A 70,647-nucleotide genomic window follows, 5' to 3' on the forward strand; every position below is an offset into this window, starting at 1 on the left:
TACCAAATATTCCTAAAAAAATTAAGAATATTTGGTGGCCCAGTGGTATTTCTAGCACAATCACTCCTGATATCTTCAGATGAGGCACTACTTGGAAGCAGCCTTGAATGTGAGAAATAACCAAGAATGGGCAATGTCTTGAAAAACAGTTTTTCCCCTATTTTTGACCATTTAATAGCATCAAGTGTGTTTTTAGTGAGCTTAGGTGGCACAAGTTGGTAAAAACAAGCAAAAAGGGTGAAGGTTGGCAGATAAAAATGAGACCTTCAAGAGTGAGAGGGTCACTTTCAATTCACTTTATGGCCAATGAAGAGTCGGCATCACCCGCCGAGGGTGAACCTGTCCTCGCTGGCGGTTCAGAGCGAGATGTATCGTCCTCTGGAGGTGCCTCTCCCTTCCCCCTCAGCTATATTTCTTCATTTTAACTTAGATATATGCATATAATGAATGCATATATCATAAACTTCAGCATGCACAAGCCCTCCGTGAAGACGTGGCATAAAAAACTTGCAGCCCGCTGAGGAAGGAGCATGACTAACACGTCGTCATTGCAAATCCCAAATCATCCCCTCTTAGAAAAAAATACCCTTTAGAAAAGGCAGTCTTCCCTTAATACAGAAAACCACCTTCCTGTAACCAGAAAAACATCCTCAAGTATCTCTAATAATTTTGAAACTTTGGGTAGAGACGAGGAAATGCCTGAAAAGCTGATTTTCTGATTTCTCACATTGAATCCTCTATTATTAATTGCATGTTTTGCTGCGGGGGAGAAGCTGCTGAATGAACTAGAAAAAAAGATCCCCGTTTTCCCATTGATTTGGAAACAAGAGTTGCACCTTGCAAAGCTAATATTAACATTATCCACTGAAAACGCTAACGTGGAGTCCAACAATGTGATTTTTTTTTTTTTTGCATTCAGCTCTACTTCTAATACAGTTTTACGGCTGTTTTATTAGTCAAGGAGGTCATATTCACCTGGGGGGTGGTGGACAACTGTCTGCAATACTTTGATTTTTTAAATGTTTTAAGGTATCAGTGACCATGCTGAAAAAAAAATCAACTTCTCAACTTAGTCTTTAATTATTTTTATTTGAAAGAGGAGGTAATATATTGCTAGCAAAAAAGCAGCTTATAAATCTGAGACTCTTCTAGGTAGACGCAAGCTCTTCGGGAAATACATTTCCACCTTAATGGCAATATTTCAGTGATAGCTGAAATAATTTTATTTCATAAGGAAATTTAGGATACTTTGATCTCAGGTTGCTGCCAAAACCTGAAGTACTGCTGCTTCCGAAATGAAAAAGCCCTTACGGATTTTATTGCTCACCATTTCTTTCCTCCATGCAAACGCCCCGGGAATTGGCTGCAATTCCTGCCCTCCTCGACCCCCAGCCCCCCCAAATTCACTCTTTGCCCAAGATTTGATCATTGCCTTGAGCTGATCTGCAAGGGGTTGGCAGGGGCTTGGCGATCCTCTGCTCCTTTCGTCATCTGGATGCCTATGGTCAAGAGCTCATGCGGCTAAATTGATTTAAGAGGTGGGAAAAAAAGAGTAAGAGAGGATTAATGCATAAAATAAAAAATATAAAAAATAAGAAAGGATTAACGCATAAAATAGCAGCTTTCGACCCTTCCCTGCATTTGGCTGCCGATAAATCCGCGGGGCTGACAGCTTTGCACCGTTATCCCAAGATTCATGGCCTGGGGCTCCCGCGTGAAACACCCGTCCAGCTTTTCCCGTGGGCGCCAGGCGCTTCCCCGGATATTTACGGTGCCCGAGTGCCTTTGTTTCCCCCAAGATAAATATACTGCTATTGGCAACAGCTGTCTCTCATTTTTATCCCTTTTTTTTTTACATTTGCCTATAAGTCCTATTCTCCAAACAAATCAACGCTCATAAAGCCTTAACGAACGGCTTGATTTTAGCAGGTTAGATGATATTCAGCAATTAAATTGGGCTCCGGACTGCCACCTTCTGGGAATATATTCAGCTGAAAAGCTCGCACCCCACAATAAATTGTCGCACGCTAGAGGTAGGTTCGCTCCTGGCATGAACAATAGATGCCAAGCAGGGCTTTTTTCTCTAAATAGCAATCTCTTATTTTTTTAGCTTCCTACCGAGATGTCTAGACCGTCACGGTGCTGAATTCTGCTTTTCTCCAGCTGCAGCTATTTCTGGTGGGGAGATTTCCCCTTGGTGTTACCCCTTGAGGACGTGCCTGCAGCCATGAGCTGAGTTTTGACATTGGACACTGAAGATTTTAAGCTGCGAGTTCACTCAGGAGCAGATAATTTTGCCTCCCACTATTTTGCTGTTGGGGAAAAAAAGATGAAAAGCATTTCATTTTTAATCCCATAAATGCAATATCCTTCTGTCTGCGAGAGGTCTCCGTCATGCAAGGATCCTGGTCAGCCTTCCTAATGCAAAGGATTTTGGGTGCGGTCTGTTAATATTCAACTCACGGGCCATCTATACTAATACTAATGTAAGAAAAGTAATTATGCATTGCTTTTTTTTAATTTATTCATGCAAAGTAATGAGTGGTTGATGCTCATCCCATGCAGACAACGCTCGACTTTCCATGTGGGCGTGGTGCATTTGTGCACTTGGGGTTTCCTGTAAAGCCCGAATCCTCATGGAGAAGACCAGAATATTGCGAATCTTCCCCCAAAGAACAGTGGACCTCACGGAGAAGACCAGAATATTGCGAATCTTCCCCCAAACAACTGTGGACCTCACGGAGAAGACCAGAATATTGCTAATCTTGCCCCATACAACTGTGGACCTCATGGAGAAGACCAGAATATTGCCAATCTTCCCCAAAAACCTGTGGAGACTGATCTGAAGACCCCAAATCTGCCTCGGTTTTTACTGAGCCCATCCCCATTCCTCTGCCTTGTGTGAGAGTGTTTCTTCCTGCATGTCACTATTTCATGGCAAAAATGATGCTGATGTTATTTTTTGGTAGATTCCCTCACAATATCAGATGACTTTACGTAACTTCTTGCATTTCTTCATGGCGTGGCACCGCAGCTCTTCTTCAGATGAGAAGTCAACAGGGAGCCCCACGCAGTGATGAGCGTTGCAATGGGGCGAACACTTTGAGAGATGTCTTCTCTTACACAAATGAGTAATTGCAGGGAGAAATAAATTTTCGGAGGCTCTGGGGAGATTTTACCAGGTGGCTTTGTGAGTTGGCTCGATACAGAGCTCAGAGCCTCAGAGAGGACTCAGGACAGGGGTTTTTTTGAGGATTGAAGCAAGATTATTGGCTTTTCTTCTGAAGCAACCACACAGCTGCAGTGAAATAATAGGAGAAGAGGCATTTGGGGGCCAAGAGTTGCTTTGTGGTTACATCTGCCTCCAGGTCTATCCTTGGGGACAGCATCCAGCCAAGACCTCCTCTACAAATTTGTCCCTTCCTTGTGCCCCTCTTTTTTTGCCATCTCCTTGGGACCTGAAGATACCAAAAAAAGAGTCCATTTCCCCCTCAAATAAATACACATTTACAGAAAGCAGAGCAACTTCAAGAGATGTTGAGGGCGACATGTCTCAGACTGCCTCCTGGGTTCAAGGACATCCATATGGGATGTGCAAAATCAGGGCTTGCTCCCAGTTCAAATCAAGCAAGTGTTTGAACACTCTTTCTTCATTTCTGTGCGTTCAATCACCATGAGGTTGGTCAGCTCAACATAGGAGTCAACTGGGTTGGTCAACGCAATATAGGAGTCAACTATTTCGGTCAACTCAACATCAGATACTCGATGTCCCTTCTGGATTGAGCATGCAGTGCTTGAGGATGTGACTTCATGGTGGCTAAAGGCAAAGAGACGTATAGGTTGGGGTTTTTTTAGTGTATAATTTCAGAAAATGGAAAGTTTTGTATTTAAGACTTGTCTTACTGTTTCCAAAAAGGAGGAATAACTGGAAAGGGGATGGAAATCCCCATTTAGACACTGCAGTTATAGGCATAAGGGGTGGAAAGAAAATGCCCTGGGTGCACCACGGTTCACAAGAGGGAAAATATAATGAGGTTCACCGATGGCAGCCATCATCTCCAAGAGCTCTGCCCTGGCCTGGCTGCTCTCCAGGGAAGATCTCCTTGCCAGCAACCCTCTTCGCTTTGCCCCCGATGCATTCCTTATCCAAAATCACAAATCTTAAATAATCATCAAATTATGATAAGGGTCATCAAATCATCTTGGGTTTCTTCCAGGGACTGGGTGGTGGAGCACTGTGCCAGGGTGCTTGTGCGAGGAATGTCACCTCTCCTTTCTGTCCCTTTTTTTTTTCCTTTCTGTGGGTTTTTTTCTGGGGGGAGATCCCCCTTAATTCAGTGGCATTTCTCCTGCCTGCAGGTTCTCGATGTGACTCCCACCCAGGATGCACCATGTCTCCCCGGCACCGGCTCTGACGATGATGGCCACCCAGACGGTGCCCCCTCCTCCTTACCAAGACACCCCACAGGTGAGTGTCCTCCAGCATCCATGGACTCCTCCAGACCCTTGGTGACCCCCAACTCCTGCATTAATTACTCTGCCTTCCTAAATAATGACCATTACAAAGTTTTTCACCCCAAAAAGTTCATTTCAGAGACTGGCAAAAATTAAAAACCCTCTTGACACCATCTCCAGGGTTGAAGGGTTTTGGGTCAAACTATAGGGCTTTTTTTCCCCTTTCTGGCTTATTTTGGGGTCTCAGGGTCTTCTTGGAAAGCCAACACGGTGGCATGTTTGCAGCCAGCAGGTTAATAAGCTGGAAAGATGAAACATCTGGCTAAACCGGGATGGGTTTAGCCATAGGAATGGCCTTTTGATTTATTTTTACGGTGTTTTTTGGCAACCCATTGTGCAGGGAAAAAAGTCTTCATCTACAATGTTGCTCTAAGGGGTTGAATAACTTTTCTGAGCATCGTTAGGGAGTTAAGTTGTTACAAGAAGAGGAGTTTGTCCAAGAGAAACTGTACTGGAGCACCCCAATGGGCTGTACATAGTGGCTGAGGTTGGATTTCAGAGATAGTCACGCACCTTGCAGCCCATCCCGAGACTTTTCTGGGGGAAAATCCACATCACATTTCCACTTTCCTGGCTACAATGACCAAATGGGGATGATCCGGACTGAGCGCTGAACTGGCTCTGCGTTCAAAGCACCTTTTTTGGGGGGTTCATATGGGAAATTTTGAATTTCTCCCCCATTTGCTGCATATCTTGGATGCAAAAGGAGAAAAATTTCCCCTCCCAGGAAAAAAAATAAATAATCAAGCCTGTTCTCTGCAAGCTAAAATAAATAAATAGACTTTTACCCCCCCCTGAAGCTGCCCTGGTCTCCTTTCCGCTCGTCTCCTTTGGTGGGAAAAGGTCACTTCTCTCAAACGACACCTCGGTGGGGTTTTTATGGCTCTTCCGACTTCTGTGTCATCATTTGTTCGCTTCGCCGCTCCGCTCCGAGAGGGTTTTTTTCTCAATTTTTTTTTTCCCCGCGTTGAAACACGTGGCCTTTCTCGCTTACGCAGCGGGGAGCCGCGATGCTGTTTTAGTCCTAATGGGCAATTTAAGGGACTTTTAAAATAGCTGAGATTTTCTGCAGCATCCTATGGAGATGTCCCCCCTACCTTCCCCATCCCTGTCCCTTATCTGCTCCCTGTTTTAATACGTTGAATTTTGGGGACCCTCAGGAGCATCGTTGCCCAAATACCTCTTTTTTTCCCCTATTGAGGGCATTGCTCAAACATTTTTCCTTCAGTTTAGAGGGTTTGGAGGAAAAGCTGCAGCCAAGAGTTGCTTTTTTTGACTCAACACTGTGAATCCCATGAGCTTTTCACCTGAAGATTTGGGATTTCTAGGGTTTGGAAAAGCAAATTGCACAAATTTCCTCTCCCCAAAGACAGGGTAGAGATAGGAGGGTCGGCGATAAATAAAAACAAAATCAATTTTGAGCGATACAACCAGCTCCTCATCATCAAGAGGACCGTTTTGGGGAGGAAAATGCCAAAAAAGGGGTTTGGGGGAGCTTTGCATTAATACTATGCTGCAGAAGCTGTGCAAGTGATCACGCTCACTGTCAGAAATGTGCAAAAATTAAGCGGAAATGATGGGAAAAGCTGCCTTTTGGAGGAAAAAAATAATGCTTACGTAATCACCTGGTTCTGCTGAAGGGGTGTAATACGGAGCGCCATTTACACCGAGCGTGATCGCGCTCGCCGAGCAACTCTACCTGTTGAAATTAAAGCGTCTGCGTAAAAATCCGTACATTTTCCATAATAAATTAAAAGAAAAAGTCACGGGAAAGTCATCAGCCATTTAATTGTCAAAGTTAGCAAAATGAGTTTCTTTTAAAAATACTCATTTTCAGCACTGGAATCGATGAAAGCAGCTTTGCCCCCCCCCCAAAAAAAAGTGGTTTTTAGGTGGTTACATCAGGGACAAAAATAGAAAATTAAAAAAATATAGTTTTTTAAAAAGTATAAAAATATTTTTTTAAAAAGTGACAGATTAAAAATTGGGTGGAGATGTTGATTTTTCAGTAGGATCGATGAAACCCCCAACTCCTTGTGTCCTCGGTGCATTTTTGGGCTCAGAACCACTGTTTTCAGCACGTGTGATGGCAGTGAGAAATTTCACTGTGAAATGCGAAGGAATAGGGTAAATATTGCTGATTTAAGATATTTTCTTGCCCTGAAGACCTTCAAGGTGGTTGCTCTCTGGAGTTGATGTATTTGGCCGTAGCCTTCAAAAAACCCCTAAACCAAGAGGGATTACAGCATTTAAACTGGTGGGAAGCCCCCCTGATGCAGCCGCTAACTCCGGCAAAGGATTTTCTTCCTAAAGAAGCAAAAACCCCCCGAAATATATAAAAAGGAATATAACTGGGAGGTGATGCGCATCATCGAGCAAGCGGCGCCTCAAAAATCTCTGCTTTAATTGGGAGTTTTGCAAAAAACACAGGGATTTTTAAACTTTTAAAATTTTTTTTACATTTTAAAAACTTTTTACAATTTTTTTTATTTTTTACAATTCTAAAAATATTAACATAGTTTTTTACATATTTACATTTTTGCATATTTTAACAAATGTTAACATTTTTACATAATAATTTGTCAGTTTTTAACCTTTTAAAAGTTTTAAAAATATATTTTTCATGTATTTTTTGTACACTTTTTTACCTCTTTTTTTACTATTTTTTAACCTTTTTTAACCTTTTTTTTTTTAGTATTTTTTTCCCCTTTTTTTTAAACTTTTTTTTTTTTTACTCTCCTCCCCCCCCGCCTTTTTTTTCCCCTCCTGCAACTATTTTTGGCCACTTACTGGAAAAAAATTTAAAAAAATCCCCGCCTGCATTCTTTTTCAACACCTGCAACTTTCATACCGAAATCCAGCCCCTTTTCCCCCATATTTCCCATTTTCCCACTGCCGAGACGCTCCCGCTCCTGTGCCAGAAACCTGCTGCCTTCTTCCTCCTTTCCCATCCCCAGCTCCTCCCTGTAAAGCCATTTTTGGCTGCATTTTTGCCTTCTTCCCTGCCCAGCATCCCCCTCAGGCTGCAAATACTTGCATCTGAGCATCCTCTCACCTCTTCTTCCGCTGACTTGGGATTATTTTTTTTTTATTATTATTATTTTCTTTAGTCCAAGGTGAGGTAATGGCTTCGAAACAGCCGCAGAGGAGGCTTTTTTTTTTTGGATAATAGCCCAATTAGTTGCAGACTCAGCTGGAAAGAGCCAACTTGGCAGGACTTTGGGGCAGGATGCGAAAAGGGCTTTGGTGTCCCAGTAAATGAGTGTGACGAGGGGAAAAAATAAAAAAGGCAAAAAGCGAGGGAGGGAAAAGTAATTTTTCCCCCCAAAAAGTAATTTTCAAGGGAGATAATAGGGAGAAAAAAGGGGAAGAAGAGAAAGAGGATGGGGAGATATTCAGTGGCATGGCTGGAGCATCCTAAAATCTGTTTGCATTTTGGTTGTAGATAGAAAAAAGGGGGAAAAAAGAGAAATCCAAACTGCTGGGATAGGAACCCCAATATTTCACTGATTTATTTAGCACCGGGGAAGGGAAGAGGGATGGAAATCAAACCCACTTCTGGGTTGGGAGAATTAGAAATTAAACAGCGCCGGGTGAATTTACAGGTGCCAGAGCCAAACTTTGGAGTTATGAACAATAAAGGAGATTAAAGAAAAAAAGCGCCGTATCGGCAGCGAAAGGTCAGGCAGGAAATATTAAAGTCAAACATTTTAAAAGCAAAAGGGGCCGTGGTTTTGGCCCGGCTCAGGTTTACGCAGCTTTTAAGGGAGGTGAGAAATCTGCTTGTTTTCATGCCAAGAACCTGAGTATAAGGGTGGGTTTGGCTGGAGAAGACTGTGGGCGTACACGTGTATGCACATATGTATTTATAGGGGGGTGTGTGTGTATACATATAAACATTTTATTTATATATAAATAATAACAGAAATAAATACAGAAGTCTATTAGACAAATAAATACATTGCTATTTGTCTATTAGACAAATAAATAATACATACAATATGTATTATATATATAATATATTTTATAATATATACTTTCTATATAAATAAACACAGAAATATATAAGTATATTAGACAAATAAATAATATATATAGATATTTTATATTTATATAACTAAACACAGAAATGAGTATATAAGTATATTAGACAAAAATCAATTATATATATAGAATTTAGCAAGAGGCAGAGGTTTCCTTTTGCTACCCAGCTGAAGGGAAGATTGAAGATTTACCGATGAAAACAGGCAAATGCTCATTTTTTACACTATTTCCACACCAGAGCAGGTGAAACATCCACTTTGCATTAATTTTCCACTGAGATTTTGAGCTAAAACCAGAGGATTTGGGGGATTTGGGGGCGTTGCTGATGCATTTGAACCCAAATTGATTGAATTTCTCCTTGAATTTTTTTTTTTTAACCGAATCTTGTGAAGCTAAAGGGATGCATTATGGCGTACATCGGACCCGTCTGCAGCCCGGCAGCAAATAATTCTGCTTTCTTTAATGCAATTGTTAATTTGAAGTGGAAATTGACCCTAAATACGTGCAATCCTGTACACATGGGGCTGGCAGTTTTGGGGGTGATGCTGGAAGGATGGGCAGTGATTTGCACATGCGCTGGCATGCACGCGTCTCACATCTTAAATACATGTATTTAACTAAAATAAATGCAGTTTTGAAAAAAGCAAAATGTTAGTTAGCAGAACGATTTATCGCATAGCAGACGTAATCGCCTGTAGATTTCCAGCCCCAGCGCGTTGCGATTCCCATTGCATCAGTGATCTGGGGCAGCGTGGGGGGTAAAGACGGGTGATTTGGGCACAGGCAAAAAAAAAAAAGATTGATTTTTTTTTCTTCTTTTTGGCTGGCTTCTCGTGGTGCAAAAATGACTCATCCCTGGGCTTGGCGAGTTGGAAGAGGCTCACGTCATTTTGGAAGAAAGTTTAAAATGCCTGTGTGTCTAGACAATAATACCTGCTTTGAAAAAAAATCGTGGCGAGCAGGAGGAGAGCGCTGCAACTAACTTAATCTAGGACTTCTGCAAAGCATCGCTTAATGAATTACCGCCCCGCCTTTGCCTTGCTGGAGGTGCAATAAGGATGTTGGGACTTGTTTTTCCTGTTTTTTCCCCAAGTAAAAGGTGGAAAAAAGTGGGAAAAACCTAATCCTGCTGGTTCCAGGATTAGGTGAAATGCAGATATGTTTTCATACCCCCCCAAACCATCCCGCTCAGAGCCCCATCATGGGGCTGCCTCCTCCTAAATTTTAAAAATTCAGTGCAGAAGGCTGCAAAACTCTGTGGAAAAGTGCAATAAACCCCACTTTTGTTTTCCTTTCTTCCTTTTTTTCCCTGTCCTATATTTTTCCCCCTCCTCACAGATGACGGCCACAGCCCAGCAGCCCACCAAGGCGCAGCCCGTGCATCTTGCCACGCCGGCGGCGGCCGCCAATGCGCCAGTACCCGCCGCGGCCGGCGACCCTCAGGTGCAGCTGGAGGCCGACAAGCGAGCCGTCTACAGGTGATGCAAGCTAATATCAGTGTGCATTAATTAATTAATGCATTAATCAATGCATTATTCCATTAATGCATTAGTTATTGTAATGCATTATTAATGCATCGATTTAGCGATGCATTAATTAATGCATTGGTTGATGCATCGATTCGTTGATGCATTCATTATTAAAATGCATTATTAATCTGCTATTAGTCAAATACATTAATTAACACACAGGAACGGGGGGATTAGCAATTAGCTCCTTTTTAACAATACTATCAATAATAGTGCATGGTGATGGAACTCCTTCATGGACCTGGTTTTGCAGCGCACACCCCCCTCCCCAAAATCTTCACCCACCCCCACCGAAAATGCAAAATTTTCTTTTGCAAAAACATGCGATTTTGGGCCAAAAAAGCACCCAGAAGGAGTAAAGTCACGTGTTAACCTGAAATGTGCAGTTCATGCATCCATACGGGGTGCGGGCAGCAACGGGTGTCAGATGGATGTGCCTCTTCGGTCCGCTTCTTTTGTCATTTTGGAGATAATAATATATAATATTTTAATATATGCAGTAATGTTATCGTATAATTGTAATAAGCAACATTATAATTATGTAAATAGCATAATTATATAAGTAATATATAAGTGATATGTAATTATTTACAGTGCTATAATGTATACAGTAATGATGTAACAGTAATGTAGAATATTATAATTAGGATTAAGGTTTAAGGTTAAGGATTATCCCCTCGTTAATGGGCAGGCCATGGCGGCTTGTGAACCAAAAAATTGCATCTTGGAAGTGAAGGAATTAAAATATTTCAACTCCAAATATTCAAATATTACAAGTCCAAAAGGCCTGGAAAGGCGAATGAAGGTGTGGAATAAACCCACCGGCTTCCCAGGAAAATGCAAAGGATTATTCGCAGCGGGTCTCAAGATTTTTTCCAACGATGGAAATAATTTTCTCAAGGCAAAAGAGGTCATTCGAGAAAAAAAACAACTTGTCTTTGCACTTCTGTGAGGATTTTTGCTGCGTTCGTGGGATAACAAAAACAAAAAAAAACCCTTTGGAGTTCTAACAGTCTTAATTTGAAGGTCAAAAAAATGCCAGAAATATCTTTTTGGAGGTAATTCCCACCCAGAAAAGTGGGGAAAAAATTGTTGGCCAGTCCCACGCGTGGAGTCGGTTGCCCAAACCTGGATGCTTGTTTTTGGGTGCCAGCCAAAACTACCCCCCAAGTATATCTTTATCTCTAAACCCACACCCAACGAGCCTTTTTTTGCTGCATGCAAAATCCGAATATTCACCTATACAGTGGTTAATATGGATTGTGTATATGTCATTGGATATCAAATGCACACAGGGGTTTTTTTAAGCCCTCCCAGGGCTGTACCCTCCACCCAAAACAATGTTTTTTCGTTAATTTTCAATAATTGCACCAAGGCAAGAGACATCAGCTGTAAGTGTTGGTCGATCAACCTGGGGGGAAATCGCCGGGAAAATGTGATGGGAAATATAAAAAGCGCTGGACAAGTCACCCCGCTGGGTTTTATGCTCTAGCAGGAGGTTTATCACCCATTAAAAAAATAGAAAAAAAGGGAAAAAAATTAATCCTCCCCCTCCCTGCTTGGGGTGGGAGCATCTTCGCAGGGACTGGTCCAGCAGCATCACTTCTCTGCTGCAATTTTTTTCCCAGCTAAAGTATTTTATTCACTTTATGCAACAGTGAGACCGGGACTTCCCAACAGATTTTGGACCAGTAAAGATGATGCTCCCGTGGGAACCGATGCTTAAATCACCCCAGCACTGCAAACGGGATTTTTCCAAGTGGGAAACAGCTGGATTTCTTTGCATTAAGTTTATTGTCTGTTTTTTTCTTGGAGGGAGGAAGGGGTACATTGGAGCTGGGTGAAAAAAAAATGCATGTTGTGATGTGCCCACGGTGCCGCCGGCTTGCGGGCAGAGCCCTGCTGAAGGTGCAAAATTAGGCCATTAGAGGAATTCATTTCTCTTTATTAGCCCATGTCGAATCCTTTTTATTAGTGGCTGCGAATGACCTCTCTCCTGCAGGAAAATGTCAGGGCCGGTTCAGCCCTTTTATTTGGAGGATTCCCTGGAAAAAAAAGGTTTTTAGCAAAACTGTATTCAGCAAAATCAGATTTTTCCACCCCAAAACTCTTCCTTGTGCTATGGGAATTATTTTCCACCTCCATAACACTCATAATGGGGAAAATCCTCCTGTTTCCCCATGCTTCCTGGATATCCATCTATTTCCCCCCCAGATTTCATAGCAAGGATGGGCTCCAGCTCTCAATTTTCATGCCACAGCCTCTGCCTGCAAACCCGTGTCCTTCCACTGCCTGTTGTGGCCACAGGAAGGCTGGAAATGGAAAAAACAGCTTTTTTTTTTTTTTTGCATGCAAAAAGGAAAAAAATGCACCAACAATTCAGCATATAGCTCGTGGCAGAAACTCAAATTCCACTGCTCCTCAACACCGCGCTCAGCTAGGGGCCTTGGTGCTCTCGCTTGACCCATACCTGGAGATTTTGCCCCTCCACCTTGTTTTATTTATGGTTTTATTTTATGTAATTTTATTTTTTTTTGTTTTATTTTCTATTTATTTTGGTTTATTTTATTTTTATTTATTGACTGGATTGGATTAAATTTATTTTATTTTATTTTATTTTATTTTATTTTATTTTATTTTATTTTATTTTATTTTATTTTATTCTATTCTATTCTATTCTATTCTATTCTATTCTATTTTTATTTCATTTTATTTCCAACTGAAAAGCAAACCATCACCCCCTCAGCCACATGCCTCCCCCTCCTCCTCCCTGCCAGCGCTCCAAGACATTCATGGGGGTCAATAGCAGCACTGCCCCAGTTATTAATACTGAAGAGTGCGAGGTGATGCTGGCAACGGTCTTAATCCCCCCTTGGTCGATGCAACCCCTCAAAGCAAAGGGACCACAAATTGCTCAGGGGCTGCAATCCCCCCCCTCCCCCCCAAAAAACCCCCCCATCCTTGGGGTAATTCCATGCCTTTGCTCCTAATTGATGGAGCGGCTCTGGAAATGGCAGCGGGCACCTGCCGCTGAGCCGACGGTTTTTAAGTCCCAATAATTCAGCCCGCTGCCTGGAATTTGCCTTTCATATCCCTCGGCTAAGCCCCAGCGGGGCTGCCGAAATTATGAAATTATTTCCCCCACTCCCCGTTCTCCGCTCCAGCCTCAGTGAATCTTGCATTAAACCGGGATCAGGACAGATTAAACTATAATATGCTGTGGTATTAGCAGCTGCAAATGAAGACTTAGCCGAGGGGTTTAACCCCTTCGCCTGACTCCAGCTTGGAAAAGACTGGTGGGAAGGGATTGATAATCACCTTTTGGATCATCTTTTGGAGATAAAATGGTGGAGCAAATCCCATTGCGCTGGGATAACTGGGGTGCTGGGGGAGACCATCCCTGGCGCAGCATTTTGCATTTCTCCCCCGAAAGACTCCATAAATACTTTTTTTTTTTAATTTGCACAGCTGCAGAGGCTCATTGAGGGTTGTGCTACCTCATGGTCTTCATCCCCTTCTCCACGTGCTTTGGTGTTGTATGTATATTTGCATTTTATATTGCATCAATTTAGCATCATCATCAGAGCAAACTGTGGATTTGCAAGAAGAATTGCAAATCTGTTTTCTGAGAGTCATCTTGTGTGTGGACATGGATGTGCTTGACGGAGGTGCAAAGAGACCTCTCGGTGGAGGAGCAACTGTAGCAAGGTCGGCCCAAAGGATGCTGTGGGCATGTGGAAATACCACCCCATCCCCATCCAACATCTCTAACCAAAGAGAGACATTTTCGGATAAAATATTACCATCAATGAGCGGGTGCTGATGTCGATCCCCAAAATGCAAAGCCACCATGACAGCAGATGGCTCTAAGACATCCACCCCGAAGCCAAACTTTTTTGCCTGTCAAAACATCTTGAAAGTGCTGGCTGTGGTGCAATGATGGAAAGCACCAAGACATTGGGACGAGTCATTGCCTGGTGAAGAAGATGGTGAATTTTTCAATTTTTAAGCTTTTTGTTGTTGTTGGAAAAGGTCTAGAGGGAGCACTTTCAGCCTTGGCTTGGGAGTGAGGTCTACACCACCAGGTTCTTGCAAGCTGGGAGGGAATGGGTGGATGGTGTGGGCTGAAAATGGACATGGGACCTAAAACAGTGGACGTTATGGGGGGTCTTCTCCTTTGCCCTCTGCAGGCACCCGCTGTTCCCGCTGCTGACTCTGCTCTTCGAGAAGTGCGAGCAAGCGACGCAGGGCTCCGAGTGCATCACTTCAGCCAGCTTCGACGTTGACATTGAGAACTTCGTCCACCAGCAGGAGCAGGAGCACAAGCCCTTCTTCAGCGATGACCCCGAGCTGGACAACCTGGTAGAGGCAGCTGGGGCTTGGCACATGGTTTTTGGGGTGTGGGGAGAGGGTAGGGGGTGAGGAACAAGTTATGGAGGTCTACCATCTTGGGCAACATCTTGGGGCTCTGTTTGTAGAGTTGGCCATCTTGGCAGTGCTCTCTGCAGACCTTGTGAGACCTTCTTCAGGACCTTTTCTGAGACCTTTTCCATAACATCCCTGTGAGAACAAACCCCAGCCCTATTTTTGGTTAGTCTTCCCACAGAAATGCCATGGGGTCAACATGTTTCCTGGAAACAGCCAAGATCGATAGCTGGTTTGTGCCCCAAAACTTGCAATCTCCGCAGGAAATACTGCTCTTCAGTGCAATATGCAATAGTGTCTGCCTTCTTCTCTGGCACCGTCTTGTTTCAAGTGTGATGGCCAGCTCTTGTCCTAGAAACAAGGCAAAATAAGAGTTTTTTCCGAAAAGGGTGATGCATACCAATGGTTTGTGACACTTTGGACTGTTTTTGGTGGCTTCCCTGTCATAGCAACCCAAATTTCCTACCATGCCCATTGCTGCTGGAAGGCGCCTCAGAAGACTCTGCTTGGGATGGAGCTTTTCTCTTGTGGGGCCTCAGGAAACATCCCCAAATTCCATTATTTTGTCCAGGAAGCCACCACATGTGGTTTCCATGGCAAGCATGTGGGTGGACAGGCCCATGGCACCATCCTGGTGCACCCTCCCAGCGCTCCGCAAGCAGATTTTTAAGGTCAAAAGAGGCAATTTCACCCACTTCTGATGATGCAAAGAGCAAAACACCTTCCCTGAGGGATGGTGTGCCCCCTGGGATGTCTTGCAGAGGCATTTCCATCCCAGAAAAGAAGCAAAATCAGGCAATTCACAGGAAGCTTTTTCCAAATATTGGAGATATCAGGGAGGTGAGTTTGTCCAACAACCTGTCATGAAGGGAAGAAGAATGAGCGATGTTCATCCAAATGCAAAAACTACTGCTTTCCTAAAAACGCAAGGAACAGTTTCAAGATGGATTAAAATCCCACGTTTTATACCCAGTTTCAGCTCATGGAGGAGAGTTTTGTTGACAACCCTAAATCAAGAGTGTTTTAGCAGTCTGTGGAAAGGCCTCCAAAAAAATTACAGGCCATGCAAAGCAAGCCCCTTTTGCAGATTACTAAACCCATTTTGCAATGCCTGATAGCCAAGAACAGAAATCGCTCTGGGACGAGCAACCAGAAAAAGCAAGTTTTGGATTATTTCAGTTTTGGGACTGAACATGCATCATGTTGAGGTGCACCAAACAAACCCCATTATATTAAATTACATAAAAATGGATGCAATGATATAGCAAGAGGAAAGAGAGGAAGCCAGCTGAAGCTAAAAGAAAATCTAAAATTTTGGGGAGGAAAACCTATTCCTACACATATCAAGGTGAAACATCTCCAGCAAATGGTCAGTGCAGGAGATATGTCCATAGAGGCTATTTTCACTGGGTTTTTTGTGGTTTCTTAAAAAAAAACCCCACACCAATCATGGTTTTTGGGCATGTTTTGGAGCAACTCTTGCTGCCGAGGTGAAATTTGGCCATGGGCAGTTGCATTGATGCCATGTATGACCTTGCAGCACTGGATATATTCATATTCATATATATATATATATATATATGTATTTTTGCCCTATTTCTAGGAAACATCTCTATGCATATATTCTATCCAATGCCCAGAACTTCTCCAAAAGCGATCCAAATCACTCGGTGTGGTTGGCCTCCATCAGGACAGAGGAGATGGTTAATGTCATGCTGAAGAAGGACTGTTCCTGTTGGTGGGGAGCGCCAACTGGAGGGAATTTTGGATGAAAAAGTCTTGCAGTGCTCAAAACTCAACATTTCCACCTGTTCCTGAGCTGACACTTTTTCCCTATTTTCATTGTCCTTTTTTTTTGGTTATTCTTTGTTTGGTTGGTTTTTTTTACCACCACCGATTCCCTGGAAATCAGCGATGGCAAAGCAGGGATGAAAAGGCCAGCGGCATTAGCCATCATTAGAATAAGAGTCATGTATTCCTCACCGCCGAGATGCACATAATTAGAAATTAGAAAAAGGTCAGATCTCACCATTATCAACTCAATCAGCTGCCGAGTGCCACACAGTCAATTAATTCAGCATCTGTATTTTTTACAACCCCGCGCACGTACGCCATCGGACTGTAACTCTTTATCCGGACAGATATACGGCGCAGCGGAGCAGGGACATAAAATGAGACCCTAAGCAAATGAGCTGAGATAATTGAGAGATTTATTTTTTATACATATATGTGTCAGGTCTTCTTGCCTTTGCCCTTGAATATTGACTTTCATGGCCGTTGAGCCCTGGGAGGACACAGAGAGCCGGGGCGCGAGGCCTCCACCTTGCACTTTGCCTGCGCCAATTGCGGAGGAGGAAAAAAGGGTGGGAAAAAAAGCAAAAAAAGCAAAAAAAGGCAAAAAAAAGAGGATTTTTCCAGCCACAAGTGATCATCCCTGTTGTTCGCCAACCAAAAATTCGCTTTCTCCATCGTGGAGCTGCCACCCGAGTTTGGCCCTGGATTTTTCGGGATGTTTCCCAACCGGGGCAACTCGCAGTTTGTAAAGATGACCACTAAAATTTGCAAGTTAAAAATACCCTTTGAAATGCAAAGACGCTTTGTTACATAAAACCAGATTTATTGCCCCGGAGTGAATAGCTGAAATTTTATATATTATGCAAGATTTCAAACAGTGGCTGTAAAACTTAAGGTTTCAGCTCAGCAAGAGGAATGTTTTATGTGTAAATTTTTTAACGTTTATGGGGTACGTTTTAATGAGGCCCAGGCTTTGCACCGGCAACAGCTTACGGTGGAGTTGCAGCCCCATAATCTTGTTAGAAGAAGTGGCCTCCGGAGAATAACCAAACACTTTTTGACATCCAGGGCTTTGGCTTGGACTTTTTTTGGGCACAGGGAGCAACTCCCTTGAAGGCAATGGTAAATTTTGTGAATTTTCACCTCTTGGGATTTCAGAGGCATGGTTGATGGGGAGGGAAAATAAATGCGGAGGTGCAGAGGGATGGGCTCTGGGATGGGTTTTGGGTAAGAATATTGATTTTTTTGGCTTTTTTTGGTGTGTTGAGAAAGGAAATGCATTTAATCCTACTGTAGGGATTGGCTCCGGGTTAGATTTTGGGTGAGAATATTGATTTTTTGGTTTTTTTTCCCCGATGTGTTGAGGCAAAGAATTATTTTAATTTTGCCATTGTGTGCCCTTGCATAGATGGTGAAGGCGATCCAGGTGCTGCGCATCCATCTCCTGGAGCTGGAGAAGGTCAACGAGTTGTGCAAGGACTTCTGCAACCGCTACATCACCTGCCTCAAAACCAAGATGCACAGCGACAACCTACTCAGGAATGACTTGGGGGGGCCCTACTCCCCCAACCCCTCCTCCATCAGCCTCCACCCCCAGGTAACGCCTTAAAATTGCCTGTAATCACCATCGTTGCACGTTGGCCAATGGGCGAGTTGGGCCAACAAGGTTTGAGTGTTGCTCTACAACTCTTGTGGCCTCCTGGAAATTCATCAAAACCCATCCCCAATTGAGGAAAATAATTTTAAAAACCCCATAGCTTGCTCATATGGTGCAATAAATGATGCTGTGGTGATCTTTTTTCTTTTTTTAAAAACTTTTTTTTCATGGTCTTTTTTTTCATGGCCTTTTTTTCATGGGTTTGGCAGAGCTGCAACCCCAATGTTTGTGTCTCTGCAAAAAGGAGAGATGAGGACTTCTCCTAAACTCTCATGTTGCAGCAATGAAATGTGGGGAAGGAATTGCAGAAGCCATGCAAGCACATGGGAAAATGGACAAGAAATTTGCATTTTTTCATGAAAAAATACTATTTGTTGGTGGGAAGGACAGAAACACCATGATTTTCTCCACCATTTCCTCTATGCCCGTTCTTGTCTTTGTTTCAAGGCAGCTCAACAGATTTTTGTGTCTCGGATAACCCTTTTTGGCTTCACTGCTCCTTTTTTGCCCCAGCATACCTTGCAGTTCTCCCCCAGCATGATCAATGTTCACAATTCTTTGCATAATTTGGGTTTTAGCTGGGAGAAGGAAACATTTGGTGCCTCAAGTACAGTGGGAAAGTACAAGGAGATGCCCAAGAATTGCAGAAATATAAACTGAAATGGCCAAACCAAGCTGCACCCTGGTGGCTTTTGGGGCAAAATAAGGGATTTTAACTTAATATTTGGAAAAAAAGTTGCCCACGGGTTGAGGTTTTCATGTACATTTGCATTGCAGGGGGTAAGTGTTGGCTGGTTGCATCCCAGAACACTTCCTTGATGCAACATTGTGTGTCCTTTAGGGTTTTCTCTCCCTCAGATACTGGATTTTTTTGGGGGAAAATGGAATTTGATGTTGCACAGTCCCACCAGAAATAACTGGAGCCAACTCAAAATAAGCCAGGGTGTCCCCAGGCAGCTCTTGGGGTTATCCCCCAAAAGGAGGCAGGTGGTGGGGGCTTCTTTAGGTCTTTTCAGGGCATTTTTAGGGTGGTGGAAAGGAAAAAAATGTGATTTTAGCTCAGCTCCAAGTGCTGCAGAGTTTGAAGCTCCCAACATGATGCTTGTGGCCACTTTCTTCCTCCAGCATGGGGAGAGAAAAGCCCCCCCCAAAAGTTTTATTCTTATTTGGGTTTCCTGAAAGCACCAAACCACTTAATCATTGATCTAAAAAAGCCCAGCCTCTCTCTATTTTCTAATAATCTCTAGAAATGGACTTATTATCCCTTCACTGCTTTATGGTAGCATTCCTTATGATCAAAATTAGCAAGACACTTGCATAAAAGAGAACAATAATTGCTCAACGAGCATCTCGTTTGTAATTTATTAGTTTCTATTATTGTGCGTCACCATGGCAACCACTCGCATCCCGGGTGATGAGAGAGATGTTAGATAGGAGCCGACGAAGCTCCCGGTCCCAGCAAATGGAGATGCACGTTTTTTATCAGTAATTTTCATGAAAATAATAAGTGAGGGAGTTAATGAGATGGAAAGCCGTCCTGTGGCTATTGTGATTTTTTTTTCCTCTTTTCCTTTTTTTTTTTTTTTTTTTTTTTTTAAGTGTTGATCTAATTAGAATGCATCGGTCAGGAAAAGTAATGAGGATTTAGTGCCTCACAAAGAGGTGGGGATCGTATCAGAAAATTAGCACGAGTCTTTGGAAAATAATCAGGCCCATGGAGAGGTACCAAGCGCCTCTGATTCCTGCAAACCCAGAGCTGCTGGCATTTCCCTTCCGGGCAAGACTTGAAAGTTGAGAAATTCAACTGAGGATTTGGAGGCAGTTGCTAAATAAATGGGAATGCACCCAGGAAAGACCCAACTGGAGGGGAAACGCTCACTCAGTGATGAAGGGATTTTGGGCAGGCAACGGGAGCCGAAATATTCACGGTGATAGACCAGAAGGAGCCACCATCTCATCTGGTCATTGGATGAGGATGATGTACCAGTGATGATATAATGGCAATGTTTTCCTAATTATCCAGCTAAGCAATGTCAAGTGCCCGAGTGCTTTGACTCATTGAGTATACTTGAGTTTGCATGGATAAGGCATAAAAAAATGGGTGGAAATACTCTATATCCATCAGTTGAGTTTTAAGGGCTGGGAGTGTTCCAGAGAGCTGAAGAATCACAGGATCAGTGTTTTAAAAATGGCAAGTGGGATGATTTTGCTAATTATCATCCTATTATTCTCACGCTGAGGGCAGGTAAACCAGCTATGGGGCCAGTAATTTAGGAATTTTTTAAAAAATCTAAATAATGGAAATGTGATTAATATCAATGAACGAGGTTTGTCATAAAGCAGGTTTTCTCAGGGTATGGGAGGGGCATCAATCATTTTGTGAGGAGATACACCAGGTTAGTCATGAAAGCGAAATATTTCAATTTTTTGCAAAGTTTTTTACTGCGGGACAGCCTGCTTAAAAAATTATGGATACGCAATAACAAGGATGTTCAACCCAAAGTGAGAAATCAACATCCGGAGCTGTCAAAATGTTATTGCAGGAGAATCGTGGCTGGATTTCCCCGGTGTATCTAAAAAGGACGGCCCTTGGCTTGGTGTTATTTTTGCTTTCTAAGATGAGAAATGCAAGAATGTCTGGAAATGCAAAAATGCCTGGAGGCAATGGAAAGATGAGAGAGCACCCAAACAGGTGTCTCGACTGTTGCTGAATTCTTCTCATGTCGCCAAGTCCGGAGATGACTCCTGGCCTTAGCCAAGTTTGGGTGAAAAGTTAGCTTTTTTTCCTTAAACCTTCATTACCTTATAAACATTCTTCTACCCTGTTTTCTCCATTGCCTACTCATTTCGTGCTCCACTTTTTTTTTGTGGAGGAGTTTTAGCCTCTTTGCCCTGCAAATCCACCGAGCAATTCCCCTTCTTCCATTTTTCTTGGTTGTTTTTCACTTGGCTTCATTCCTCTCCCTTGAGTCCTCATCGGACCCTTTTTAACTTCCTCCTTTCATTTCCTGAATATTTTTTGAGTTTTTTTGAGTTTTTCAGACAAGGATAGGAGAGGGGAGGTGCTTGTGGCATGGGGGTGGGGGGGAAAGCCACACTTAAAGTAAATCAGTTCAGCTTTCCTTTGACATCAAAGTGGTCCTCACTGCTCCTCACTGCTCACTGCTCCTCACTGCTCTCTAGTTGACTTCACTTGCAAGAAAAAACGCACCACAAAGCCAATCATACTGAGAACTACAGCAGTGCCAGGGACGTTTAAATTGGATTAAATCTTGCATTTCTTGGCTCTCGTTTTGAGTGAGAATTGCAGCAGATAAGCAGTGTTTACATGGTCATTTTCAGGACAGCATTTCTTCTTCTTTTCTTCCTCCCCATCTTGCTGGTGGTTGGAGGCTGACGGTTGGGTTGGCCTGACTCAATGTAGTATTTCTCTGGATAGATCTTAATTTATCCAAGTTTGCCCTGTGGACAAGCCTGGATTTCTCTGTTATTTAAAGTCAACTTTTTTTCCTCTCCATCCATCTACCCATCCATCCACGAAGGAGCCCTACGAATCTTCTTACATGAGTTTGAGTTTGGCCAACTCTTTTCTTGGCAAAGTCATAGGTTTCTTTTTTCTCCAACCAACCCCAATTTTCCCCAGCTTTATTCGAGCACAAATAAATTCCACAAAGTTAGGATGAGACAGAAATTTTTACGCACATGTGCCACCCAAAAATAAATTGCTGTATTATAAAGCACAAGGGGGAGGACATTAGCCCAAGTAGCATTGAATTTTGGCACTTATTCACGCTTGGGCACTTGGTCTTTGCAACTTGCCTTGCTGCGAGAAAGGGTTTTTTTGTGCGATGCATTATGTACCAGGTCTTTTTCTTCAATAAAGTGACTTTTAATTTGGAGAAATCGTGTTTTGCCATAGGGCCACAGAAGGTCAGTGCCAAGATGTGGAGCTGCAGAGACACCTAGTGATGCATTTTTTTACATTCAAGTTTCAAACTTGCCGGAAACATTTCAACTTCTTTGAGTCCTAAAATACAACATTTTCCACTGCAGCAAAATCACAAGCGTAATATAAATTGGCTGGCATTTGTAATCCAAGGCAATTAGTATGTAAAATATAGTTTTAAAATCTTCTTGGAGATATCTATATTTATGTTAAGGCAGAGCCTCCACTTCCGTTGGGTACCCTTGGTTTCACATTGATGTTGCAGATACACCATGAATTTCTTTCATATCTTTTTCGGATAATTACCAATATTCTGCCTTTGTGGACACCGCTGAGATGGTGTTTTAGGACAGTTCTCCTCTACGCCACCAAAAACATGCAATTTTTGTCATCATAAAATGCTGTTGAAGATGGCTTTGACCACTATATCTGCATATAGAAGTTTCTTGTTCCCACTTTCAGATATCCCAAATTATTTCTTCTCAATGTACTTCCAAAAATGGTCTTCTGGATGCCATTCTTTTGGAGAAATTGTGGAAAAACAAGGTGGGAGAGGAAAGCTGGATGTCCCAAGGCTGGTCCAAATCTCTGGTTACCCCTGGCCGTACGTGACTGCTTTTGAGGTTCTCCAAGGACCACATTTGATTTTATATGAATATTTCTACTGTGTTTGTTGGCTAGATGCTTAGCAAAAGCCAAGTCCAAGTGCATGCAAAAGCAACCAATTTTTGCTTTCTGTATGCTGAGAAATCCTCATTTTTAAACCAAAAACCATTTCCCTCAAAAGGCTGGATATTAAAAAAAGTACAAGTATTTTATGGACATACTTGCATTTTTAAAAATTAATTTAGCAATGAAAAGGAATGTCTGGAAGGCAAAGCAAAAATTCACAGCAATTGCAGCAAAATTTCCAGGTAAATAATATTCAGATCATCAAGGGAGAGGACAAAAATAACATGTGGCAGAGGCGTCCGTTGCAACATTTTGGGCTTGGCATCATGGAAGGTGAAAATGCAGCAAGGGTTTTTAATAGCAAAAACATGCAGGGAAATCAAAGTTTATTCAGAACCATTGCACAGGCAAATTGGTGGTGACTGATGGGGAAAAAGCTGATAGAAGCATGAATGTAATGGGGAAAAGAAAAAAAAAGGACCAAAAAAGACATTTTTTCCCCTTAGCAATGGGAAATGCATTGATGTGGACACAAGGGTACTCTAATTCCCTGCTGAATGAGGCACCCACATCATCTCTTGATGTAAAATTAATTGTTTTGTGTGTTCAAATTACCATCTCTATAGTTTTATTGCAAGGAAAAGAGGAGCTGTAGCTTTTTCTGACCTGACCATGTTTGTGTGGTCACCTTTTTCAGTGTTGTTGCATGTTGCTAGTCCAGGGAAATCCTCTTTTCTTAAGCCAAGACATAGGTTTCTTGAAGAAATGCATCAGAACGTAGGGAAATGGAATAAAAAGGTGAAAAAAAATCCCCTTTGTTGGCATTTTGTTCAACAACTGAGAACCAGCCGGACACCAGGGAAGTGATGCAGAATGGGAAAATGGGTAGGAAAAGGGGAAAAATATTTTTATTGCAAGAAATGAGTGCAGTTTTATTTCCATTACAGCTGGGCGAATTAGGGATATATAGTTATCTTCGGCTTATTTTGAAATGGTAATTTTCTAAATATTATTGGCATAACACACAAAAATCGTGCCCATCTGTGAGGTTGTCGTACATAGCCCTGTATTCCCCCATACAATTCCCTCAATTGCGGCACCTTTCCCTTCCCAAAATGTTGCATTAAATACTCAAATAATCATTCAATTTGGGCTTTTTCCAATTGCTTCTCACATGCAAGAGCTGCTCCATAGATGGGGTTGATAATAAGATTACAGCCCCTGGCTAAAAAAATGCCCATTTTTGTGAGAAGTTAGCTTAAAGCTGTAAGGAATTCTATCAGATTGGGTTATATTATTATTAATTGCACTGTTTTACTGTTATTCTGGCAAGGGGAAACTGTGGTTCTTGCCCCAGCTTTTAGCAAATGCTGCATCATCCAGTTCCAGTCAAAGCACCAAAAAAAATAGAAATTTGTAGAAAGAAGAAGATGATTGAAGAAATTCCTACTTCTCTATCACGCTCTTTTTTTCCCTCTCCTTTTTCCTTATGGGAAATAGTGGCTGCACAAAAAAGATGAGTTTGGGGAAGACGCTAAGTGGGAGATTTACTTATTTTTCCCCCTTTTTTTTCAATTTTCAAACTGAAAAATCCCTTTTTCTGCAATTTTGCCTGTTGAACCACCTACGAGAAATAAAAAAGGCAATGCATTGGATTTATTAGAAGGGGAAAATGAAAATCTTGCATGCTCCTGCCATGTATTAAAATTCATGTTTTTAAATTTTTTTTTTGCAGGAGATGCTGCAGAGCTCACCCGCGGCGCTGCCGCCTGCCTCCAACCCACCGCCAGGCATCGTGGTGCCGGCGGCAGCGCTACCGCCGGGCAACTTGGCCATGAGTACCGGCAGCGGCTCACCTGCCGTGCCAGGTAGGGACCATGGGAAAGCTTCTGGGAGGGGGTGTAGAAATTTGGGGTTTTGGTACCCCCACAAGCCTTTTTTTCCATAGGTGGAGCCTTGTACCAGCCCGTGACCATGGTGACGTCGCAGGGCCAGGTACTCGCCCAAGCCATCGCCCCCGGTGCCCTGCAGATCCCCAACACACAGGTAAGACCTTCCCACCTCAAATTTCCATTTTACGCAACATTTTGCACTGGTGCAGCAAGGAAAAACCCCAATTTCTCCATAAATTCAACCCTTGGAGTATCCTAAATTTTTAATTAGCAAGAAAAGTTGATTAAATCCATCTGCCAGGCGCCTTTGGGGTACCTAAAAATTATAGCAACGCTTATCCTATTGCTGTATTATATAATATTGTAACGTATAACATAGTATAGTATATTACAGGAATTTATATGATATATGATATATATTATTTCTATTACATTATGGATCCTTTTTTTCCTTGCTTTATGGATTTTGGGGTATTTTTTAGCCACTTGCTCTGTTTTTATTCCTGTTTTTGTCATGGCAATTAACTACGCAGGGTTTCCCCGCGTGCCTGCATTCTTGCAATAAGTTGGCAATTTGGGGTAAAAATGGATTTATAAGGACAACTTGCTATCCCCGTTGGCTGCATTGCCCATGATCTCTTCCAAACCCCCATTCCCCAGGAATTTGATTTCTGCTACGCTGCTTCCGGGGGGCAGATCAGCAAAAATCCCACCATGCAAATTTTTTTCTGAAATGCCCCAATTTCATTGCAGGAACCTCTTTAAAAAAAAAAAAAAAAAAAGAAAGAAAAGGCATTTTGGAAATGGGTGGCACCTCCCTGGCTTTTTAAAATTTCTTTCTTTAATATCTCACGGTCGCAGGCTTAAATCTTGCAGCAAAACCCTCTGTGGCAGGAAAAACATGCATGCGGGGAATATCAGGGCAGGGAGAGAGCCCCGGACAAGCACCTCCGGATGCTCTTCCCGCGCCACCGGCATGATTTATTCAGCCGAAGCCCAGGGGAATCGCAGGGACCTGCTGGCCTGATGTTTAATTCATCCAGGAGAAGTGTTTTGATGAAGAGCTGGGGGAAAAAAAAGAAAAAAATCCCTTTTTAACTCAAGTGCTGAGATTTCAGTTCAGTTCCCACAACCTCATTAAAACTTCTCTGGCAGCAAGATGTTTATTTTTCATTTTTGAGGGGGAAAAAAGCGCAAATTTTCGCTCAATGTTTCTCCTTGTGGTGGGAATCAGCTGGGTGAGGAACACAGGTTTGCAAGGGTTAATGAGTGGCAGAGTTTTAACCTCAGGTTTAGAAATTCATCTTTTGGGGTTCTTTTTTTTTTTTTTTTTTTTTTTTAAGGTAAAAGTATTTTGCCCTTTAATCGCACATTGAAAACAGTCGTGGCATCGGCACCACAGTCCCCAGCTGTGCTGGTGCCACTGCAGGGAGAAAAAGCCCATTGCCCTTTGCAAAGCCTTGGCAAAAAAATGGAGATATTAAATAGAGATCGTGGCGGAAAATGGGGATTTAATGCAAATCTTTTAAGAAATGGGTTTTGGACGCTCCCTGCAAGAGCCTGGTTTTTGCACTCATCCCAGTCCCATTTTAGGTTGGTTTTGCTCATTTTTTGGGTTGCCCATCGCCGTTCTCAGCCAATTCTCTCCCTGTAATTCTTGCCGGCAGGTGAACCTGGATCTCACCTCCCTCCTCGATGGTGAGGACAAGAAGTCCAAGAACAAGCGAGGTGTCCTGCCCAAACATGCCACCAACATCATGCGCTCATGGCTCTTCCAGCACCTCATGGTGAGCACCGCAGCCACCAAAACGCCCTGCAAGGGGGGGAAAAAAAAGGCAAAAAAACCTGAAAATGAATGAGCTGAGGTGGTGTTTTGTCTGAATTTATATTCAGAGGCACAAAGTAGCTTTGGTTTTATTTTGGGAATATTTTGGGGATGACCGTTTTCACTGCAGGTGGCAAAAATGCTCCCTTAATACATGAAGAAGCAAACAAAATCGGAAGGGGACTTCTACAAATTATTGCGGATGGGCGATGGAGCATTTTCTTCCAGTTAACAGCTCCAAAATACCTTTTTCCAGCAAGCCAGGGTGCGAAAGCTGCCCTGCAGGTATGGTTGTGGCACATCAGCAATCCATCAAAATACAGAATTACAAAACCACCCCATTTTCGGGGTTGAAGATGTAGGTAGACGGAGGGAGCTCAGAGGATGCAGCCGGGATTCTTTCATGCAATGAGATTGCTCTCCCATCAGCAGAGCTGAAAGAAGGGCAGAAAGCTAAAAAATGCTGCTTCTTCCTGCATAATTTGGTCAAGAAATCACTCTGAAGCTGGTTGCAAAGAGCTGCATGAGGGTCTCCAGGAAGTTGGGAGACCCCCAAGGTAGCAGCAAGACAGAATATAATAGCTCCAAGGAGCAACTTGGGGTAAAACGTAACCCAGGATACAGAGCAGCAGCTGGTTGGGAACTTCCCAGCCATTTTTTAACAAGAAATTTTGGATTTCTTGCATTGAGGACAAGAGCATCGCTGTGTTGGGCCACCATCCCAAGCCGCCTCATGCATCTCCCATGCTTTTGAAGGGCTGAACTGCAGATTTGAAAGCAGAAAAAGGATTTAGAAGACCAGAAACTGAAGAACAATTTTCTGCCAGGTGCTAGGAAAACCACATGGCTTGAAATTTCCAAAATTGGGTCGAAAAACTAAAAGAAATTATTCTTCTGCTGGATGGTTGGACCTTTGCTCTCAGACTGGTCCTCTTGGTCAGAAGATGCTTGGGATTCCCATCATGATTTCTCCATCTGGCATCATAAATGATGTAGTTTTTAACCTCATAGCACTGATGCTCATTGTTTCGTTGAGTTTGGGAGTTTTGTAGCACCAGCCGGAACGAGGAATCCTGGAAATAATATACCAAAAATGGAGATACTTTTGCCAAAAAAGAGCCATTTTTAACCACTTTGGTATCCCTGAGGTCCCGGTGGGATAGGGAACTCCTGCATGCCATGACTTTGGGTGGTTTTGTCAAGGAAATCACACTATTTTGGGGGCAAACAGCTGGAAAACAAGTCATGTGAATCAACACTGGTGCTGGCTTGGGGGTCCGAAAAATGACATGTGGGGCTAGTTTGATAGTAAGTTCATTTTTGGGGTTGGAAAGAAGGGTTTTAGCACAGTTGGGAGGGAGTTGTTGAAGCTTTGAGTGCTGGTAGCCTCCTATCGCAGATATTTCAGGGTGTTTTATTGATGCACCTGACAAGGAGCGCTTTGGGTGACAGTGGGTTTTGAAGCTCAAATCTCGCCTTCACCAACAACCGTTACTAAAAAATTGCTGAAACTAAAAAAAAAAAAAATTTGCCTTTAAGCAAAAGCCTTGGAAAAGCCCCAAGGATACCGGGGAAACCGTGATGCTCTTGGATGCCACCCTTAAGCCTTGCGTCTTGCAAATGCAGGAAGCTGCCAAATTTGGGGTGGGAAAATGAAAAAAATGGGGGGTTTTCAATTTTTTTTCACTCAGGGCTGCTGTTTTGCACACATGGTTGTCATTTTGCTGCCCTCCTCCCCCCTTTTTTTTCCAGCACCCCTACCCGACAGAGGATGAGAAGAGGCAAATCGCCGCCCAAACCAACCTGACCCTCTTGCAAGTCAACAACTGGTGAGCGCATCGGTGGCCCATGCAGTCATCTTGCTGGCTTTAGAGATTTTTTTCACGCTATTTTGGTGCTATATAATGCTTTTTTGGGTGTAACTTGGGCGGTTAGGGACGATTTCTGGGAGACGGGCTCAGATGTGTTTAATTGATGATGTTCATTTTGCGATGTCTCAGTGCCCTCTCCTGGCAAACCCAGTATGTAGCAGCCTCCAACTAATAGCTGGAAAAATTAATGCAATGGTATGACATGCCACAGACAAATAAAATAGGGCAAAAAATCAGCTTTTTGGACCATGCAGCCACTTTTGAGAGAGTTTTATATTGCAACTCATTAAATTGTTATGTCTGTTGTTTTAACTTAAAATTGTTTTAATGACTCTTATTTACTTGAATGGTTTCCGTCTTCCCTGGAAAGGTTCATAAACGCCCGGCGGCGCATCCTGCAGCCAATGCTTGACGCCAGCAACCCGGACCCAGCCCCCAAAGCCAAGAAAATCAAATCTCAGCACCGGCCCACCCAGCGATTCTGGCCCAACTCCATTGCCGCTGGGGTCCTGCAGCAGCAGGGTGGCAATTCGGGGACAAATCCTGACGGTAAGGACAAACTCTGATGGCCCCTGCCCTTCCTGAATGGGGTGGCCACACGTTAAATTATGGCCCGATGTTGGTAATTAAGGATTTCTAGAGCCTTTCAGTCCCCTCTGGGGAAAAACATTTTGAAGAGGTCACCCATGCAAGAAGGGCCTTCCAGTTGGCTATCACAAGGGAGCTGGCAATACAGCACTGCCATCTCCTTGGCATAGGAATAGTCCTCAAGGATCACCCACTATGGGGCATCACTTCGGATATCTCCTGAGGTGCTGGGGAGGAGGTAAAGGGGGAGATAGGGAGAGGAGACAAAATGAAAAAAAGATGAAAAGATGAAGATGAGAATAGAAGACAGATGAGACAAGATGGGAAGAAAGAAGATGAAGAGAAGATGAACAGAGAACAGATGATGAAAATGAAGAGGAGTAGAGAAGGTGAAGAGAAGGTGAAGAAAGCAGAGATGAGCACGGACCACACAAGATGAGAAGAGAGAAGATGAAGAGAAGGGAAGATGGAAGTTAAGAGACGATGAAGAGAAGATCTGCCCAACCAATTTCGGCATCTACTTGCTCAAAAATGGTTTCTTGTTATTTAATGAAGATGCATTAGCTAAAAAAACATTAAAGGTTGGACCTTGGGGAGTGGCTGGGGAAGGTGGGACACCCTACAGGGTGCTCTGTCTAGGTACAGCGTTTCGCTTGGGTTATTCTTGGTTTATGCACTTTTTTGTCCTTTTTAGATTAGCTGGGGAGTCCTTATTTATATATATTTTTTTTTTAATTTCAGGCTCGCTCAGCATGGACAACCTGCAGCCCCTCTCGTCAGCTACGGCCACCATGGCCATGCAGCAGGCCATGCTGGCCGCCCACGACGACTCCCTTGACGGCACCGAGGAAGAGGAGGAGGACGAGGAGGATGAGGACGAGATGGAGGAGGAAGAAGAAGAGGAAGAAGAGCTGGAGGAAGAGCCTGGTGGCCTCCCAGCGGCGCCTGGCGCTGACCTTGGCTTGGACCACAGTGACTCGCTGGAATAGCTCCTCCTGCACCCTCCCCAAATCAGTGACAGCACCGGAAACAAAACTCCCCCCAAAATGCCAAAAAAACCGGCAAGAACAAAAACAAAATTGGTGAAAAAAAAGCAAACTGAAAGCGCTGGCGGCTGCCCCGGCTGCCCATGGGAGCGCGGGGACCACCACATCGGCGCGTGGAAGTGAAGGACACATGTTTACAAGGCACATATTGTGGCCACATTATTTTTTTTTCAGGTTTTATTCTTATTTTCCCCTTTTCCCCTCCATTTTTGGTAAGAAAAGGTGTTTTTAGGGGAAGCTGTTTTCCCCAGGCAATGCTCAGATGCTGTTGGGCAACAGCGGGTTTTCACCACGGGCCACCACGTCCATCGCTTGGATTTCTTGGTGCAAAAAAAACCCCCAACCCCAGGACTGATGCTTTTTGGGATTTTCCCCCAAAAAGATGATTCACAGGCATAAATATCGGCATGCGGGGGAAAAAAAAAATCGGCGAGCGCAAATTCTGCTTCAAGTCGGATCTGAGGAGGGTTTGGTGCTCTTGACCCACCGGATTGCCCAAACCTCCTTGTTTTGGCCCCAATGCTGCGGCCGTTTGGTGACTCCGGGCGCAGCTTTCTGGAAAAAGGGAGGAAATTCCCCCAAATCCTTTAATTTATGTGCTAAAACCCCGTCGAATCAGGAAGAAAAAACCCCATCCTCGTCCTTAAGGGCTGAGACTGGACGCAGAGTTGGGGCAAAGGCTGCCAGGAGTGAGACTTTCCCAGGGCGTTTTGGCACCGAGTCAGGAAAAAAATGGGGAAAAAATGAATTAAAAAAATGCAGATTTTCACCCAAAATTTAACTGAAAGCCCCAAGATTCGCTCGGGTGGAAGGGAATTCAATATTGTTGCTGGAAAGATGGTTTCTCCCTGATATTGTCCACCCATATGGGAAAATGGTGGAGTTTTACCCCAAACGAGCCAGGGGGGAGGGCGGCTCTGCAAAAAAACAACATACTTTGGGGTTTTTTCCTAAACGCTAGCAAAAGGTGAATTTCACCTTAAAACATGGCGTGGGGGAAACGCAAAAGCAAACCCGGGTGATGCAGGACAAAAATAATAAAGGAATTTTCTTCTGCAGGTTCCTTCTGTAAATGCAGGGTTCTGTAAGAAGGGCATTTTTTTTGCGGCTTTTTGCCGGTTTTGTCCTTTTTTTTTTTTTTTTGGCTCTTGAGTAGTTGGGAAAAAACCCCAACAAACAGCAGCTGGGGAAAAAAAAAACAACCCAAGTGATGCAATGGGCAGAAAAGCCTATTTTTCGATACTGATCTGGCGTGAATGTAATCTGTAATTTCATAAAGGATTCATTGTAATTTAGTATTAATTCATGGCCATTTATTATAAAGTGCTACGAGATGAGGTTTCGCAGCTGTATTTTATTGGCAGCTTCTTCCTGCAAGTGGAGAAGCCCCAAAATGGGTGAATAACCCCATGAAATGGGCAAACCTCCCCTCAAATAGGCGAATCAGCCCTAAAATGGGTGAATTGTCCCAAATTCGCAATTGAGTGATGCAGCGCAAATAGGATTTATACTTCCAAAAGTGATGCTCCCCCCCCCAAAAATGAGTGATGCCCACCCCAAAATGAGCTCCAACGTGATTTTACCCCAAAATGAATGCTTACCCCAAAATGTTACACATACTCCCTAAAATGAGTGATGCTCACCCAAAAAGAGTTATATTCTCCAAAAATTAGGGATTCTCCCCCAAAATGAGTGATGCTCACCCCAAAATGTTACACGTACACTCTAGAATGAGTGATGCTCTCCCAAAATGTGTGATGCTCACCCCAAAATGAGTGATGTTCTCCAAAAATGATGGATGCTCCCCCAAAAGGAATGATGGTACCCAAGAGGGGCAATTCCCCCCCAATACGAGTGATTCTCCCCCAAAAGGAGTGATGCTCACCCCAAAACGAGTTATAAACTCCAAAAATGAGTGATGCTCCCTGCAAAATGAGTGCTCCCCCAAAATGTTACACATACCCCCTAAAATGAGTGATGCTCACCCAAAAAATGAGTTATATTCTCCAAAAATGAGTCTTCCCCCAAAATGAGTGATGCTCACCCCAAAATGAGTTATGTTCTCCAAAAATGAGTGATTCTCCCCAAAAAGGAGTGACACCTCCCCCCCAAAATGGGTGATGCTGCCCCAAAATGTGTTATGCTCCCTGAACATAAAGGATGCTCCCCAAAATTGAAGTGTTTCCCCAAAAAAGTGGTATTTCCCCAAAATGAACGATGCTCCCCCAAAATGAGGGTTGCTCCTCCAAAATTAAGTGATTTTTTTTGAGTGGTGCCCCAAAAATGATTGATCTTCTCAAAACCATGATGCTCCCCAAAATGTTTCCCCCAAATGATTAATAAAATAAGCAATTGTCCCTCAAAATGAGTGAAGTTCCCTGAAAATGATGCTCTCCCAAACTGGCAATCCTCCCCAAAAATGAGTGACTCTCCCCAAAAGCAAGTGATGCTCCCAAAAATGCGTAAATCTGCCCAAAATAAGTTACTTCTCCCTAAATGACTGAATTTGCCCCCAAAATGGATGACCCTCTCCAAAAATGAGCAATGACCCCCAAATTAGGCACTGTCCCCCAAAATGAGTGACAAACCCCAAAATAAGCAATTGTCCCCCAAACGGAAGCCCCCCCCCCTCCCCATTCCTTAATGAGCCATTGCTAATGATTGGGTTGATTTTCTGGGGGGAAAAAAGGTGATTTTTGCATAATTTTTAGAAGAAAATGGGGCTATGGAAAAGTTAAAAATGGGAAAAATCCCCTCAAAATGGAATTTACAGCTGAATTTTGCCCCTCTGATTGCAGCAGCTGCCTGCAGTGCTGCAGCCAGCTGAGCACCCAGCAGTTCATTAGCCATATAAATCGCATATTTTATAAAATACTGAATATTCATGAGCAACGCAGCAAAATTTCCTTGGTGGTATTTTCTGACAAAAAAAGTGTGGTTTTCTATCGAAAAGTTGCAAAACAATGTCGCGAGCGGGGGATGAAGACGCCAGAGGCTGGTTGCTTAATTAATGAAACGAATTATTTATTTCCCAGCTGTGCAAAGGTGGGGGGAGTGCGGGGGAGGGGTTCGGGGGGGCCGCGGGTGACCCATTTTCCTCGGGTTTGGCCCCATTTTCGGGGGGGTGCCAGGGTGGGGGGGTGCGAGGGCAGCACCGCATCAGGTTGGGCAGAGCACTGCAAAGAGAGAGGTCGTGGGTGTGCGCCGGTGCACACGAGGGTGCACCAGGGATGTATGGGGTTGCACATCGTTGCACGATGATGCACGAGCATGCATGATGATGCAGGAGCATGCACGACGATGCAGGAGGATGCACAATGATGCATGAGCGTGCACGGAGATGCACGATGATGCAGGCGCATGCACGACGATGCATGAGGATGCACGAGCGATGCACGACAATGCACGAGCATGCACGGGGATGCATGAGGATGCATGACAACGCACGAGCATGCACAATGATGCACGAGTATGCATGACAATGCACAAGCATGCATGATGCTGCTCGAGCATGCATGGGGATGCATGACTGCATGAGCATGCACAGGGATGCATGAGGATGCACGAACATGCACGACGCATGAGCGTGCATGGGGATACACGGGGATGCAGAAGTATGCATGGGGATACACGGGGATGCACAAGTATGCACGGGGATGCACGAGCATGCCTGGGGATGCATGAGGATACATGAGCATGCACAGGGATGCGCGAGAGTACATGATGATGCACAAGTGTGCATGGGGATGCACGAGGATGCATGATAATGGACAAGTGTGCATGGGGATGCACAAGGATGCATGAGCACACACAATGATGCACAAGCATGCATGGGTATGCATGAGTGTGCATGGGGATGCATGAGGATGCATGAGCACACATGATGCACAAGGGTGCACAATGATGCACAGGCTTGCACTGGGATGCACGAGAGTGCACAAGCATGCACTGGGATACACAAGGGTACGCAAGGGTGCACAATGATGCATAAGGGTGCACAATGCTGCGCAAGCCTGCATGGGGGTGGCATGAGGATACATGAGTGTGCACGCAGATGCACAAGGGTGCATGAGTGTGCACACATGAGCATGCATGAGGGCGCAAAGGATGCACAAGCACGCATGAGTGCTGCATGAGGCTGCCCAGTGGCTGCAAATGGGATGCAGAGAGGATGCAGGAGGAACATGGAAGGGATGCACGAGGAATGCACAGATTGGTGCATGAAGGGTGCACGAGGGATGCACAAGGGTGCAGGACGCTGCACCATAGATGCTCAAGAGCTGTGTGGGAGATGCACACAAATGCACAAAGATGCCCAGATGATGCATGAGGGGTGCCCAGGAGATGCACACAGGATGAATGGGGATGCATGAGGGATGCGCATGAGGGATGCACGATGGTGCATGAGGGGTGAAACAGGGTGCACAGGGGTTCATGAGGCTGCATGAAAGGAGCCGATGGGCCACGTAACAGTGCAAGGGAGGTGCAGGGAGGATGCACAGTGGTCTACAAAGGTGCGTGAGGATGCATGAGGGCTGCACAAAGGCTGCATGAGGCATGCACAGGAGAGGTACCCAGGATTCACAGAGGACACATGAAGGATGCACTGGAGATGCATAAGGGATGCATGGAGATGCATGAGGGACAGGCAAAGGGATGCACAAAGGATACAAGGGAGACACACAAGGATGCAGAAAGGATGCACGGGAGGTGCATGAAGGATGCATGATGGATGCACAGGAGATGTACCGGGGATTCATGGAGGATGCACGAAAGATGCACTGGAGATGCATAAGGGATGCATGGAGATGCATGAGGGATGCACACAAGATGCATGGGAGATGCACAAGGATGCATGGGAGATGCATGAAGGATGCAAGGGAGATGCACAAGGATGCAGGAGGGATCCATGGTGGATGTACAGAGGCACAAGGGCTGCGATGGAGCTGCATGAAGGATGCGCGAGGGGTGCATGGGGGATGCAAGAGGCAAGCAGATACCTTTGAGGATGTAATCCGTGAGCAGTGTGGGCACCTTCTCGTTCCCCTCCTTCATGGCAAACAGGACTACAAGGGGGAACGGAGCTGTGAGCCCAGGCCCACTGCTCCCCAAACGTCCCTTTTCCCCCCAAAACCAGCTCCACAGTTGCCATAGAGACACTAACGGAGTTTCCCACAATGTACCAGGCGTGAGAGCATCCAAAACAAGCACTTTCACCCCCAAACAGCCTGTTCATGGCAATGCAGAATGAGTGTTTTACCCCCAAATCAGCGCTGGTGTACGGTGCAAATACTGGGGGGGTGTGTGTGGTTGCTGCAAATCAGCTGTGCTGTGGTGATGCAAAATGGGTGATGGCACCCCAAACCAGCTGTGCTGTCATGCTGCAAAATGGGTCTTTCCCCCCCCAAATAGGCTTCGTTGCAATGATGCAACATGGGCGATTGCACCTCAAATGGCCTGTGCTGCAATGACGCGAAAAAAAAAGGGGATTGCACCCCAAACTGGCAGCGTTGCAGTGATGCACCCAAATCACAGCCGCTGCAGCAATGCAAAACGCGCGTTTACGTCCCAAATCTGCCACACCGTGGCGATGCAAAACAGCTGATTCTGCCCCAAAATGGCAGCTTGAATGACTACTCACTGTTGGTGAGCATCTGCAGGTCCTCAACAGAGGGCGGCGACCCCTTCTTCTCGTAGGGAATCACCGTGTTCAGGTACTGCAAAAAAAAATCCCACCCCAAAAAAACACCCAGATGGCACAAAACTGCCTATTTTTTGTACCGCCTTGAGACAAATCACCCCAAATTGGTGCAAAAGCAGAGTATGTCTGTGATTTTCCTGCTATTGCATTTAATTTGCAGGTATTTTGGGGGGTACAGAATTAATTGCATGCTGCTTAGGGAGGATTTTTTGGGGTGAAAAATGGTGATTTTTGCAGGATGGATTAGTGGGGTGTAGGTGACAGAGTGGGGTTGTAAAATAAAATATTTTAAAAGGGGTTTGGGGGATGCAGGAGAATGGGGTAGGGGGGTGGGGGAAGAAAGGGGACAGATTTGGGCAATTTTGGGGGGAAAAAGGGGAAAAGGGCACCTGCTTCTCGTTGGTGGCGGGGCCGAAGGTCTGGCGCAGGCCGGACTGTAGGATGCTGGAGATGCCCTCCATGCTGAAGCGCTGGGGACACACGTGTCACCCTGTCACCTCCCGGGGACACGGACATCACCCCTGGCATCTCCCTTGGCAGCAATGTCCCCCCGGCTCCCTGCCTCCCATCCACGTCCCCCCCATTCCCCTGTCCCACATGCCCCCCTCCCTCTATCCCCATGTCCCCCTCTTCCCCATCCGCCCAAACCCATGTGCCCCCCTCCTCCTGTCCCCACATCCCCCCGTCCCCTTGCCCCATCCCCTCTCCTGTCCCCGCATTCCCATGTCCGTCCCGTCCCCCCATCCCTCATCCCCTTGTCCCGTGTCCCCGTCCCACGTCCCTCAGTCCTGTCCCCCCATCCCTCATCACCAATCCCATGTCCTCCTGTCCCATGTCCCCCCACCCCTCATCCCCCTGTGCTGTGTCCCCCGTCCCATCTCTCTGTCCTGTCCCCTGTCACCCAACCCCTGTCCTCCCATGCCCCTGCCATGCCTCCGTCCCCCCATCCCATCTCATGTCCCCACATCCCTCAACCCTCTGCCCCATGCCCCCCTGTCCCATGACCCTCTGCCCCATCCCGTCACCCACCCCTGTCCCAGCATCCCCCGTCCCATGTCCCTCCATCCCATGTCCCCACATCCCTCATCCCCCTGCCCCATGTCCCCCTGTCCCCACATCCCCCATCCCATGTCCCCCCATCCCATCTCATGTCCCCACATCCCTCATCCCCCTGCCCCATGTCCCTCTGCCACGTCCTGTCACCCATCCCCTGTCCCTGCATCCCCCATCCCAAGTCCCCCCATCCCTCATCCCCCTGCCCCATCTCCCCCTGTCCCCACATCCCCCCATCTCCCCTGCCCCCATCCCAAGCCCCCCCACCCCCTGTCCCCGTGGCCGCGGTGTCCCCCCCCACCTTCCGGGGCATGTGGTTCCCGCGCTCGGGACGCCCCCCTTGCAGGCTCAGCCCCCTGTCGCGACGACGGCGCCGGGCGGCCTCCCGCTGCTCCCGCTGCTCCCCCTGCACCGCCAGCAGCGCCCCGATGAATGCCGTCTTCACCTCCTTCTCGAACGCCAGCTCATCCCGCCGTGCCAGCTGTGCCACCAGCTCCGCTGACAGCGTCCGGCTCGCAGCCTCCGCGCGCCCCACCGCCACTGCCAGCTCCCGCGCCGACAGCCGCCCCAGCCCTGCCGCCCGGGCGTTGCAGTTAGAGACGGGCACGCGCCCACAGGGAGACGCGCCGTGCCCTTAGAGATGTTGCACGGTGCAATTATTAAGAGGCACAGGGCAATTAGTGGGCTGCCCGGTGCAACCAGTGAAACACTTGGTGCTGCAAGTGCTATGTCTGGTGCAATAAATGAAATGCCCAGTGCAATCACTGCAATGCACAGCACAAGTAGTCATATGTCTGGAGGAAGTACTGAAATGCCCGTTGCAAGCAGTTACATGCCCAGGGCATTCACTGATGTGCATGGGCAATTAGGGAAAGGTACACGAGGGTTTGCAAAGTGCTTCATGCAGTTGGTGAGATGCACACTGCAATTATTAAGATGCACAGGGCGATTAGTCGGCTGCCCGGTGCAGCTGGTGAGGTACCCTACGCAGTAAGTGCAATGCACGCTGCAGCTAGAATGCCCGGTACAATTAGTGGGGATGCCTGGCGCAATTAGTGCAATGCACAGTGCAATAAATGAAATGCTCGGTGCAATTAGTGATATTCATGGTGCAGTTAGTGACATTCCTGGTGCAATTAGTAAAATGCCTGATATAATTAGTGACATGCCTGGAACAATCAGTGAAATGGATCGTACATGAGTGAAACACTTGATGCAATTACTGACATGCCTGGTGCAATTAGTAACATGCAATTAGTGATATGCACAATGCAATTACTGGCACGTCCAAGGGAATTAGTTTCACGCCTGTGCAATTAGTGACATGCATGGTGCAAGTGAACACACACTACATTTAGTGACATTCCCAGGGCAATTAATGAAATGCACAGTGCAATTAGTGAAATGCACACTGAAACTGTTAAAATGCATCACGTGAATAATGAGATGCCTGGTGCATTTATTGGACCACCAATAAATAAATACATTGTGAAATTACTGAAGTGACCAGCATCATAAATGACGTGCCCAGAGCAATCATGGAATTGCCTGGTGCAATTAGTGACGTGCACAGTGCAATAAATGAAATGCACTGTGCAATAAGGGGAATGCGCAGAGCAATTAGCAAAATGCTTGGGGCGATCAGCGACATGCACCATGCCACTGGTAAAAGGTCTGGTGCATTCAGTGGCACACGCAGTGCATGTAGAGAAAGGCACCACATGCTGCATGGTGCAATCAGTTAAATGCATGCTGCACGGTGCACTTAACAGCATGCGCGGTACACCTGGAGAAGTTCATAATGCAATTCGTGAAAAGCAGCACTGTATTTTCCACGTCTTTAGTAAAATGCACGGTGCAATCGGGAAAATGCCTGGCGCACAGTATGTATAGCAGCAATCGGTGCATTCAGGGGAGCGAAACACTCATCAAAATGCACAGTGCTGTCAGCAACATGCATTGCACGTGGATCAGTGAAGTGCCCAGCACATTCAGTCACGGGCGCTATGCTGCCAAGAAAGCGCATTCTCTGAAATGCAGGATGCAAACAGCAAAATGCAGAGCACACCACGTGTTTTTGCAAAACGCACGGCGCGTGTAGCAAGAAAGCTCAGTGCGCAAGGAGAAAGGACGGCGTGCGACACCACCAGTGCAAGGCGCAGTACACTGAACGAACGGTGCATTTTGCAAAATGCCGAGTGCTTTAGGGAAAGGCGCAACGCGTTTAGCAAAATGCATTCCGTGCGACGCGCGATGCACGAGGCATTTTGCAAAGCGCACGGCGCGCTTGGCTGAACCCTGGGTGCATTTAAAGCAATGCTAAAAGCAAGATCCCCGGCGGATTAATTTTTGGCCAAGAGTCCCCTCCTGGCCAAACACTGTGTAAACACTGGAGCAAGCCAGCCCTGAAGCCTGGAGAGACTCAATTGTCCAATTTGGTTGGAATTGCCCCCAAAAAGTGACTGGCCCGGGTTTTGCTGGCTGTACCTTCATGGGAGCAGTTGTTGTTGAAGGCAGGGGAGAAAGCACGCAGTTCATGCAGAAGGATGGGCTCCGTGCCCCCACCACCATCTTCGCCTTCAGCATCAGCCTCTGTTTCCTCCTCTTCCTCCTCCTCCTCCTCCTCCTCGTCCTCATCACCCTCAGGGTCAGCCTCGGGGTCGGGTGAACTCTGCATCAGCTCCTCCAGCTCCTCGATGACCTGCAGGGCATCGGTGTCCTCCGTCTGCACCTGCATCCTACCTCCATCTTGCATCTACACTCTGCAGCCCACAGCTACATCCTGCACCTGCACCCGCCATCTGCATCGGCATCCCGCATCCTCCATCTGCATCGTCCATCCTCCCCTTCATCCTCCATCTGCAGCCTGCTCCCTTCATCCTGCATCTGTGCCTGCATTTGCATCCATCTGTACCCTGCACCCTCCACTTGCATCCTGCACCCCATAACACATTCCCACCTGCATCCAAATCCCATATCCCACATCCACACCCCTCCACGGGTACTCACACCTTGGACCTGCATGTAAATCCAAATCCGTATCCCGCACCTATGTCTGCATCCTGCTCCCTTCACCCTGTATCCTCCACCTGCATCCTGTGCTTGCACCTGCACCCTCTATCCAGCATCCACACCCCGCATCTGCATCCACATCCCCTTCCCCGCATCTGCACCCTGCATCCCGCCTCTGCGCCCCCATATTTTCATCCTTCATCCCCTGCCACCCATTTGCATCCAGCACCCGCACGCCACGTACCCGTCTGCACCCCAAATCCCACATCAGCACCCACAACCTGCACCTCCGTCTACATCCAAATCCGCATCCCACGCTCTGCATCCCGCGCCCCAAGATAATGGGATCTGGCCTTTTTTTGCACTTTCAGCACACGGCCATGGGGCTGAGGTGGGCTGAGGCCATGCTGGGGGGCTAAAGCCTGACTTTTGAGGGACACGCAAGCATTCGGGTGCCCACGGGGGCCGGGCGTACCTGCTCAGCTGTCAGCAGCGGTTCCTCGTTGATGCCCGAGTCTTGCTCACTCCTCTCAGTGAGCTCCTCCTCCTCCTTCTCGCAGAGCTGCAGGAGACACAGGCTGGGCGGCCTTGGTGGCACCGCAGGCCCGGCCCGGCACAGGTGTGGCCCCAGCATGGCCCCAGACATGGCCCTGGCCCTGGCACAGGGAGAGCCACCAGGGAACCACAGCTCAGGGGGACACGCTGCACGGGGGGGCTTGCATGGGGAGACATCGGATGGAGACATCGGATGGGCACGTTGGACAGGGAGACATTGGGTGGGGAGACACTTGTTGAGGGCATTGGGTGGAGGCGTTGCATGGGGATGTTGGATGGAGACATTGGATGGGCACATTGGACAGGGAGACATTGGGTGGACAGACACTGGATGAGGGCATTGGGTGGAGGCGTTGCATGGGGATGTTGGATGGAGACATTGGACAGGAAGACATTGGGTGGACAGACACTGGATGAGGGCATTGGGTGGAGACGTTGGAGGGGGATGTTGGATGGAGACATCAGATGGGCACGTTGGACAGGGAGACATGGGGTGGGGAGACATTGGATGAGGGCATTGGGTGGAGACGTTGGAGGGGGATGTTGGATGAAGACATCGGATGGGCACGTTGGACAGGGAGACATGGGGTGGGGAGACATTGGATGAGGGCATTGGGTGGAGACGTTGGAGGGGGATGTTGGATGGACACATTGGATGGGAACATCGGATGGAAGGATGTTGGGCAGGGACACTGGATAGAGATAGATGGAGATGCTGCATGGGGAAATGTTGGATGGGACTTTGCACAGGGACTTTGCATAGGGACGCCGGATGGGCATGCTGGAGATGTTGGAGAGGGAGATGATGGACAGGGAAGTATTGGATAGGGAGGTTGCAAGGAGATGGATAGAGATGTTGGATGGGGAGACGCTGGATGGGGAGTTGTTGGATGGAGACACTGGACTGGGAATTTGGACAGGGAGATGTACAGGTACGTTGGATGGAGATGTTGGATGGAGATGCATGGAGAAATGTTTTAATTAATATATTGGACAGTGACACTGGATGGAGAGGTGTTGGGAGGTGCTGGATGGAGATGCTGGGGATGCTGGATGAGGAGACAATGGATGGGGGAAGAGGACAGATGGAGATATTGGATGGGGACATTAGATGGGGAGATGTCAGAGGGGAATGCTGGGTGGGGAGGTGATGATGGAGATGTTGGATGGAGATGTTGGACGGAGATGTTGGATGGGGAGGCATCTTCTTTTTTACAGCCTATTTCACATTTTTAGCAGAAAATAACCCAAGAAATTTCCCTTCTCTTCCCCCTTTAGCAACAGGTTGTGCAACATCCAAATGGGTTAAATTCAGTGGATTTTGGGGCATCTTTGCAGCCCTCCCACAACCCCAAACGCAGCTATTCACAGTATGAACTCACTACAACGAAGAAAACACTATTTTCTACCCCAAAAAATACACCACCTCACCCCCGGCTTGGGGGCAAACTGGCAAAGACCAGATTGCCAAACCAAACACTTCATCTTGCTCGTTTCAGTGTGATTTCACCGTAAAATGTGGACGCCCATTGCATTGGTGCTGCAGCACCCAAAAATGCCATTTTTGGGTAGTTTGTAGTGCTCCGATTGTTGCTGAGCCTTGGGGCTGATTGACAGCTGTCAAGCATCGCCAGGGGGTCATGCGGGGACAGGGAAGTTTTGGGGAGCCAAGGGGGGGGCCACAGCCGTACCTGGGGGTCGGTGCTGTCGGAGGCCTCAGCCTCGGGGAGCAGCCAGGGCCGGGGAGAGCTCCGGGGTGCGAAGCCATCGGTGAGAGCATCCCAAACCCTGCAGGGAGGTGGGTGGTGAGCGGTGATCCCAAAATGTTGCCTCCCAGAAAGCCATCCCAAAACGGTATGCCAAAATGTCTCAAAACACCCCAAAATGCAGCCCCAGAAACACCCTGAAATGTCCCCAAATACTGCCTGGAAGAAATCCCAAAACACCACTGAGATGCTTGAAATATCCCAAAACACCCCAAATGCTGCCCTAGGAGACCCCAAATAATGCCCTAGAAGACCCCAAAGCTTCTCAAAATATCATAATGAAATACTGCCCTGAAATACCTAGAAGTACCCCAAAATGCTGCCCCAGCACTTGAGATGCCCCCAAACAGTGCCATCAAAATACCCCAAAAAGGCCACTGCAATGTCCCAAAATGTCCCCAGATGCCCCAAAAGACCACCCCAAAACATCACCACGATGTCCTGAAATGCCCCAAAATGTCTTGAAGTGCCCCCCAACCCCAGAAACATCCCAAAATGCCATCCTAAAACACGCCCCAAAGCCCCGAGACTCTCTGAAAGGCCTCAAAATGCTGCCCTGGAACACACCAAAATTTCCCAAAATGTTCTTCTGAAACACCCCAAAATGCCCCTAAAGGTCCCAAAGCTGCCCAAATGCCCTGAAATCCCCCAAATGCCCCAAAAATGCCCCAAAAGCCACCATGCTCCAAAATGCCACGCTGAAATGCTCCAAACCACCACCCCCAAAAAACCACCCAAATACCCTAAAGCGCCCCAAACCACCCCAAAATGCCACCTTTGAACACCCAGAAATACCCTAAAATGCTTTTCCTAAACGCTCCAAAATGCCCAAACCGCTGCCCCAGAACACCCCGAAACATCTCAAAATGCTGTCCCAAAACCACCACCCCAAAAAAAAGCTCTCAAATGCTCCAAAATACTGCCCTGACACCCTGAAACACCCCAAAATACCACTGAGAAAGACCCCAAAATGCTGTCCTGAAACATTGCCCAGAAACACCCTAAACTGCCTCAAAAAGCTGCCCTGATACCCCAAAGAAACACCCCAAAAACGCCACCGTGATGCTCCAGAACATCCCCCAATTGCCAACACCCCAAAATGCTTCTGCAGTGCCCAAAATGCCTCAAAACTCCCCAAAACGCTGCCCTGGAACACGCTGAAATGCCCCAAAATGCAGTCACAGCACCCCAAAATGCCACTCTGAAACACCCCAAACTGTCACCTTGAAACAGCCCTGAAACACCCCAAAACTGCTGTGAAACATCCCCAAAACTGGCCTGAAACACCCCAAAATATGGCCTGGAACATCCAAAAATGCTGCTCTGAAATATCCCCGAAATACCCCAAAACACCCCAAAAACCAGCTGTGGTGCCCTGAAACCCCCAAACCCCTCCAAAATACCCTGAAATGCTGCCTCAAAACACAGCCCTGAAACAGCTGGAAACAACCCAAAAACTGCCCTGAAACACCCCAAAAACTGCCCCAAACACCCCAAAACTGCCCCCAACCAGCCCAAAGCATGGGCCTGACACCCCAAAATGCACCGAAACACCCCAAAACCACCCGGAAACCCCCTAAACCCCCCTCCTCTGCGCCCCTATTAGGGTGCCCAATTCTCCCCTGCAGGGCTGGACCAATTTTGCCCAATTTCACCCCAAAAAAGGTGCATGGGGGGGGGTGAACAGGGGAAGAAAAGGAGTGAAAGGGGGGAGAAGGGGGAAAAGGGGAAAAAAGGGGGAAAAGGGGGAAAAAGGGGAAATAGGGGGGAAAGGGGAATAAAAGGGAAAAGGGGGAAAAAAGAGGTTAGTGGAAAAAGGGGAAAAGGGGGGAAAAGGGGGGAAAAGGGGGGAAAAGGGGGGAAAAGGGGGGAAAAGGGGGGGAAAAGGGGGGAAAAAAGGGGGGAAAAAGAGCAAAATGGGGGGAAATGGGGAAAAGTGGGGAAGGGAAAATGGGGGTAAAAGAGGGGAAATGGAAGAAAAAATGAGAAAGGGGAAAAAGGAGGGAAAAGTGGGAATAAGGGGGGAAGTGGAAAAGAAGGGAAAAGGGGGGAGAAAGGAAAGATGGGAAAATGGGGAAGAGGGGACGGAGGAAAAGCGGTAAAAGAGGGAAAAAAGAATAAATGGGGGAAAAAGGGGGGAAATGGGGAAAAAGAGAAAATGTAAGAAAAAAGGGGGAGTGGGGGAAAAACGGGGAAAAAGGGGGAAAAGGGGGAGAAAGAGGAAAAAATAGGGATAACGGGAGAAAGAGCTGAAAAGTGGCGACATGAGGAAAAAGGTCAAAAATGGGGAAAAAGGTCAAAAATGGGGAAAAAGGCACAAAAAGCAATTAGCAAATTTCTCCCCAATTAAGGCAAACCCACCCATTTTCCCATCACAAAGCATTTTTAGTCCGACACACTGCCACATCCGCACACGGCCTGATTCCCCCTAAATCACCCCAAAACCGCCTGCCCCTCCCCAGCCCCAAAACCGCTCGTTTGTGCGTACTTATCTCACCTCCCTCCTCAGCTGATCTTAATTCCCCCCATAATCACATATTTCACAAATTATCGCACAAAAATGTGCATGTCAAGAAAACCCCTATATTCCTATTTTTAACAAAAACGCAGCAAATAAGGAAAAAATTATGACACCCCCCCCATTTGCTTTTTTTTTTTCTGCTCTTAAAGGGCCAGCACCCTGCAGGGTCAGGCAAGCAGCAGCAGCAGATTTCTGGGTTAATTATGGCAAGAATTGGTTAATAATTACAGAAATACAGCGCCTTTAAGACACCAGCCCATCCCCACCCATGCACACAGGGCTCATTCAAGAGGGAGGGAAAAAAAAAAGCCCTGTTTTGCCCAAACTGACCCAAAAAGACACAATAAGCAGCACAAAGCGGCGCCGTGAGCCGGCTGCCCGGCGACAGCGCGGCGCTCCCGGCACCAGACCAAAACGGGTTTTTCTCTGAAAACCCATCAATTTGGCCAATTATGAAAAGCAATTCGGCCTCAGTTGATTTTGGTGAAAAAAACCCCCAAAATAAAAATAAACAGATTTGGGGGCTTTTGGGTTGAAAACCACCACTTTGCACGGTGAAAAATTAGCTTGAGGAATTGTAGCCTGGGAGGAATCCCAATTAAACATAAAAAAAGGCCTTTAGAAAGGTGTTAATGTATAAACATCGCTGAAAAAACCCCACACGCATTTGGCAAAAAAATGGCATTTTGCAATAAAAACCGGTTCTTTAATGAAAATTTAGATTTTAATGCAAATGCCACTAAATTGTGGCAGGGCTGGGGGGAGATTGCCCCAAACTGGCTGCCCCGTGGCTTGGTGCAGAGCTTGCACATTGCAGGCTAAGCTCTACTCACACCTTACTCACCAATCCTGGGGGCTCTCCTCACATAGACTGAGCCTGCCGTGACTCCTTGCAGTGTGACATGGGCACCCCACTGTGCCTCCTCATAGGATACTAGACAGCTACTCCAAGGTCCTGCATGATCACGCCACAATGCAAGGGGCTGATCTGCATGTGGTGGAGACCTTGCAAGCATGCAAGGAGGTGCAATAGGCTCTGGAGGGGTGTTACTCATAGGACACTACACAGCTACTCTGATGTGATACACAACCATGCTGCAATGGAGTAGGTTGGGCTGCATGCCATGGGAGGGGGTGTATCTCATGACCATGCAAGGAGGCATGAGGGCTCAAGGGTGGCCTACTCATAGGATCCTACAAAACTACTCCAAGGATTGGCCTACTCATAGGATCCTACAAAACTACTCCAAGGATCCTACACAGCTAGTCATAGGATACTACACATCTACTCCACGCTGATGCATGACTATGCTGTGATGCAGGGGGCTGAGTTGCATGTGGCGTGTACCTTGCTAGCGTGCAAGGCGTCATGCAGACCCCGAGGGAGTCCTTACTCATAGGATACTACAGTGCTATTCCTGACATGGTGCATGACCATGCCGCAATGCAGGGAGCTGGTCAGGGAAGTCTTGCAAGGGTGCAAGTAGGCACGCAGGTTGTAAGGGGGCTTACTCACAGGTTACTACACCACTACTTTGCTGTGTTGCATGACCACGCTGAAATGCATCTTGCATTGTGCGGGGGGTGGATTTGGCAGGTGTGTGAGGAGGCATGTGTCCCCAGAAGTAGGGGGGGCTTACTCACTCCTCATCCTGGAGGCGTTCCTCCTCCTCCTGCGCCTGGAGACGCCCTCGCACAGGGGCCAGACCCTCAGTGGCAGCATCGTAGTTGCGGAAGCAGACGGTGAGCTTCTCGTCGAACTCCTGCACCAGGTCCTCCATCGACTTGAAGCTCATCATCTCGGCTGAGAAGCTCTCCAGCTCGGCCAGCGCCGGGTCCGCAGTGCGTTGTGGGGTTCCCCCATCGTCCCCGGGCCCCTCCTCAAACTCCTCCTCCAGGCTTACCAGGGGCGCCTCCATCCTCCTCGACGCCGATGCGCTGCCTTAGCTGCGGGGAGAGGGTCCCCGTCAGGCACCGGGCTACTCACAGGTTACAACACCAGGGCTCCCCGTTCCTTTTGCTGCCGACATGCTGGCCAAAAGCCTACTGCCAGGGCTATTACACCACCAACAGTATCTCTGCAGTATCCTAGCAGTATCCTAACAGCATCTTAGTACTGTCTTCATAGAAAAAATATGCTGATATCCTGACATTATACTAGCAGTACATTACTAGTAGCAACAATGTGCTGACAGTGGCCAAAAAGTATCCTAGTGCTACCCTGATAGCATATAAAAAGTATCATAACGCTACTGTTTTTACTGAACTTGTAGTATCTTAGTAGTATCCCTATACTATACCACTATCTTAGTAGTGGCCTGAAAGTATCATACTAGTATCAGTAATGTGCTGACAGTATCCCAAAAGTTTGAGTGCTGCCCTGACAGTATCCCAGAAGTATCTTACCACTATCTTTTCTAGTGCCCTTGTAGTATCTCGGAAGTAACCTACTGATATCCTACTAGCATCCTGACAGCGTCCTACTAAGAAATAAGTACTGTCCTGACAGCACCTTAGCAGGGTTGTGATAATATCCTGATACTATCATACTAGTACCCTGATACTATCTTAGTAGTATCCTAGTAATGGCCCTGTAGTATCTCAGTTCATCAATAATATTGTGAAAGTATCTCAGCGGTATCTTTGGGTGTATCCAGGCAGTATCCTGATAACATCTTAGCAGCATCCTGATAGTACCTTTGTGCTACACAAGAGCTACACAGAGCTAAGCATTGCTCTGATGTTGTACTAGCACAGGTAGTAGTATCCTGTCAGAAGCATCCTGATAGCATCCTAGTTACATCCTAACAGTGCCCTGTTAGTATCACAGTAGTATATGAGCAGTGTCCTAATAGGATCCTAATAGTGTTGTACTGGTTGCTATTATCTTAGCAGTATCCTGATAGTATCTTGGCAGTGCAATGTAATATCCAGATGTTATCCTAATGCCATGTTACTATGCTGAAAGCAACTTAACCGTATCTGTTGTAGTATCCTGAGAGTACCCTGATGGTGCGTTAGCACTGCTACAGTGGTACCTTCATAATAGTATCTCAGTATCAACCCTGGAAAGATGCTGGAAATATCTTAGTAGTGTCCTGATAGCATCCTGGTAGTGCCCTGATAGTACCTTAGCAGCGTTCTCGCAGTATCCCAGTAGCATCCACATAGCATCCTGACAGTATCTTAGTGCCACCCTGAGAGTGCCTTAGTACCGTCTGCAGAGTATCCTGACAGCATTTCAGTAAACTCCTGATAGCATCTTAGTAGCATCCCAGTAGTATCCTGAGAGTATCTCAGCTCTGTCTTGATTGTATCACACTACTCCCTCACCAGGTTACTGAGTGATTCTGGTAGTATCTTTGCAGTAGCCTCACAGGAAGTCAATAGTAACCTAGTAGTAAGACAGTGAAAGCACAGTAAAGGTGCCGCTACCCAGTCCACTCACTCAGCCCTGCTCACGCTTCCCCTGGCAGGGGAGGAGAGCAGAAACACACCCCAGCTTTTGGGGGAAAACCTGGCCAGAGCGGGGCTTTTGAGTACTGCCTGTGCACGCCTGCACCCGTGTCCAGCATGTCCGCACCCCCGCCGTGCACACGACCACCCCCCACGCGTGCAGCAGTGGGTGTGCACAAACCTCCGCAAGCCCGCAGCACGCACCCTCTGCACGCACGCACCCCTGTGCATGCATGCACCGCCCCCCCCCCCGTGTCCGGGGTGCACGTACACCCCTGTGTGTGTGTGCACTTGAGGGTGGACGTGTGCACGGTGCACACCTATGCTGCACGCACATCATGGTACGCGTGTGCAAGGGGCGCATGCACACACAAGGTTCTGCATGTACATACACCGTATGCACTCCATGCATATGCACTCTGCAGGTACGCACCCTGCACCGCTGCAGACGTGCAGCTGCATGCATGCAGACAGAATGCACACACAGAGGGGTGCCCCGCGTGCAAGGGATGCGTGCAGATGAAGGTGCACATGCGCACGCTGCACGCATGCTCAGGCGGTGCATGCGTGTTGGGGTGGGTGCATGCACAGGGGTGCAAGTGCACGCTGCACATGCATGCACCTCCACAGGCACGTGCCCCTGTGGATGCACACGCACCACTCCCTCCCGTGCACGCGTGCACCGTCATGCATGCACGCATCTCCAGACACGCACACCGTGCGTGCACCATGCACCCCAACGTGCCTGCACCATTCACATACACTCCCCCCTCCGGGCACCCCCAAATGCGAGCTCCCCAGCTGCATGCACACACCTGCACGTGCATGCGCTGCACATACTGCACACCCCCCCCCCCCCGCCTGCACGTGCGGCTCAGTGCATGCACACCCCCATGCACCCCTGTGCATGCACCCCCCTCAAACACCCCCAAATGCCCCCAAAGCACCTGCCTCTGCTTCGTGCCCCCCCCCCCCCCCGCAGCGCGTGCGCATCCCACAATGCACCACCCTTGCACGGATGCTGATGCGCAGTGAAGCACCCCCGGGGCACACAGCGCCCCGCTGCACCACCCCCCCACCCCCAAAACACGGGCATCCCCCACAATGCACCGAGGCGCCCGCACCCCGACCACCCCCCGTGCTGCACCCCCAAAATCCGCCCCCCCCCCCCGCACATCAACGCAACGGTCAATGCACCCTCAATGCGGACAGCCACGCAATGCACCGCTGCGGCGCGAGACACCCCCCCCCCCCCCATGCACGCGCGCCCAGACCTACCCCAGAGCTCGCACCACGATGCACTCCCAAAATACTCCCCCCCCCCCCGCCTGCACGCCAGCGCACCCCCCACTGCATGCATTACCCACAATGCACCACGGCGGCGCGCCCCCGATGCACACAGCACCCCCCCCCCCCCCGCCCCGTGCCGTGCACGCGCCCCCGGGGTGCCCGCACCCCGTGCTGCACCCCAACCCCCCCCCCGCACACAACAGGAACGCCCCTTGCACCCTCCGTCGGTGCATTCCCCCCCCCCCGGTTGCACCCCAAAAATCCCCCCCCCGCGCGTGCACGGCCCATGCACCCCTCGTTGCACCCACACCCCCCCCCCCCAGCCCCGCACCCACCTGCAGCCCCGCATCTTGGGGCGGGGGGGGCGGAGGGGGGAGGGCGGTGCCGCACTGCGCACGCGCAGGGGGAGGAGGGGTGACGTCACTGGGAAGGTGGGTGCAGATTGTGCTCGAGGGAGCCCTGACGTCATCCAACCAATGGTCTCCAATCTTTTTCCATCCCTAAAATAATGCTGAGCCCCCCCCTATGTATATCTATTTATTTATACACATGCACATCTGTACCAATAGCTTACGTACATGGGGAATTGAAATTTTAAAAAAGTTGCCGTAAAGATGACATAATAGCTCAAAAAATATATTATTTTATTTATTAATGGTCAAAAAAACTGTTTTCGTCTCAAAAAAAAAAAGTTGTTTTTCTTTTTAAATAAACATGGTTTAGAGCAATGCGATCTTGTACGCTGCTTTTTTTAAAATTATTTTTAAAAATCTTGACTTAACGGTTTGCAGTGCAGTAGATTGCAGGTCTGGTTTTAAGTCCCGTTTCCCCTGATATGGGGGTTTAACGGCGGCACCTCGCGCGGTTGTGGGCCTTGGCTGTGCTCACAAACACCTTTTCCACACTGATTTTTTACCGCAGCAGAACCGAAGAAGGGTTTCCCCACCGGCACGCGGCTTTTTGTCATTCGTACTAAGTGAGGAATCTCAAAAGCAGCTGCGAAATATTTATCGTGAAGCTTTGTGAAATGTTGTCCAGGTCCCAGCTGGAGCATCGCCCGCCTTGACCCGGCGCTGAAGAAACGGGAGAGGTTTGTCTTCGCGCTCCAGCTGCTTCGTTCTTACATGTCCTGCTAATCGTGGTGGCTTCGTCTGATCGTTAACTCGTGGCTTAAGGCATGACGGACAGTTAGGGTGAGGTTTATCATTTGCAGTAGTGGATGTAAATCCGGATTCCATACAGCCTAATAATAAACCGATAAACTGCTCCTGCCATAAAACCTCTACCAGAATTAATCACCCAATTAGAGCAATAATTTGGGAATTATAGGGGAAAATAAAATCATATAACATATAAGAGCCCCATAAGAGCAGCTGAGGGAACTGGGGTTGTTGAGCCTGGAGAAGAGGAGGCTGAGGGGAGACCTCATTGCTCTCTCCAACTACCTGAAAGGGGGTTGTGGTGAGGTGGGTGTTGGTCTCTTCTCCCAAGGGACAAGCGACAGGACAAGAGGAAATGGCCTCAAGTTGCACCAGGGGGGTTCAGGCTGGATATTAGGAAAAACGTCTTTCCTGAGAGAGTGGTGAAGCATTGGAAGAGGCTGCCCAGGGAGGTGGTGGAGTCACCATCACTGGAGGTGTTCAAAAAACATGTAGATATCACACTTTGGGACAAGGTTTAGTGGGCATGGTGGTGTTGGGTTGATGGTTGGACTTGATGATCTTACAGGTCTTTTCCAACCTCAGTGATTCTGTGAATATATAGAAGATATTCTGATCAGGGGACCAGATGAGGAAACGGTTCGACAAAGTGGGAATGTTATTGTCATTTGCAGGAATGAAATATTAGCATTACTGACTCAACACAGCAAGGACCTAGAGGCTACATTTTTATGTACCTGATATATAGGAGGATGGAAAACTGTGCCATCCGGCACAGAAAAAGAAGAAAATAAGAAAAGAGAAAAAGAAGAAGATGTAAAAGAAGGAGACATAAAAGAAGAAACAAAAGAAGAAGAAATAAAAGAAGAAGAAATAAAAGAAGAAAACCAAAAAGAAGAAAACCACAGTATGGAACTGAGATCAGAAAAACCATGAAGTGTCAACTGCTTTAAAAGATGAAATTTTTACTTACCCCTCTGTGGGACCCATCCACCCTACACACCCATTTACACTGCATATAGGCATAGGGGATAAGGGATATCAAAGGGGATGGCAGCAAGATGTGGAAGGTAGAAAGGAGTCCCCTGTCTCCTTTGGCTCTAAATCCTGGCAAGGCTCCTGGAGCAACTGCGCTCCGTTTTAGAAAGTGCTACTAGCGGCATACAAAGAGCTGCCAGCTACCGAGCCATTAACTCAAAAAAAAAAGATAAATGATGTGTGCCTATTCCTATTTTAAAACCAATTTGAACTAGAAAGCTGTTACCTCTAAGGGTGATGCGACTGGCACAGCGACGGGCTTTGCCTATACATCACCGAGTGACAAGTGATGGGATGAATATGGAAAACAAGCTATGGGAGAGCACAGAGTGAATTGGGATGCCTGTGGAGTACTCCCAGCTGCCCTTATCCCCGATAACTGGTAGAGCCCAGGGAAGCTTTCACAGAAGGAATCGATGGCTCTGGCAGAGCTTGGAGTGGTAGAGACAGGCCTGGAGCAAGGAGCCCCTTGTGTCTATACGTAGACTCATATGCTGTATGAGCAGGTACCACCCAGTGAAAAACATTGGGTGAAAAGCCAATGAAAAATTGGATGAGAACCAACTGGCGAGTAAATGGTAGAGACACATGGAAGAAACCACATTGGAAAAATATTTATGGTATAGCTCAGTCTAAGAGCATATCCATTTTTGTCAAGCAGTGGTGCAGTACAGGTGGAAAGGCCAACAGTTTGCCAATCTCAAGCAAGGTAAGCAACTCTGGGAAACTTGACAAGGAAATCATATCGGTCCCTTAAAGCGAACACTGGGAAGGCTGGAAATACATCCTTCCAGGAGTAGAAATAATTAGTGGTAGAGGGAATGAACCCCTACTGAAGTCCTGGAGATGAGGTGATGGTTAAACACCCAGCTCGGGAATTGATCTGGGTGACTGTTGTTTTACGAAGGCGAAGGAGCATGGGCTGCCCTAGGCACTAAGGGGAGTAAGTTAACCATAACTGAGGCTTATCCAAGACCTAGGTGTCTTCTCTAACAGGAAAATGTGGTGTTTCCTTATCGTCGTGGGAGCACCGGTAACTGGAACGTACGCCCAAAACCTGTCTCTAACAGGTTTCGCCTTTCCATGTTGCCCATGGGACAACTCGAATATTCATGATCATAGAGTCATAGAATATCTCGAGTTGGAAGTGACCCATTAGGATCATCGAGTCCAATTCCCAAGATAAGTCTTGACCCATCTTTAGAACTACATTTACAGGAGGAATACCATCTGTAATATCATGAGGTCAAGGACAGACAGCAGGTGATACTGTTACACTAACCCCGAGTTCTGAGGTTAATCTAAATTTAACTATTTGTGATAACACTGTACGAGAAGCTGTGCATGGTTTTGACAATAGACTGAAATGGGTACCTACAGTGGCAGGTGATTACAGAATTACAGAATTGTTAAGGTTGGAAAAGACCTTGAAGATCATCAAGTCCAACCACCAACCCAACACCACCATGCCCACTAAACCATGTCCCACAGTGCCACGTCTACACATTTTTTGAACACCTCTAGCGATGGTGACTCCACCACCTCTCCGGGCAGCCTGTTCCAGTGCTTCACCACTCTCTCAGTAAATAAATTGTTCCTAATATCCAGTCTAAACCTCCCCTGGTGCAACTTGAGGCCATTTCCTCTTGTCCTGTCGCTAGTCACTTGGGAGAAGAGACCAACACCCACCTCTCTGCAACCCCCTTTCAGGTAGTTGTAGAGAGCAATGAGGTCTCCCCTCAGCCTCCTCTTCTCCAGACTGAACAACCCGAGTTCCCTCAGCCGCTCCTTATCAGACTTGTGCTCCAGACCCCTCACCAGCTTCGTCGCCCTTCTCTGGACACACTCCAGCACCTCAATGTCCTTCTTGTAGTGAGAGATCTTTTGCGTTGTAATACTAGTTGTGAAATTAGTAAATGTTGCACCTCCTGGCTATCAAGTTGAGGATGGACCTGCCTTACCATGCCTAATTATGCTTATTTATGCTTAATTATACAGCATGAAACACTCGCCTAGTACCTGCATCTGGCAACATACGTATGGTAATAAGGCACGAGTATGTGACGACGGTTTTACATGTGTGTCTATCCACCTTCAGTACTATTCACTTTGATGATGATGTAGATTTTGGACATTTGCCATTGTAATGTGGCGTATGTTTTTGACCAAATTGTCAAGCAGATAATTTGCTGGTGAACTTCTCATCTGAATGAAGAAAAGATGTCTTCCTCTGCACCATTAAAAACATTGGTAGCACTTGGTGTGACCTTGCATCAACTAGACAACTTTCTCAAGCAAAACAGTAAGATTACTCAATGTTTGTTGAAAACGAAAAATACTTAGAAGAAAGAGAAGTAAAAATTATATATGATAATTGTGGTGCCCACCAAAGCCGCTCTATCACTCCCCTCCTCAGCTGGATGGGGAGAAAAAACATAATGAAAAGCTCGTGGGTCGAGATAAGGACAGGGAGAGATCACTCACCAATTACCATTGTGGGCAAAACAGACTCGACTTGGGGAAACTAGTTTATTTATTACCAACCAAATCAGAGTAGGATAATGAGAAATAAACCCAAATCTTAAAAACACCTTCCCCCCACCCCTCCCTTCTTCCTGGGCTCAACTTCATTCTGATTTCTTGGAATGAAGAGCGGCTGAGGGAGCTGGGGTTGTTCAGTCTGGGGAAGAGGAGGCTGAGGGGAGACCTTATCGGTCTCTACAAATGCCTGAAAGGGGGTTGCAGAGAGGTGGGTGTTGGTCTCTTCTCCCAAGTGACTAGTGATAAAACGAGAGGAAATGGCCTCAAGTTGCACCAGGGGAGGTTCAGGCTGGATATTAGGAAAATTTTCTTTACTGAGAGAGTGGTGAAGCACTGAAACAGGCTGCCCAGGGAGGTGGTGGAGTCACCATCACTGAAGGTGTTCAAGGAATGTGTGGATGTTGCACTGTGGGACATGGTTTAATGGGCATGGTGGTGTTGGGTTGGTGGTTGGACTTGATGATCTTACAGGTCTTTTCCAACCTTAATGATTCTGTGATTCTGTGAAAAAATTCAAAGAAAGCAATGGGCTTGAACTGGCTTCAGCCCATATATTCCTTCCTGGTGAGGGGGGCTGCCCAGCATCATGACAGTGGGCATAGCGTGGAGATTGGTAACGGGGATCCCACTGGTGGTACTGCAATTGAACTGTGCATTGTGATTGCTATGTTTTGCTCAGAGTAACTTACATCTGCATTGTGGTTTCAGTACATTGCTCTGTTCAATCAGAAATCCCATGTAACAACTATTTTCAAAAAAGTCAATTTTATATTAAACACTACACCCCCCCATGCAGGAAACATCTAAAAGAACCTGGTTAGAGGGGATTAAGCAAACACCCCAACCAACAGCTTCTTGATGTTGGGCAGCTCCCTTTCATCACCCCTCCTCTCTATTTTCCCTTCCTCCTCTCCAGCTCAGCCAGATGCCTGCCTTTGGCCCTTCCCCTGAACAACTAGCATGAGCTTTGCACACTCCCACATTTGTCTTCAAACACCCAAGAACAAATTCTGCACGGTCCCCCAAGCCCCCTCCAGTATTCCACAAGGAATTTGCTCTTCACAGGAGACTCAGGATAATTTTATCTCCTTCTGGTCAGTTACAGAGCCCAGGTTGGCCCTCTCCCTCTTCTCCACTAAGGAGGTTCTTCAGTGCCTGTCCGTTGGTAATCCAAGAGCTCTGGAAGAGATCTGTGCGGCACCTGATCCAGGGCACCACATCCCAGTCCTGCTTGGGGCTCGGGTGGAATTGGGTGAAAGCTTTCCTGCAAGGAAGGAGGGTTGGAGAAAGAAGCCTGACCCTCCAGGGGGAAAGGAACGAGGGCAGGGGTGGGCTTAGTCCACATTTTAGCCCTCAGTAACAGGAATGTCCCACCTCACCTTCTCCATCGCTTTCACATTCCGTTTGAAGTACTGACATTTCTTACCAGGGACTTTTCACTTTCATCCCCTTGCCACTCCATGAGCTCTCTGAATCTTTAATCCTTCTGAAGATGTTCCTGCTGAGCCATTAGTAAGCCCAAGTGATTATTTTTCGTGTCCCCCACCAAGCAGGAGCTCAGGGTGGAGTCCAGGGCTTTCCTGAGTCCTTTCCTCCTGACTTCCCTGTTCCTCAGGCTGTAGATGAGGGGGTTGAACAGGGGCGTGAGGACGGTGTAGAAGAAGGAGAACACCTTGCTGAGCTGCCGCAGCGGGGCTGTTCTGGGCAGGACGTAGACAACAAAGAGGGAGCCATAGAAAACGGCGACAACAGTGAGGTGAGAGGAGCAGGTAGAGAAGGCCTTCTGCCTGCCCACGTTGGATGGGATCCTCAGGATGGCAGCTATGATGCACATGTAGGAGGCCAGCGTGAACAGGAAGGGGAAGACCACATCCAGGAAACCGAATATGAAAGCAACAAGTGCGGCCATGCTGGTGTCACTGCAGGCAAGCTCCAGCAACGGGGTAAAATCACAGAAGAAGTGGTTGATCATCCTGGGGCCGCAGAACTGTAGCTGAGGCAAGAGAGAAGTAAGTACCGTGGAGACCAGCAATCCCAGTAGCCAAGACCCAGCCACCAGCTGTAGGCAGACCTTCCAGGTCATGAGGCTTGCGTAGAGCAGGGGCTGGCATACGGCCAAGTACCGATCGTAGGACATGGCTGCCAGCAGGTAACACTCAGCAGTTGCAAAAGCGGCAAAGAAATAGAATTGAGTCACACAGCCGTGAGCAGAGATGGTCCTGTCCCCAGTCAGGAAGCTGGCCAGCAGCCGGGGCAGGATGGTGGAGCTGTAGAAGGTCTCCAAGGAGGAGAGATTGCCCAGGAAGAAGTACATCGGGGTGTGCAGATGCTGCTCTGCCACCACCAGCACAACGATGAGGATGTTCCCAACCACAGTCACCAAGTAGATGATGAGCGAGAGGAGGAAGAGTGTTGTCTGGGGCGTGGGAACATTGCCCATTCCCACCAGGAGGAACCCCAGTGGTGATGTCTGATTGTCCCACTCCCTCCATACAGTGTTTATCTTTCTTTTCCTGCTTTCAGGGAATGGGACCTGCAAGAGAGGAGACACATTTCTGCATCTGGTTTAAACAGAGCTGTGGTGTACTTTACTGGCATGAATAGGAGGAAGGAGAGAACATCTCTGCTCTCTGCCAAGGGAAAGATGTGTTGGGGTAAACAAGAGCCATGATATGAAATAAAACCTTTTCTGTCAACACGTCAAGGCAGATATCCCATCTCCAACCAGATCCCCATGCGCATGGGTTATAGCAGATCTCAGTCTCCCAAAGGTTTATTTCTGTCTTTCAGCTCTCCTTAGGGATTTCGCTTAGTAAACAGAATATAATTGCCTTGCTGCGGGGATGATGGCTCCCAACTAGTAGAAACTGTGTCAACATCTCAAGTAAGGGCTGACCTCCCCCAAAGCCTCCCGGTTAGACCTGCAGCCTGCTCCTCTGAAAAAGGAAACTGAGGCAAGGCAATAAGCAGGGGCATCTCTGAGCTTGCTCGTCAGGGACAGGACACAGGGCAGAATCCCTGAAGTGGGATTCACCTGCCCTTCTCACAGATGACTGTATTTTGTTTGATTCCAGCAGTGTACCCAGGTGGCCAAGAAGGCCAACGCCATCCTGGCCTGTATCAGAAATAGTGTGGGCAGCGGGAGTAGGGAGGTGATAGTGCCCCTGTACTCAGCGCTGGTGAGGCTGCACCTCAAATCCTGTGTTCAGTTTTGGGCCCCTCACTACAAGAAGGACATTGAGGTGCTGGAGCGTGTCCAGAGAAGGGTGGCAAAGCTGGTGAGGGGTCTGGAGCACAAGTCTGATGAGGAGCGGCTGAGGGAGCTGGGGTTGTTTAGCCTGGAGAAGAGGAGGCTGAGGGGAGACCTCATCGCTCTCTACAACTACCTGAAAGGGGGTTGTGGTGAGGTGGGTGTTGGTCTCTTCTCCCAAGTGGCTAGTGACAGGACAAGAGGAAATGGCCTCAAGTTGCACCAGGGGAGGTTTAGGCTGGATATTAGGAACAATTTATTTACTGAGAGAGTGGTGAGACACTGGAATAAGTTGCCCAGGGAAGTGGTGGAGTCACCATCACTGGAGGTGTTCAAGGAACGCGTGGATGAGGCATTTTGGGACATGGTTTAGTGGGCATGGTGGTGTTGGGTTTGTGGTTGGACTTGATGATCTTACAGGTCTTTTCCAACCGTAGTGATTCTGTGGTTCTGTGATTCTGTGATTCAGAGAATAGCACAAACCTGAATGTGCAAGCTGGTCTGTCTAGACTCTCCTGTGGTTTGTGGGGAGGAGGAGGCATAGCCAGAACTCATTTTCTCTGTCCATGGAGACTTGGGCTGTGAGATGGGGTGAGTCACCATGGGCTCCAGGCTCTGTCTCCTGCAGGGAGAGGGGCCCCAAATCTCTCCACAACGAATGGGGGCCTGCCGTGTCAAGGGCTGATGGCAGTTGAGCTACTGAGATGTCTTTCTGGATGGGGTCCACCTCTCCTATCTGGGAGCTGCTCTTGCATGTCATGAGGTGTGGTCTCCTCTGCCTCTGTACCAGCTGGGAGGACAGGATAGGGTGGCCCTATGGATACAGATGTCTATTCTGCAGCTGCTAGGACTTGAGTGCAACCATCCTTCCCCGCGTCCTCCACCCACACCCCTGACAATGGGCTCTGAAGCTTTGTTTCAGCTCAGCCCTGGGCCTTCAGCCCCGGCCTGGGATGCTGTGGGAATGCTGGTCTCCAGCCCTGTGCATGGTCATGGGTTCCATTTGCGCACACTCTGACCTGCAGAGTAATTCCCAGCAAGACCTTGTGTTACAGAATTTGGCGACCCAGATGGGACAAGCTCTCCGGAGTCTCGACAGACCAGAGGAATCATGAGGAATCCAGTGTGCAGTGGAGTATTTTCGGGGAGGCCCTCTGATTCCCTGGTTGGGTGAGTTTCCACAATGGCTATCTGGGACGTTAACGACATTGGTCATAAGCATTGGTATTGGTATTGGTCGCTTACAAATAAGTTCTGTCTGAATTAAATGTGCGTTGTTGAGCTATTGGTATTGGAAGTGCACTATTGTGTAATCCGTACGCTACTATGGGGATGCCCAGAGTCTGGATTTTGGTTTGGTTTGGGTACACGTACATGGTAACTTTGTATAATCCTAGGAAATATTTACCTTGTGTAAGGTCGCATTGGGAAAGCTGCGCATCAAGGAATATTTCACCCTATATAAGGCGCTAAAGGGTAGTGCATTAGGGATAAGTTTGTTTCCACACTCTGGTCTGGTTTCTGGTTTATTGAGCATACACAATATTAAAAATTAGTGTGGAAACACTGGTTTCATTTTCAGTACCGACATGGGTTTAACTGCTTCTCAGGAAACACCCACTTGTCCCCCTCTAGGGTGCATCCTCAAATATTGGAATAAATTTGGAGGGGATCCCCATGACTAAGGATAAATTGAAAAGATATTGTGATCAATGGTGGCCACAATATCAATTGGAAGATGATGAAAAATGGCCTAAAAATGGATCTTTAACCTATAATACAATGTTGCAATTAATGTTGTTTTGTAGACGCAAAGGAAAGTGGGATGAGATGCTGTACGTGAATTTGTTCTTTGCATTATGGGATAATTTTGATACACGTAAGGATTGTGGCTTAATTGCAAGTGGAAGTGTTGTATTGGTACTAGAGGCAGAAAATAAGAAATCCACTAAGTATTGTTGTTCGGCATGTAGCATCGGCAAGGGATGCAACAAATATAAAGAGAAATTGGAAAGAACTTGAAAGTTAATATATATATGGGCTCTAAATATGCTTTTGGCGTTGTCCATGCTCATGGAGCTATTTGGAAAGAATGGGGATTACTGAATTCACAGGGAAGCAGTATAAAATATGGACAAGAAATTCTAAAATTATTACAGGCAGTCTTAGAACCACAAGAAGTAGCAATAATCCATTGCAAAGCCCACCAAAAAGGACAAGGAGAAATAATTACAGGAAACAGAAGAGCTGATTTAACAGCAAAGAAAGCTGCCCTACGTGGAGGTGTAATTGGAGCTTTAATACCTAAAAGATAAATCGATATGAAAGCTCCGCAGAATTCTGAAAAAGAAGACCAATTAGCAGAAATGTTAGTGTTCAAAGAATTCAGAAGGATGGTGGGTAACTCTGAATCGGCAGGTCCTCACCACGACAAAAATGATGGAAACCCTTCCCAAGAAGTTACATGAAGAAACTCGTATGGGAGCAGATGCTATGATAAGCAGTGTTAAAAGATACGCTGTAGGACCAAAGATGCAAACAAATGCAGATGCAATAGTAAGAAGATACCAAACTTGTTGTGTAAATAATCCCAAAATACAAAGAAAACCTCCTGCAGGGGACATGAAAAGAGAAATAACCCCGGGGAAACACTGGCAAACAGGTTTCTCTGAGTTGCCAAAATATAAACAACGGAAGTATCTACTAGTGTTAGTAGATACATTTTCAGGATGGCCAGAAGCTCTCCCTTGCCACACCAATCGGGCTAGAGAGCTTGTTAAAGCAGTATTAAAGGAAATAATCCCTAGATTTGGAATTCCTGAAGGGATATCTTCTGACAATGGGCCTCATTTAATTTCAGAAGTGGTTCAGGGAGTGTCAAAATTTCTCCAATTTAAATGGGATTTACATACCCAATGAAGACCACAGTCTAGTGGGAAAGTAGGAAAAATGAACCAGACCCTTAAGACCCACATCACAAAATTATGTCAAGAAACTCAACTTAAGTGGGTGGATGTTTTACCAATTTCTTTAATGAGAATCAGAATTATCCCTTGAGCAAGGGAAGGAATAAGCCCTTTTGAAATATTATATGGAAAACCCTATCCGGTCAGAAGCACAGGTAACCGAAGTGACCAAATGCGTGTTATAGGGGAAGGAATGTTGAAAAATTATTTGCTGTCTCTGTCGCGCATTTTATCATCCTTACACAGGTACCTCGATCAACGAGCTCCTTTGCCCCTGGATTCGCCAGTACATTTTCAACCTGGAGACTTGGTTTATATTTGCACCTGGAAAGACGAGCCGCTGAAAGAGAAGTGGAAAGGACTCTATACAATCCTACTGACCACCTATACCTCTGTGAAGGCAGAAGGAATCAACTCCTGGATCCACTACACGCGAGTCAAACCAACTCCTCTTCCAGAGCCTGAGGGCAAGTGGAGAGCCATTCTGGCCGGACACTTAAGAACTGTACTATTGCGTAATCGGGTTGCAAAATGAAGTATTATTTGTTTCTGTTTCTTTTCCAGGTTGGAGGAAGATGGGATAGATCTGAGAATGTTTGGAAAAGCCTAGCCAGAAAGGTGGCCTAGCCAGAAAAGTGATAAATACCACCACCTTCTGTTTAGCTGGTGGAATCTCAGTAAAGGAAGATTGAGACTTATGGGAATTATAAAATATATCCAGAAGTCTCAAAGGGGGGAAATGTTATAGAACATCTTGAAACACAAGGTCAAAAATAAGTGAAAAAGAATGTAAAGAAGATACTTCATAATGAATGCAGCTGGTATTTATACATATTAAGGATAAAAACTGTCTCCACTAACTAACAATAAGGATTAACACAAGGACGAATTCTAGGAAAATCGAATAGAGTGCCAAAATAGTGTCCTAAGGCTGACCTGCCTCATTATAATGTGAAAACCACACCTCCTAGCTAGAAAACACCCCCAACCCAAATAAGCCCCCTACTCTCTGGGCATGCGTAGTGAATTAAAAGAGAACTGTATCTTTAAGATGAAGGAAGAAAGCTACTAACCAACAGTTAGTTAAGGGGTGAGACCAGTAGGCGTAACTAACTTTGTTTTAAATACCTGTCATGATTTGAACCCGGTGTGCATGCTAGGAGGAGAAATCCCCCATGCACCCAGCGCTGCAATAAACCAATGTCGGCTTTCTAAACTATCATTTGGTTTGGAGAGTTTTCTTGGATACGATTTTTGGTAACACTTGGACCTTCCTGGCTGCTGTGGACCTGCCTGATGAGCACTGGACTCCCTTTGACCCTCACTGGACCTGATCCTGGTCGGCTGACATCTGCTCCCAGCTTGACCTTGGTTCTGCCTCATCACCACAAAGTTGTACAGTGTCTGGACCCTCAGTTGACCATCTGCCATCTCCCGGCCTGCCTAGCTACCTCACTGGGGTAAAGTCAGACTGGGCCCTTGCTGCTGAGGTCCCTGCCACTCCAGCCACGTTATTGTCCTTGGCTCATCGGTCCCACCTCTTGGGGAGCAGTCAGCCCTTGCTGAGATCTGGCGTGATGCACTTTCATTTAAGAGTCATTTGGGGGAATAGAATTTCTCCCCCCCCCCGCCCGAGAAAACTTTTCCAGCCTTACAGCAGAGGGATCTTTCTTCAACCTCTCAGCTGGATGGTGCAGGGAGTAACTGTGACCATAGGGAACAAACCATGCTTCACCCCAAGCTGTTGGACATGCTCCATTAATGCCACAGCACAAAAAAAGCAACTGGATTGGGCACTGGCTTTCCCCTCTGAAGAAACCCTGTTTCTCATCTTTCACTACTCATCAAGCCGCCCAGCGAGGTTGTCCTTGGAGATATTCAAAACATGACTGGACACAGTCCTAGGCAACTGGCTTTAGGTGGCCCTGCAGGGGGGTTGGACAAGATGACCTCTGGAAATCCCTTCCAACCTCAACCATTTTCGGATTCTGTGACTGATTTTCAACAAAGTGAGTTGCTTGGTCTCCCTTAAGAGCTGACAAAAGGAAATTTATACCTCCAAGGTCTCACTTGCCTGAGCTGTAGGCAGTACCATCTACAGGAGATTAATGGAGCCATGAAAGTGTCCCTTTTACTTGTCTGCTGCCCAGTAGAGCCCAGACTGGGCCCTGACCCTAGTCCCAATCCATGGGGTCAGGCTGCCCTATACCTGACAATTTAGCCATGCCCCATTGAGAAGGCCCAGCTGGGGGCTGCTCCTTGCTGAGGCATTGCTTTTCAGCTCCAGCTGTTGCCCTTGGTGTTTGGCTGTGCTATGTTGCAGGTATGCCTGCACCCAGTCTTGTGCCTCCCTGACTTAGACCTTGTAACTGCCTTTGCCTAGAGGGTCACCATCTCCTCAAGATGCTCTCCTTGAAGTCAGAACAGGGGCTCACCCATCATCCCATCCTGGATGTGGCCTGCAGACACCATCTCAGTGCTGCTGTAGTCTCCAGAAAGTGCCCTTCTTGGATGAGGAAAAGCTAAGAGGGAACCAGGGACTCTCAAAACTCATACAGTGGCAAGAGAAAGAAAGACTTGTAGAGCAGTCCTTCTTGGAGGGGGCCTATGGAGGTCACCTACCCCAACCTGCTATTGTAAGCACGGACAGAGATTATGTTGTCAACGGCCCTGTCAGGCTGAGTCTTGAGCATTTCCAACAATGGAGAGTCCAACATGTCTTTGGGCAACCTGTTCCAAAGTCTTACTGGCCTCAAAGCGTAGGGGTTTTATTTCTGCCTCCACTCCTATGCCCATGGAGCTCACCGCCTGGCATATCTGTAGAGTCCATGGAGAGAAATAAGCATTCCAGGGCATGAGTCACCCATCCAGATGTGAGTGTCTCCGTCAAGGGGAAGTGAATCATGGCCCCAACCACGCTGTGTTAGTTATTCACCCCTGTGTCCTCGGAGAGTCCCAAAATGTCCTGCTTGGCAGGTTCAGAGGGGTAGAATCAAGGTCTGATACCTCCCTTTTCAGTGCTTCAGGTTGTGTGAGATAACCCTGTCCTGCTCAAGGTATTTCCATGGGGATTCAGTGATGGGTCATGGTCCTTTGAAGACCTTGCACACTGCTGGGGTTGCCACAAAGACAAATCCCTTATCTTGCTAGGGATGGGGAGAGGTTGGCTGCATGTGTTGGAGGTGACACTGCCAATGTTTGTCTCCTGCTGCCCGGCCTTCCTGGCTCACACCACTCACTGCAGCTGTAGCATCCCACTGGGGCAAACCTCGGGTTGTTGAGATGGGAAAGGTGGATGCCACAGCTCCAACTCCATCTGAGCATACCTCCTCCACACAGAAGAGAGAGAGACCAAAACAGGGCTGCTAAAACAGGAGGGTCTATTCTCCAAACAACTTTAGCCTTTAGGATCTTCCAAAGTAGTAAGCTGTGCAGCCTACTGAGGGCTTCTTTGGAAACTGGATTAAATAGGAAGAGTGGCTCTGGCTGGAGGGTAAACACCATAAAAATGGCAGTCTATGCATAGAAGTGGGTTGGGGTAGCCTGGAAATTGGTTCCTGGGGAGGTTTCTGATGTCTTTGGGTATCTGAGGCTTCTGCACAGAGAACAAGAGACACCACATGGGGCTTCAGGGTGACTCTCCCCCATTGGCACTGGCAGAAGGAGGTCGAGAAGACACAGCCTGCAACAGCTGAAATGCACTGCTTTCTTCCATTGTGAAGCAAAGCATTGACAGGACAAGGAGGGCTCACATCCAGCTTGGGTGTGCACACCCTGTGCTTAGGTTTCAGTGGGAGACTCCTAAGGAAAGCTGGGATTCAAAACTCTCGTCCTTAGCAGCTATAGCAAAAACATCTGTATACAGTGGGCCACCCTCTCCTGCCTTTCCATCTGGGACAGAGACAGAGGAGCTTCTTCTCCTAAGGTGCAAGTCAAAGCAGCTGGGAGGAGTCCCATTACAGGAGCAACCTTCCTTGGAGGACACAGGACTTCAAACTCAAAGTACATATCAAGTATGTATCAGTAAGTGAGCTCACTTCAACATGTCACAGCCCAGGCCCCGATTCCTCTGACACTGTCTAATACCATGTAAGCCAAGGGAAATCTTGCAGTCTGCACACCGGTGAGGTAAATCCCATTTCTCCCATCCTGCTGACTAAGCTGGGATGCCCTTGTTCATTGCCCTTCCTCAGCTGATATCTTCAAAAGAGCAGGCTGGAGGTCTACTCTAGAGGTTTGGGGAACACTGTCTCTGCCTGGAGGTGATGGTGAGGTTTACAGCAGCTCAGAGCTGCCATCCCATCAGGGAGTCAATTATATTGTTTTCGCTATGTGTAATCCCTAGAAAGCTGAGAGGCAGAATAAAACCTTTGGGAGTTTGAATTCTGCTTTATACCCCAGGACACCGCACAGAGCAGAGGACATTTGGGTGCTGCTGGAGACTCATTGCGGAGCTGCTGGGTGAAGGCTACAAGGGCAGAACAATGCCCGAGCCCTAGTTCAGAGTTTGGGCATGGACCAAAGGAAGGAAAGACCATGGTGGGGAAGAGGCAGACGATGAGACCCTGACCCTGGTCTTCACGCTCAAGCATCATCAGCACACAGGTCACCCCTTCAAGCTGGAGTGCAAGTTGATGGTGGAGGTGTTGGGAAAAGTTTGGGGGTTGTTGTTTACCCAGTGGGTCTTTGATGGTGGATTGCCCCTTCCTCCCTGCACAAAAATCACCTTTTATCCCCAAAGAGTCTCAAATTAGTAGCTTTTAGGCATTCACTCATACAATGCCACTGCACAGTCTCTTGCATGTCTCAGCTTGTAATCCCTGACCTGGGTTTTGCCGGGGGGGGGGGGGGTGGGGGGCGGGGGGCAGGAGAAAAGGGGAACTGTCTCTTGCTAAAATAAGAGTTGAGATATATCGCCCTGTGTAGTGCCAAACTTTTTTGGGGAGGGATGAGAAAGTGTGTTGTGCCTTGCATACTTTCACTTAGGAATCTTTCGGGGAAGGGGGAGATAACTCTTTTGCCTCTCTGAGGCATAGTTTTCCTGCCTTAGAGCAAACAGCTCTCTGCCCTTGAAAAGTTAGCTGGGTGCTCAGGGGATAACGTTGAAGACAGGAGACACAGTGCTCTCAGCCTGAGCAGAAGGACTTGCTCTGTGAATGCCAAAGTAGGAACTTGGCCTCTCAGCAACTATGTGAAGCAATTCATGGATATGGTCAGAAGCAGACTCTCGTCTAGGAAAACCTGTTCTTCACCTTTCCTCAGTCAGGGAGCCCTTCACAGGACCATCTCAGTTGTCTGCTATAGCACAGAATCACTTCCTCTTCTCATTCAAAGTCCTTTTTAAAGGATCATTCAGACATTCTTTCTAAAGCAAATACAGATATGTTCTTTATTAAATGTCTCCCTCTTCAAAATGTGGCAAAAAAAGAAGACCAAACTGTGATGGTGATGGAGAAAGGAGGACAGGATAATGGGACATCACCACTGGGGTTCCTCCTGGTGGGAATGGGCAATGTTCCCACGCCCCAGACAACACTCTTCCTCCTCTCGCTCATCATCTACTTGGTGACTGTGGTTGGGAACATCCTCATCATTGTGCTGGTGGTGGCAGAGCAGCATCTGCACACCCCGATGTACTTCTTCCTGGGCAATCTCTCCTCCTTGGAGACCTTCTACAGCTCCACCATCCTGCCCCGGCTGCTGGCCAGCTTCCTGACTGGGGACAGGACCATCTCTGCTCACGGCTGTGTGACTCAATTCTATTTCTTTGCCGCTTTTGCAACTGCTGAGTGTTACCTGCTGGCAGCCATGTCCTACGATCGGTACTTGGCCGTATGCCAGCCCCTGCTCTACGCAAGCCTCATGACCTGGAAGGTCTGCCTACAGCTGGTGGCTGGGTCTTGGCTACTGGGATTGCTGGTCTCCACGGTACTTACTTCTCTCTTGCCTCAGCTACAGTTCTGCGGCCCCAGGATGATCAACCACTTCTTCTGTGATTTTACCCCGTTGCTGGAGCTTGCCTGCAGTGACACCAGCATGGCCGCACTTGTTGCTTTCATATTCGGTTTCCTGGATGTGGTCTTCCCCTTCCTGTTCACGCTGGCCTCCTACATGTGCATCATAGCTGCCATCCTGAGGATCCCATCCAACGTGGGCAGGCAGAAGGCCTTCTCTACCTGCTCCTCTCACCTCACCGTTGTCGCCGTTTTCTATGGCTCCCTCTTTGTTGTCTACGTCCTGCCCAGAACAGCCCCGCTGCGGCAGCTCAGCAAGGTGTTCTCCTTCTTCTACACCGTCCTCACGCCCCTGTTCAACCCCCTCATCTACAGCCTGAGGAACAGAGAAGTCAGGGAGGCCCTGAGGAAAGGACTTAGGAAAGCCCTGGCCTCCACCCAGACTTTGTAGTATGTATTAGACCATGGTGTAGAAATGGTGAACTGCTGAGGCCGAAGCGTGGCAAGGCGTACACTGCATACCAGGTATTCTCCAGGTCCACATGCCTTGTGGATGTGTGTGAGACACAAAGGATGATGGAGGATCCTGTTGCTTAGAGATCTTTTTTTCTTATTTATAAGACACTGTGGGAAAGTCCCTGCTTGTGTGTATCATGATCGTGAATAAAATCTTGCACTTTTCCATTGGATCTCTGCTTTTTCTGTGGAGACGGAAGAGGAATTGAGCTTGAAATGAGAGCTCTTCCCAAGTCCTAGTGTGGCTATCTGTGGTGCTATTCATCTCTGACTTGAGCAAATTGAGGTGTGTGGGGGATGAAGAGCCAAACAGGCACTGGCGAATGTGAGGGCATCTAAAAGGGGTCTCATTTCCCCACTGTGGTCAACAGCACTCATGCCTCTGGGCAGGGCCAGCCATGCCAGGTGGTTTACGATTCAGCCCATCCACAGGTCAATGCTAACACAGGCCACATGCAGTCTGCCTCCTTGGGTTGTCCAGAGCAACTGGAGAAGGCTCTCTGGCTGGCACGTCCCCCTTGGGAGAGGAGCCATCCCTCAGGTCCAGCTCCTGCCAAGAGTCCTCCCCTCACTTCTATTGCAGCACTGGGAGTGACTCCTGAGGGAGGTCTACAGGCCTGTGGTGGGGACGTCTGTCCATGAGAGGTCCTCAGCAGAGGGACCCTTTCCCTCCCATGGTGAGCTGGGAGGCAGTCACAAGACACTTGCTATAGTCTTGCTTGGAGATCCTGAGCTTAAACAGCTCTCCAAGCTCTTTGTCCCAATGTTATTTCTCTCTCTCCATGTCAGCTCTTTTGATGCAGCTAAGGATGTCATTCTGGGCGTGATGAGCCAAAAGAGGTGGACCTCAACTCTCCTCCCTCCTCTGGCCAGGCCCAGTGAGACGCATAGCCTTAGGCACCAGACAGCAGCAACGAGGAGCCATTACAAGAGATGGGAAGTTTAGGCAATGGGAGGTGGGGAGGCATGGCCCTAGTTACGGCTGGTGTCTGAGACAGCATTTCCAGAAAGAGTCCTGGACATCATCATCCCTACACCCTTCCCTCCCTCCCCTGATGGATCAGCAATCTCCAACGCCAGCTGCAGCTCTGCCCATTGTCCTTCACCTCTGTGCGCAAAGGGTGGGGAAGCCCCTATGTGCCTCAACACCTTCAGCCCTCGGATGAGCAAACTTCCCTTCTCATGCTTCCTTCCTTGCTGGAAAGACCTTAAACTGTGTCTGCTCCAGAGCCCAGGGAAGTGGTGGGCTTTGGTGCCTGGTTCCCCACAGGTATCAACTTTTTTTGCTGAGTGGACATTAGAGATCTGTGAGTCACTCATATGGACATGGCTGTTTGCTGTGCAAGAAGGTCACACTATAGGGATTACAGCAGTACTGAGCTTGTGTCTTCTGGGGAAATCTAAGAGGCGAGGAGGGAGAAAGCCCAAGCTCCAACTCCAAGAAGAGAAGCTGGAGGTTGTGGGGATCATCCAGCCAAGAACTTGCACGACAGAGGAATTCCTTCCAACTGACCCTGGTGAAGGGATCCCCATGGCGATTTCCCACATTCCTGGGGTGCCTGAGTATCCAAAGACAGTCCTTTCCACTCCACTCCCTGCCCTCCTGGATGACCTGCCTGGTGACCATGGCTGGGGCCATGCCGATCAGAGTGCTTGCAGGGACTTCTCAGAAAAAGTGCTCCCCTGTGCTGCCTGGCTTACCCAGAGCAGCCATGGTGCTCCTGCGGTTTTTGGGTGACAGGGCCAGACTGCAATGGGCAGGCAGGGAAATCAGGAGGCTGCAGTTCAGCTGGGCTGTCCTGGCCTCACAAAGGAGAGTTTTCTCCAAATCCTGAGAGCAGGAATATGGAGAGCCACATCTGACTGAGCTTTGCAGCCTGTTTGTTCTACTTCCAAAGCAGGGAACGTGCCACGGCACAGTCCCATGATCCAAGAGCCTCAGCCCCCCCAGCCTTCCATGCACAAGGACTGGCTGGGGACACCCCCCCACACTCTCACGGAGGTGGAGTAGCACAAAGGGACAGTGCAGCCTGGCCATGTCCCAGGGGACCACGGCCACGGGAGTGGGGCTGTGGTTGGGATGGGGCTTCTTGGGGCACTGTGCCAGCATGGGAACTGGTCCTCACCACCCTGCCAGTGCCACACAATTCCCTCCAGCTCGCTCAGTGCATGGTCCTCTCCCAGGAGTGGGGCAGAAGGAAACTGCTTTGGCAGGGGGGGACACGACGGCACAAACCTCCCACACAGGCATGTAGTTTCAAGGACTCCAGACTGTAGGGATTTCTTTCCCCACGCTCTGGGCTTCTTGATCCTTTGCTTTGTTGCAGGAGATGCAACTGAACCAGTCCCTCTGGTTAGGGTCTCTCTTATCACCCTCCACACCATTTCCGAAGATGTGAAGGACAAGAGGGTGATGGGGAGTAGTTAGCATGGATTCATGGAGGGGAAGTAATTCTCAACCAGCCTGATAGACTTCTATGGTGAGACGAGTGTCTTTGTGGATGAGGGAAGAGCAGTTTATCTCAACTGTAGCAAGCCTTTTGACACTGTCTCCTGTAAAATCCTCCTAAACAATCTGATGAAGAACAGGACTAGGTAAGTGGAGAGTGAGGTGGATAGAAATCTGGCTGAAGAGCCAGGCCCACAGGGCTGTGATCAGCAGCACCAAGTCCAGCTGGAGGCCAGTCATCGGGCCAGGCACAACCCCAGTGGTGTGCCCCAGGGGCTGGTACTGGGGTCAGAACTGCTAAACCTCCTCAGTAATGACCTGGAGGATGGGACAGAGCCAACCTCAACAGCGTGCTGGGGTTCAAGATACAACAGGCACCAGTTACAGAGCTGGGAGGAGTGGCTGATACACCGGAGGGTCATGGTACCGTCCAGAGAGACCTGGACAGGCTGGAGAAATGGAACCTCATGTCATTCAACAAGGCAAAGTGCAAAGTCCTGCACCTAGGGGGGAACAACCCCATGCAGCCGTACACACTTGAGACTGACCAGCTGGAAAGCAGCTTTGCAGGAAAAGACCTGGGCATCCTGGTGGACAGCAGCTTGACCATGAGCCAGCAATGTGCCATCGTGGCAAAGAAGGACAACAGCATCCTTGGCTGCCTTTGGCAGAGCGTTGGCAGCAGGTCGAGGGAGGTGATCCTGCCCATCTGCTCAGCACTGGTGAGGCCACATCTGCAGTGCTGTGTCCAGTTCTCGGCTCTCCAGTACAAGGAAGACATGGACATACTGGAGCAAGTCCAGAAAAGGGCCACAAAGATCATGAAGGGTTTGGAGCCTCCCTCCTAGGAAGAGAGGCTGAGAGAGCTGGGACTGCTCAGCCTGGAGAAGAGAGGGCTTGGGGGATCCTATTAATGTTCATAAATGGGAGGATGCAAAGAAGACAGAGCGGTGCCCCATGACAGGACTAGAGTGTCCTAGATGCCACTGCAAGAAAGCCAGGGTTCTTCTGTGTTCTTTTGCCACTCCCCAGCTTCACCTGGAGCCAATCCAAAGTACATGAAATCATTCTCAGGGCTCGTATTTAGGCATCTAAGTCACTCTTCTGTTTTGTTATGAGATTTAATTGAGGCCTAGAAGTGCCTGTTTCATTTTAATGTTGATGAGGAGATTGTGGGGTGACCAGCTCAGAGAGGCGCTTCTATATAGCTATGAATAAATACGTGGATGCATTTATACTGAAGTGTGTGGCAACCTTTTCTGGACTCTCTTACAGCAGGTCCCCAGATCCCCAGTTGGAAAGTCAGGAGAGGGAGCTTCTTCCCTATTAATGTAGGAAACCAATGTGGTACACCAAACCTCAGTGGACAAGGAAGTTGAATTAATGTTCATGAACTCTCTAAGTGAATTCTTCCCACTCCGACTCTTGTAAGCGCTGATCCACAAGCATTAAGATGTGTGTAACCAAGCAAGCTTAAAGGGCCGTGAAAAACGGGCATCTGGATTACAAGGACTGGTCAAGAAACTCACTGTGGAGAATTGGGCAGGTGGGAAGGGCTCACATACTGTTGGTTGATGTGATTAAAACAGCTTGGTCTCCACACACAAGGGAGCAC

General features: G+C 47.4%; 4 protein-coding genes across 7 annotated transcripts; 2 read left to right on the top strand and 2 right to left on the bottom strand.

Annotated features, from left to right (window-relative positions):
* Window positions 1-9,897: 9,897 nt before the first annotated feature.
* On the top strand, window positions 9,898-29,747 carry PKNOX2 (PBX/knotted 1 homeobox 2). 4 transcript variants are annotated; one of them, XM_059829727.1, is made up of 9 exons: window positions 9,898-10,037; window positions 14,279-14,450; window positions 17,716-17,904; window positions 24,318-24,450; window positions 24,531-24,628; window positions 26,142-26,261; window positions 28,052-28,128; window positions 28,541-28,719; window positions 29,500-29,747. In XM_059829727.1, exons 1-9 carry the CDS (start codon window positions 9,898-9,900, stop codon window positions 29,745-29,747), a joined length of 1,356 nt encoding a protein of 451 aa, XP_059685710.1. The 4 variants fall into 4 exon arrangements, with proteins under 4 accessions (XP_059685710.1, XP_059685712.1, XP_059685713.1 ...); XM_059829729.1 differs by having other exon boundaries at window positions 24,330-24,450; XM_059829730.1 differs by lacking the exons at window positions 24,318-24,450; window positions 24,531-24,628.
* Window positions 29,748-32,956: 3,209 nt separating this feature from the next.
* FEZ1 (fasciculation and elongation protein zeta 1) lies at window positions 32,957-46,331 on the bottom strand. The gene is made up of 9 exons (XM_059829747.1): window positions 46,057-46,331; window positions 41,817-41,913; window positions 40,046-40,132; window positions 39,046-39,259; window positions 36,860-37,131; window positions 35,895-35,975; window positions 35,446-35,521; window positions 34,805-34,870; window positions 32,957-32,980 (listed from the first exon to the last, which is right to left on the bottom strand). The coding sequence occupies exons 1-9, from the start codon at window positions 46,329-46,331 to the stop codon at window positions 32,964-32,966; spliced, it is 1,185 nt and encodes a 394-aa protein (XP_059685730.1). The 3' UTR covers window positions 32,957-32,963.
* A 9,043-nt stretch (window positions 46,332-55,374) lies between these two features.
* On the bottom strand, window positions 55,375-56,337 carry LOC132319248 (olfactory receptor 10A2-like). The gene has a single exon (XM_059829572.1). It carries the CDS (start codon window positions 56,335-56,337, stop codon window positions 55,375-55,377), a length of 963 nt encoding a protein of 320 aa, XP_059685555.1.
* A 9,218-nt stretch (window positions 56,338-65,555) lies between these two features.
* Window positions 65,556-66,518, top strand: LOC132319249 (olfactory receptor 5B21-like). Its single transcript, XM_059829573.1, has one exon. It carries the CDS (start codon window positions 65,556-65,558, stop codon window positions 66,516-66,518), a length of 963 nt encoding a protein of 320 aa, XP_059685556.1.
* Window positions 66,519-70,647: the final 4,129 nt, after the last annotated feature.

The sequence above is a fragment of the Gavia stellata genome, chromosome 26 (assembly GCF_030936135.1).
Source record: "Gavia stellata isolate bGavSte3 chromosome 26, bGavSte3.hap2, whole genome shotgun sequence".
NCBI classification, from domain to species: Eukaryota; Metazoa; Chordata; class Aves; order Gaviiformes; family Gaviidae; genus Gavia; species Gavia stellata.

What these genes read in the sequence shown, in the direction of transcription:
- PKNOX2 (XM_059829727.1), top strand. Translation starts at nt 9,898, where the DNA reads ATGACGGCCACAGCCCAGCAGCCCACCAAGGCGCAGCCCGTGCATCTT. An exon ending in CCATCAGCCTCCACCCCCAG is followed by an intron (nt 17,905 to 24,317) that starts GTAACGCCTTAA and finishes TTTTTTTTGCAG; the next exon opens with GAGATGCTGCAGAGCTCACC. An exon ending in GGCTCTTCCAGCACCTCATG is followed by an intron (nt 26,262 to 28,051) that starts GTGAGCACCGCA and finishes TTTTTTTTCCAG; the next exon opens with CACCCCTACCCGACAGAGGA.
- FEZ1 (XM_059829747.1), bottom strand. Translation starts at nt 46,331, where the DNA reads ATGGAGGCGCCCCTGGTAAGCCTGGAGGAGGAGTTTGAGGAGGGGCCC. An exon ending in CCGACAGCACCGACCCCCAG is followed by an intron (nt 40,133 to 41,816) that starts GTACGGCTGTGG and finishes TGTCTCCTGCAG; the next exon opens with CTCTGCGAGAAGGAGGAGGA. An exon ending in CCGCCACCAACGAGAAGCAG is followed by an intron (nt 35,522 to 35,894) that starts GTGCCCTTTTCC and finishes TTTTTTTTGCAG; the next exon opens with TACCTGAACACGGTGATTCC.
- LOC132319248 (XM_059829572.1), bottom strand. Translation starts at nt 56,337, where the DNA reads ATGGGCAATGTTCCCACGCCCCAGACAACACTCTTCCTCCTCTCGCTC.
- LOC132319249 (XM_059829573.1), top strand. Translation starts at nt 65,556, where the DNA reads ATGGTGATGGAGAAAGGAGGACAGGATAATGGGACATCACCACTGGGG.